The following is a 72,089-nucleotide window of genomic DNA, read 5'->3' on the forward strand; positions in this document are numbered from 1 at the left end:
GTGCTAAAAAGACAATCAATGAAGTTATGGATCAATGTATAATCTGTGATGAGAAAAGCAACCACTGGCACATGGGTTATGAAGATGGATTTCTACTGATTAAACCATGAAGTGAATATCACTGTAACTGTGTAATTTTTTAAAAAGGTGATAGCATATGGGAATTTATACTAGCATGTACCAGCAACAAGATACCAGCTAGTGTACAGTGCACCCTTGGTATCTGCTGAGGTTTAGTTATGTCAAACCTCAGCAGATTATGGTTATGTCAAACCTTTTGGTAAATACCAAAATCTGCAGATGCTGAAGTCCCATGATATACAATGGTGTATATAGAATATTAGAATAATAGAATAATAGAGTTATATTAGAATATTAGAATAATAGAATGCGTGCACTCCCCGCTGGCTGAGGGGAACGAAGCCGGCCAGGGAAGGGCTGGGCCCAATCCTCCCCTTCCCGGGCTTCGTTCTCCTCAGCCAGCCCTGAGGAGAACGACTCTGAGGAGGCGAGGGGTGGGCCCTGTCCTCCCTTCCCAGCTTGCATCTCCTCAGCCCGGGGGGAGTGCGCACACTCCCTGTGGGCTGAGGAGATGCAAGCCACCGAGGAGGGGAAGGGGGGAGGGGAAGGGAGGCGAGGGACTTTTGTCCCCAATGGTGGTGCGTATGCACGTGTGCATGCGCCATCATTGGGGACAATCTGGATTATCCGACATAATCGGTTATCCGACTATAAGCCGGTCCTGTTTATGTCGGATAACCAAGACTCTACTGTATAATGTTAACTAGCTAGCCTTTTGGACTTTGGAACTATTATAGTAACTATTTTAAAAACAAACACCAAAGCCCTCTGCTCCAAATTGCTGCCTAAAGTAGGTCCTGCTTTTGTTGTAGTTGTGTACCTTCAAGTTGTTTCCAACTTATGGTGACCCTAATGTGAACCTATCATGGGATTTGCTTGGCAAGGTTTGTTCAGAGGAGTTTTGCCATTGCCTTCCCTGAGGCTGAGAAAGTGTGACTTGCCCAAGGTCACCCAGTGTTTTTGATGGCTGGTCTCCTCTCAGCAGGTCCCTCGCTCTGCTTATAAGAACTGTCCCATTCAAACTATCAAAAAGCTTAGACATTCCTTTGTGATACTCTGAGCAAGAACTGGGCTGTGTTGTTTCCATCTGTGCTGCTCCATTCATCCATCACTTTCCCTCTGAATGACTAGCAAAACTGTGTGTCTCTGAGGCTTCAGCTGCAACTACTAAGAGCTGCCTGTATTGAAGATGGGCTCATATATCTTTTCCTGTGGGCAAAAGAGTCTTCCTGTTCTTTCTCCAAGCACTATACTGAGGCTAGAGGCTGCCTAGCCAGACATCCCCTCCCTTCCTTCATTCCATTTTGTAGCCAGACTGCAGAATTGCTTAGAGATTGAAAACCTGTTGGGGTGAATTACAGAGGCGGCTAGCAGGGGCAGCAGAAGCAACGAAGGGTTCAGTATATTTAAACTCACCGTAGTAAAACCATAATGGGATTTTGCACACTGCTGCGACCAGAATACCCAAACTGGCTCAGCATCTTGCCTGGCCAGGCTTATGTTGCGGCAGCACCAGCTGCTCCAAGACCTGGAGAGACACAGCTTGAGAGGAGGAATCTGATTATGTGTGAGACCTTCTTGAAACTTCTCTCCTGGGGACATTGGCTTCATTAAGGGGGGAAATGATGATCTAGGGCTCATTGGATGCAGGGTGACAGAAAAGGGCACAGGACCAGGCTTGGAAAAATGGAGAAGCCATCACAAAGGCAGGGTGCAGCAGCTGTTTTTCAAGGGCTATAAATATACAGAACACACCAGCAACAAGGATCTTGGGATCTGTCCTGGGTTGTGCTTGGTACATACTTTACTCCTGAATTTCATGCAGGAAATAAGTGCTGACTTTTAAAAGAACTGTTACTGCCTATCCTATATGTCATAGCAATGTATTAAAATCCCTTGTGTTTACACAGATTTCTCTTTTACATTACAATTATAGCACTTTTGGATGCTACTTTAATGGCCATGTCTCCATCTAAGGGAGTCCTGAGTTTTGTCAAGCACAGAGGCAAAGAATTCTGTATGTCTCACTGTGCTATAAATTTCAGGTTCCATAGGATGTAGGCATGGTAGGTTTAAGTAGCACCAGAGTTATATAATTATATAGTGTAAAAAAGAACAGAGTCTCTTGCTGTTCTATTAATCTTGATTACATTTCTTGTTCTGTGTTGTCCCTCACAAAAAAATTTTCCCCATATTTTGGAACACTTTCGGGAGGCCTAAATACTAATAATAATATTATTAAGGAGGGGAAGAAAGAGTCTCTGCCCACAGATTCTGTTCATTTTTCTGGTTGATCTTCCTACCCTTGGTCAGTAAAAAATTAAATCTATGTACAGGACAACATCACAGATTTATATTTTCCTTGGCATACCTTGATATAAATCAGAGATGAGCAAAAATCTATCCTTCATCTTTGTTTGCAGCACGGCCTCCCTCCCCCATGTATTTAGCCATCCAAAACAATGTTTCCAGCATATATATATATATATATATATATATCTCAAATCATTTTCTAGTTCTGGAAGCACCCAAGCCCACTCAAATCCCACAAAATGGAACCAGAAGTGGCCATTTCGGACCCTTCACCTTATACTATTATAGTATTATGATTCCACTTTAATTGTCAAGGAATCCAGGTGTTTGTAGTTTGGACACTAGAGCAATGGTTCTCAACTTTTTGTCTTCCTTTTGTCTTTGTAATTTGGAGTTCAGTTCCTCAAAATTCCAGCCAGTATAGCAAATGTTCAAAAATTCTGCAAATTGAAGTCTGAAACATCTGGAAGACCAAAGGCTGAGCACTACTGCACTAGATCTTTCCGGCAGAGAATTCTAAATACCCAGCCCTAAACTACAAATAAGGTGGAACCATGACAGTTCTTGAATTGTCACTGTTTATGTTCATAAGGTCCTAGGGGCAGTAGTTGTCCTCTTGTGTAGTAGTTAGTGCACAGTCAGTAAGAGAGTGAAAATGATGAAGATTTTTGTTCTGCAGTGGGTATGTATTCCCTTGGATGAATGGAGCAGCACAGATGGAAACAACACAGCCCAGTTCTTGCTCAGAGTATCTATTGAGGGCTTCAGAGCAAGCAATCCTTCACTCCTTTTGCCTCTTTCTGATACCCCTTCTTTCTCTCTTTCAGCCTTTGCCTCCCTATTGCCAAGGATAGACAGATCAATCTGATTTCTGAACTGGACTGGTCAGCAGAAAGCTTTTACAATTAGACCGAGGAGAACATGAAGCCCTAGCACTGCAGGTTATCTATTCTTCGTGTACAAACTAATCTTTCTTTCTTTCTTTCTTTCTTTCTTTCTTTCTCTCTCTCTCTCTCTCTCTCTCTAATCCATGCCACATTTATTTACAGCCTAATTCTAGCCAGTCTCCTACTGATTTCAAACAGACACATGAGTAAGTCTGATTAAGAGGATTAAAGGCACCGTAGAGAAGTTCACAGCCTCTGCCTGCTATTTTGCAAATTGGAGAGGGTGAGATTCCCCTTTGACTGTGACTAAGCTTTCACACAACAATGATGTTTTTTCTACCTTCATTTTAAAATGACAGAGGAAATATTTCCTTTTGATGAATCCATGCAGGCTATCCAACACTGGTGTATAGGAAGCACAAAAATCTTTATTAAGTGTGAAGTTATACATCTGTTGTAGGTAAAGGATTCTTCAAAGAAAGGGTATTCAAAATAGTGTTGGAGTGATGAGATGCTGGTGTGACAAACATAAGAGCATAAGAAGCTACCATATATCCTGTCAAGCCATTGGTTTATGTAGCTCAGCATCATCAGCTCTTCATTCACTTGTTCCAGCAGCTCTCCAGCATTTCAAGAAGGCATTTTCGCCAATCTAGAAATGTTGGGCATTGAACATGTAACCTTTTTCATACATGTGTTCTAACACAGAGTTCAAGCCTTTACCAATACAGCTCAGATCCAGCTTATTTGAAGGGCCCTATTCTCCCTTATGACCCTGTCTATGTTTTGAGATCTGCTGGGGAGGCCCTTCTCTCTGTCCCATCACCCTCACAGACAGATCTGGTGGGAACACAGGAAAGGGCCTTCAGTGGTTTTCCCCAGGTTCTGGATCTCCCTTTCCAAAGAGGTTAGCATGGTACCCTCCCTAATCTCTTTCCTTAGAGAAGCTGAAGACTCTTCTATTTTGACAGACCTTTGAAGATCGATTGTTTAGGTTGGACAGGTTTGTATAATGTTTGGTGCTGTTGCTTTATGCTTTTAAGTGCTTTAATTCTTTCTTTTTTAAATTTACCATATATACTCAACTATAAGTCGAGAAATTTATGCCCCGAAATTGACCCTAAAATTTTGGGTAGACTTATATAAGGGTCAGTACATCAGGAGTGCTTAGAAAGATCCTAAAGCAAGCAAGCCTAATGCTCCAATATCCATTGAACACCAATTCTTTTCTCCTCTAGTCCGTTTTACAAGCCCTGGCTACCTATGGAAAAAATTCTCCATTTAAATCCACTTGCTTCTCTCTCTGGTCCCTTCTGCAGGACCTGGCTTCCTATGGTAAAACCTCTCCATTTAAATCCATTTGCTTCTTTCTTTGGTCCATTTTGCAAGACCTGGCTTCCTATAAACAAAACCCTCTCCATTTAAATCCACTTGCTTCTCTCTTTGGTCCCTTTTGCAAGACCTGGCTTCCTATAAAAGATCAAAACAGTAAAATTTCAGAGCTCTTGGAACGATTAAAATGCCAGGAATATAATTAATAGGTAGTAGCTTAATGTTTTGGGTTTTTAGTATATGAAAGTAAGAATGAATAAACCTAATAATTTAATTTTATCTCATTTTCTTAGTTGTTTATTGTTATTTAAATTTGTTTCATTCTGAATTTTGAGGTTTTTTTCAGTTTTCAGTTTGGTTTGGTCCATCCTAAACATTGTGTTTGTTTGTTTACAAAAGATTTACATGAAAATTCATATACATTGGGGGAGGGGTCATTTCTCTCATTTGTGTGTACAATTTTGCCTACATTATTTATATTCTGCAAGTAATTGTAATAATGCAATACATTTTGGAAGAGCCAGTGTGGTGGTGTGATTTGGAGGCCAAGGTTCAAATCCCCACTCAACCCTGGAAACCTACCAGGTGACTTTGGGCAAGTCACACATTCTCAGTGCTCATAAAAAAAATATATGATAGGTTTGCTTTAGGATCACTGTAAGTCAGAAATGACACACAGCAGCAACAACAATATTTTAGAATGTTATTTTCAGTAACATATGCATTTTTGTGTTATATTCCCTACTGCACACATTTGAAATTCTTTTTTAAAAAATTGGATAATATTCCTTCCAACATTTCACAGATGAAAACCAGGACACATGTGCCAAACAACATCAGTTTGTGGTCAAAATGGCAAATATTAACGAGGAAGAAAATACAAGCTAGGAGAGTCCACAATAGTTTGCTTTTGCCTGAGACTACTGAGAAAGGCAAGATTCTTTACCACTAGTCCTTTCCCTCCCCTGCTGAATTAACTGGGTGCAAACTACTTTTGTACTTTGAACTCACTTTGCAGTAGTTGAAGTAAACTGAAGAGAAAGAGGAAAGGTGGGAGGATAAGAGAGAAACTAGGACATTTCAGGAGCCGCTGAAAAAGTGGTACAACAGAGGATTAATCAGGATGGCTTTGCCAAATGAGGACGCTTGAAAAACATGGGAGAGCAAAGTTCAGAGGAATGTGAATTTCAAAGCATAATGGGATTTTAACTGACATATTGATTTAAACGTGTGTAATTAGATAGCTTTGCACCACAGCTTAGATGCAAACTAACCATGCTGGCATAAGTCATCCTGTTAATACAAAAATGCAACTTTCTCTAGCTCTAGTTCACATTAAAATGTAAACTGAATGGATTTCTCCTTCCTCTCTATATCAAAATACCAGAGACCTGCCCTGCTGGTCTGCTTCCATCTTGTCCCTTGACAATTACATACAAATACACCCTCCACCACTAGAGCTGCTAAATCCAGCTTTCCATCGGTATGAAGCTTCTCATTTCTCCTTTGCCAGCAAAATGCAAATAGATTTTTAAATATATATACAGAGATCGCCTTCCATCTCTGTGCTTCTTTGAAAGTTGGGGTGCATGTGAAAGAGAAGTTGTCTTCTTCTTCGAAGCTCTCCATAGCCTCAGGAATTTGACATTAAACACTAAGAAGAACAATCATGAATTCACCAGGGACTGCTGACATACGCCAGTGCCTGTGTCTCAGTGGGACAAGGAGGCTGCAAGTGTGTGTGTGTGTGTGTGTGTGTGTGTGTGTGTGTGTGTAGAAATATGAACGTGAAAGGAAGGAACGATATAAAAAATGGAAGAGCAAAATAGGCCAGAAGAGGCAATTACACTACATTTTATATGGCACAGTGGCCCTACTCAGCATTAAAGTCTGTTGTGCTCTTTATTGCACTGAGTCTGCAGGCCTCAAAAGTATGTAAGATGGTGTAAATAATACTGAGTGTTTATATACGCACTTTTCAAGTCCCGAGGACTCTCCAGCTACAGTGTATACCCTTTAGTCCCCCTCCACCATGGACATCATATTTCCTATTTCTTCATTTGATTGTGAAAGCCAGAGAGTCAAGAAAGCTGATAAGAATAGAATAAACTCATTTGAATTGTGGTGCTAGAGGAGAGTTCTGTGGATACCATGTGAGTTGCCGAAAAGACAAATAAATGGGTCTGAGAGAAAATCATGCTTGAATTCTCTCTATAAGCCAAGATGACAAAACTGAGATTATCATACTTAGGACATATCACAAGAAGACATGACTGATTAGAAAAGACAAGCAGTAGGCAAAGAGGAAGTCCACATTAAAGGTGGATAGACTAAGAAGCCATGGTCCTGAGACTGCAAGTCCTGAGCAGGGCTGTTATTAACAGGGAGACTTGGAGGTCTTTCATTCATAGAGTCACTATTAGCTGAAGTCAGCTTGACAGCAGTTAACAACAATATTACAGCCCTCAAGTCCATTTTACAACCTAGCATCACATCAGCACTAAAGTCAATGCAAACTAAATGAACTGTAGTCACTGAGATAGTAAGTGGTTGAAATCACTATAGTGGAATATACAGCCATTATGTCACATAGAGAGCCAATGTGGTGTCGTGGTTTGAGCATTGGAGTATGACTCTGGAGACCAGAGTACAATTCCCTGCTCAGTCATGAAACCCACTGGGTGATCTTAGCCAATTCACACTCAGTCAGCTTTAGAGGAAGGCAAATCTTGCCAAGAAACCCCCATGATAGGGTCACCTTAGGGTCACCATAAGTTGGAAATGACTTGAAGGCATACAACAACAACAACAACAACAACAACAACAACAACAACAACCAGCAATGTCCTTTTATAGTCATTTCAGAAGAAGGCATCTATCACCAACCTCAATTACCTCCTTCCAACACAATGTGCCCTCTGTTTGATTTAAAAAAAAACCTACCCAAGGTGGAGCAGTCATTACCATTAAGTGTCTGGAGGACGGTAAGAACAGCCAGGCAGCATCTAGATGTATTATTAGAGTTGGGCACATGAAGAAGACATCGTCCCTTTGGAATTTTTTTTTTTGGGGGGGGGGGCAGTCCCCTGGAGATCCTGGAGGTTGACATCATCTTTGTATGTTTTGGCTTCCCCCATCCTTCCCAAGCCAAAAATGACTATGTGTGTGTGGGGGGGTGGGGGGTGGGGAGGTTCCAGAAGTAAAGATATCGATTGTGCATGTGGGGAGAGAGGGAAGGTGTAGAATAGGTTCTACTGGGATGGGATCTCAACCAGTATCATACTGTGGCACTAATTGCAATATAGTCAGTATCACAGTCAATATCACTGTCATCACCAAATATCATCAATACCTATTAAGTCAATTTAAGTAAAGCCAACTCAAATACATTTAGGGTTCATTTATATACAAATTTAATAATTATTTTCCAGGTATAATTGAGAAAAATTTGTTAGCAATGACCTGAAGGGAATATTATTTGTTAATAATACAGTGGGTCCTTGAGGCTTGGTTCCAGGACCCTCCATGGATACCAAAATCTATAGATACAGTGGAGCCTTGCCTTATGTGGGGATCCATCCTGGACCCCTCCCCCTGCGTAAGGCAAATACAGCATAAGCTCAAGCCCCATTCAATGGTGGTGGCGTAGTGTGCACATGCCACAAGCACACACACCATTAAATGGATTGCAGTGTGGCTTCTGCATAAACTGGAGCCACGTATGGCATGCCCACATATGGAGCGGGCGCACTGTACTCAAGACCCATTATAAAGAATGGCATAGTAAAATAGTGTCCCTCATAGTCCCTTGGTACTTATTGGTTTGGTTTTAGGGAGGCATTTGCAATTGTTCCAAAAATGCCATGGTCATAAATATGAATCATGGGCCCCATACAAACAGGATAAAATAAAGCTGCTTCAGGTCACTTTAGACATATGCTGTTTAAATGATGCATGTGTCCGAATTGGCCAGAAGCTGTGTCAAAGCCACGATCCAATCCTAAGGACTAGTGTGCAGCTTTGGTGCAACTTCCAGACTCTTAGGACACATGCATCAATTAAACAGCATACCTCCAAAATGACTTGAAGCAGCTTTATTTTGGCCTGTCTGTATGGGGCCATAGTATTCACAATGTCCTGTATCTGGCTTACAACATCATAAATAGTGGAGAAGCTGCCTACCATAAATTGGAAATACTGTCCCTTTTTGTTTATTTTTACATTTACACATGTCCACTAAGTGCTTTGCCTTCCCTTGGACACATGGCTCTCAAATGCTTACCTCATTTGAAAAGTGCCTTCCTGGCTCCATAGTATGTTGTCCACACATTTCTAAAATAAGTGTAATATCTTGAAGAACTCCCTTAAAAATCCCATTGAGACCCAGAGTGAATTAACCATCTCACTGGCTTGGAAGTCATCAGCTGTCACATCAATAGGAATGTCAGATTATCCCCTACTCTTTCTTTCTTTCTTTCTTTTTTCCTTCCTTCCTTCCTTCCTTCCTTCCTTTTCTGACAAGATATTCTGTTTAATTTAAGAAAACCCATCTCAAACAGAAGCTGTGTCAGCATTGTCACAGTATTGGATTTGTGCTGTTGAAACTGGCTCTTGAAGTGCTCCCTGACAGAAGGATGGAGACTTTCAAGTGAACAGAAAAATGGCACCATGAAGCATCCACTTCAGAAACCACTGTTTGTGTAACGCTGTGTCAGAGAAATAAAACAAGCAAGAGCAGAACTGAAGGAGAGCTGTGTCATGAACAGAGAGGCAATATGAACTATTGCCTTGTTTGTAAAATTGGGAGCTGCTGAGCCACAGAAAAGTCCTACCAAAAACATGGAAACCCAGGGTGTTTTCATACTCCACAGTTATAGTACAATGATTCCACTTTAACTGCCATGGCTGTGTCCTATGGAATCCTGGGGTTTGTAGTTTGGTGAGGAACTATATCCATTCTCTGACTGAGAATTCAAATTCCTTCTCCCTAAACTAGAAAAATCTAGGATTCCGTAGGATGAAACTATGGCTCCATACAGATAGGCCAAAATAAAGCTGCTTCAGGTCACTTTGGAGATATGCTGCTTAAATGATGCGTGCGTCCTAAGAGTCTGGAAGCCACGCCAAAGCCATGCTCCATTCCTAAGGATGAATGTGGCTTTGGCACGGCTTCCGGACTCTTAGAACGCATGTATCATTTAAATAACAGATCTCTAAAGTGACCCGAATCAGCTTTATTTTGGCCTGTCGGTATGGGCCCTATGGTAGTTAAAGTGCAATCATAGCATTATAACTGTGTAACCTGAAAGGTTATCAATAATCTGAGATATGCTGATGACACCATAATACTAGCAGAGAACCTCACAGAGCTGGAACAACTACTAGGAAGATCAAAGAAGGAAGTGCAAAGGCAGGCTTACTGTTGAACATAAAGAAAACAAAAATAATGACCACAGAGAACTAACACACATTCAAACTAGACAATGAAGAAAGAGAAATAATAAAAGAGTTCTCATATCTGGGATCAGAACAGGGACTGCAGGATCAGAACAGGGACAGTCAAAAGGATGACAAGACTTAGACTGTCATACTTTGGACACATCATGAGAAGGAATGAATTGCTGTAAAAGACAATAATGTTAAGAAAGGTGGAGGGAAGCAGAAAGAGAGGACGGCCACATGCTAGATGGATGGACTAAATTAAAGAGACCATGAATATGAGTTTCCAGGAGCTAGGCAGAACAGTAGAGGACGGGGGCCTGGAGATGTCTCATCCATAGTGTTGCCATGGGTCGAGTTCGATGTGCAGTTAACAACAACAACCTGAAAGGGCCCCCAGTTTGGGGGTATGACTGTGGTAGGGATTGGTAAATCAGACATTCCCTCTTCTTCTGCATCTGGACATTTTAAAATCAAAATTCCTTTTAACATCTAGAATGTGAAGAAATCTTTGTTAAATTGTCCCAAAATGAAGGGAGGGGGAATAGTCCCCTCAGCTGCAGTAGCCAAATTCAGTAACTACAGCTATTCCCAGTACGGAAGAACTGATGTCTCTGCCTGCCAGGCATAACGATGAGGAGGAACCTCTCAGAAAAAAAAGAGGCAAGTCCTCTAATGAATTGTTATTACCACTACGCCAGTACTACTCAATATTGATAGGAAAGCACTCTGCGCATGCACAGATAGGCCTTCAGCTTTGCTGCTGCTTCACTCATTCCAAGAATGCCCCATACCCTTGAGAAGTAGCTCAGCCCTAGCTTAATTTGCACCTCACTAAGAATGCACTTATATCAGCTCAGCTAGCACAAAGAAAAGGCAACTCAGCTGGCCATGAGAAACATTCCAAAATCCATATTAGTGTAATACCTTTATTAGGTGAACTCAAAGGTCATGCAAATGCGCAAGCTTGCATATTTTGCATGATTTTGAGCTGGTCTAATAAAGGTATTACACTAATACAGACTTCACAATTCAGCTAAAACTCACAGCTATTTATGGGATTTCTCTGAGTGACATGGTTATTTATCACTCCCCCCCCCCCTCTGTCAGCCCCAGAGGAAGGCAAAGGCAAACCTCTCTGAACAAATCTTGCCAAGAAATGGCCATGATAGGTTCACCATAGGGTTGCCATAAATTGGAAATGTTGAAGTTGAAGGCACACAACAAGTCAGTGGGACTCCTGCCTGTTTTTAAAGTAAGTACTGTCCACTTAGCATCATTTAGCACAAATGATAATCACGTTTTATGGAAACTTGCCTAATAGTCCCAGTTAATACATCTGTTACCAAGTTACTACCTGTCTATTGGGAAATTTTGAGACAACATATGTTATACAGCCTAGATCTGGGCTTCACCATTTCAATTACATATGCATGCATTATACACCTAATCCAACCTAGATATCCTAAGATGAGGTAGAAAACTGTAGTTTATGCCATCCTTCCTCAATCTCACAGCTTCTAGATGAGCTGGACTGCAGTTGCCATGCTCCTTGGGGAAGATGGGAACTTTAATCCATTGCATCAAGAGGGCACTAAGGATGCACCTACACAGTAGGAGATTATCCAATTACAAAAGAAACCTGATTTACCTCTCCTGTTTTACAATTAAATATGGGATGCATTCGGGTATTATCGCGGGGAAAATACCACCAATGCCACTTCCTGACTGCATCCTGCCTAAAACCTGGCTGCAAGGTATGCTCAGCTGGCTGATGTGCAAAGTTGGGAGCTTCTCAGCTATGCAAATTGGCTGGCTGAGTAAGACTTGCAGCCGGGTTTTAGGTGTGACGCCATCGGGCAGCAGCATCGGTCACATTTTGCATGCAATAATACCTGATGACATCCCGTAATTGAATCTAACCTGGGAGAGGTAAGTTGAGTTTATTTGGGGTGTGATAAACTCCTGTAGAAACAATGTAGTTTGACCACAATTCAAGTGCTGTAGCTTCATCCTATGGAATCCTGGGGTTTATAGTTTTACAAGGTCTTTAGCTTTCTCTGCCAAAGAATGGTGGTGCCTCACAAACTACAGAATTCCAGGATTTTGTAGGATGGGGCCATAGCAGTTAGAGTCAAACTATTATTTCTACTGTACAGATACACCCTGAATTGGAGAAAGCTGATTTATGTTCATTATGGCTGTTTTTGTGGAGACAGAATGGTTGAAAGCGTTCATCAGTTCCAGGAAGGAGAGCATAACCTCAGGTAGGGGGAAAGAAATATGAATACTGTGTTCATTGATGGAACTGCTACCTTAGGAACTTTTCTATTAGAACATAAAAACAGCTCTCCTGCATTAGATTTAAGACTTTCTAGTCTAGCATTCTGTTCATATAGAAGCAACAATTTTCCTATGGGAAGACCACAGGCAGGAGATGAGTGCAAAAATGCAGCCTCCATTTTGCATTCCCCAAAAATTGATATATAGAAGCATATTAGACAGTCCAATATTATGTTTCTAGCTGTTGCAAAACATACATTCATCTATTGATAAAATAATCTATTATTCATTCCAAACTTCTCATATGTTAATGGTGGAAATACAGTGAGCCCTTGCTATCCACTGGGGTTTGGTTCCTGGACTCCCTGTGGATAACAAAATCTGTGGATGCTCCAGTAACATTATATATAATGGCATAGTAAAATGGTGAGCCTTATATAAAAATAGCAAAAGCACAGTTTGTTTTTTAGAATTGATGTATTTTTGGAATATTTTCAAGCTGTGGCTAGATGAACCCATAGATAATTGAATCTGTGGATATGAAGGGCCAACTATACACTGTGAGTATCACTTTGGATGTCTGCATTGTCTTTGTGCAGTTAACTCTCTGTATATACAGATTCTGAATCCAATGGATTCAACCATCCACTGCTTGAAAATATCCCACCCCCCCCCAAAAAAATCTAAAAAGCAAAGACTGATTTTGCTATTTTATATAAGGGACAACATTTTACCAAGGCATTATATATGATGGGACTTGAGTTTTTGATATCCACAGATGTGGGTGTGTGGGTGTGTGGATGTATGTGTGTCCTGAAACCAAACCCCAAAAGATACCAAAGGCTTGCAGTATTTGTTGTTGTTGTTACTGACTGCCCTCAAGTCAGCCCAACTCATGGTAACCCTGTGGCTGAGACATCTCCAAGACACCCTATCCTCCACTGCTCTACTTAGGTCCTATATCTATAGATTCAGTCTCATGACCTCCCTAATTGAATTTTCCATCTTTCTGCAGCCCACTACCTTCGCTAGCATTGTCATATTTCCTAGTAAATCATGCCTTTTCATGATGTGGCCAAAGTATGACAGCCTACGTGTCATCATCTTGGCTTCCAGAGAGAACTGAGGCTTGATCTGCTGAAAAATATTTCTTTGTCTTTTTGGCTGTCTACAGTATCCTCGGCACTCTTCTCTAACACTACATCTCAAATGAGTTGATTTTCTTCCTATTGGCTTTCTTTAGTGTCCCGCTCTCACAGCTGTACATGGTGATGGGGAATATAATGGCTTGGATGATTCTAAATTTAGTGCTCATTTGTGTATCTTAACACTTTATAATCTTATCTAGTTCTTTCATGGCTGCCCTTCCCATTCCTAGTCTTCTTTTTATTTCTTGACTGCAGTCTCTGTTTTGATCAATGTTTGATAACTGTATTACTGGCTGATATTTTCATATGCTATGAATTTCTTCTTTATGCTCAGGATTAATCTTTTTATTTCTTTAAAAATTAGTCTTTATAGTTAACTATATAGCCTGGACTGTTCTATGGAAATACATTTATTATTATATTATATTATATTATATTATAGAAAATGAGAATAGAAAAAAAAAATCTGACAGCTTTGTGTGTTTTTTAATTCCTGCATATAAACAAATTGATGAATTTTGGTAAACCTTTCCAGAATAAACTGAATTGAAATTCTTTCCTATCTGCACCACACAGAATCAGTAGGTGCAGCATCCTTAGCATGGAAGTCCCCAATTATGCCTGCCTGACACAGATGTGTTAAAGATGGGGAGCATCTCTGGGGGAGGTAACACTGAATCAGCACTAACTTGATTGAATAAACGGAGATTCAAAATCACACTTATAACAAATAATCACTCAAATTCCTGATCCTGGAAGGCTGAATCTACCAGTTTTAGTTGTGCCCATATTCAGTCCCTTTAAAAAATGCAATTTTTGGTGAATTCCTATCAAAACAAAGAAAATTGTCACACATTCCTCAGACAAAAATCATCATCTTTTCAGCATCCCATTTTATGGCATACTTTCTATCTCTATACTGTAATTTGGTATAGAAGGTGATATCCAGTGGCATTTGCTGGTTGTGATAGATGGATGCGGTTTGAAGATCGTTCACTTTCGGACAATTTAATGGAGTACATCTTTCAAATGATTCTCCTCAGGACTGTGTGCGATAAAATATAATTAGGAAAACAAAGAGCCTTGTGGCACCACTGTAAAAGCTAATAGATTTATTGAGGCATATGTTTTCATGGACTAAAGCCCAACGTGTCTGACGAAGTGGGTTCTAATTCATACCAAAAAAATAATAATAAAAATACCACAATAAATCTGTTACTCTTTACTGTGCCACAAGACTCCTTATTGCTTTGGTTGCAACCAGGCCTGGAGACATGATCTTTTTGGACCAGAGCTCTCTGAGTTCCCAGACAACATGGGCAATGCTCATGTTGCCCTGGTGATTCTGGGAGTTGTAGTCTAAAAGATAAACTGTGTTTCCAGTAGACTAACAGGGATTCCTACTCTCTGAAACACAACCAGGAGCAAGCCCTTAAAGCATAGGGGTATACCTTTGGTACCTGTCCTCACTCCCTCCAATCAGTACTTAAGCTTGCCACTGGATGGCACCACAGCTCTATAAAAATACCTGCTATGGGATAGTAGAGCTGCTTGAGTATATAGAGAACAAGGACTGAGATAGTCCTTCTCTATGGTGCCTCTTTATAAATCTTGAAGTACACTTTGGTACCAGAAGTGCAATCCCCATCAATGAAAAAGAGAAAGAGAAAAACAGAGATAAACATCTGCAAGTGCATAGTTTCCTGCTGATATATGTGAAAAAATACAGCACATATAGGAGTGGTGGTGGTATTTTTCAAGTCTTCTTGAAATCTGTAATATTTATATTCAATAACAAAGCAACAGCATTGCAAGGATTTGGGGGTAAATTTAGCCAAGGGGATACAGTCATCAGTTATGCAGCTTTATCTTCATCCTCATGAGTGATAGGGTCATAGTTCAGTGGCTTTACATTCAGAAAGTCCTAGGTTTGATCCCTGCTGGTTCCAAATAGTGTTGGGAATGACTCCTGGAGAAACAGTGACTGCCCAACTAGTGCCTTCCAGATGTGTTGGATTACAACTCATCATGCTCAGTCAAAATGCTGGCTGGGGATTAGCGGAATTATAGCCCAGCACATCTTGAAGGCACTGGGGGGGGGACTGGTTTAGACAATATAGAGTTTGATGAACAAACGCTCTGACTCAGCAAAGACAACACCCCAAACTCCTTAAACAGCTTTCACTTCACAAGAGCTAAGACAAAATGATGGGAAATATGACTTGTCATTATTATGTCCCATCTTTGTCAGCGATGAACATTGCTTGAAAAATGTGTAATGACTCTCGCATGCAAAAAGAATGCCAAACATGACTTACTTGTGACTTTTGGCTGGGAAGTCAACCTCAAGCTTCTGGAAGGATCAAATTTATGCTTGGAGCAAAGTAGGATTGGTTTTGGCTAGGGCTCAGCCACAGCATCAGCTTTCAGTGCTACGACTGAAACCATAGAATATGTAGCATACGAATAGATGAAAATCTCAAACAGATTAAGAAAAGGCTAGGAGAACTAGATAATAATTAAGATCCTGTTTAATACTAGAGGAACATAAAGCTACTCAGATACATACAGAGAGGAAGATGATAGTAGCAAGTATGGCTGGTAGTTGCCCAGCTGTTCTGGAGATATTCCTGGGAATGTTCTGATATTTCTTCTGGAGCTGTGCCCATGTGCTGTTGTGCCGTGGGCATATGATGAAATGGCTTGCATAAGGGGGTGTTAAATACCTCCTTACACAACTGTCTAAACAGAACCGTCAGGGCACACAATGCTCCAAGAGGGTTCTGGCCATTGTTTCTGGAAATACTTGGACCCTGGAGCTTAAGCAAGTAAGAAATAACAGGGAGCTTTCTGTGTTAGGCTTGCTTGTAAACTTCAGAATTTGTACCTTTGAAACAGTTAGCATGAGATGAGCATTACACAGGAAGAGAAAATTAACCATGTTCTGCTTGGTAAGGGCAGCTCTATCAAGCTTGATATTTTTCCCCACATTCTTGGATGGTGATGGTGGTTTGTTTGGTTTTTTTTACACTAACTTTGCTCAGTCCATACAAACCTTTTTTTTAAATCCCTGCACAGAAACGAGTACACATTTTTGTCAACATTTTTCAATAGCACACTTTTTTGGGTGCATGGACATATTAGCAGAAGCATCTATGTGTGCATTTTTGAACGACATTCCCATTTTTATGCAGATTTTCCAAATATGTCCCAGTTGTCAAAACACCTATTTTCTTACATGAAATCCATTGCAGGCTTATAGATTTGCAGCCTGCAGTTATCCTCCACTCAGTTCTTGGAGAGGGTGCAAACTGAGTGAGTCAATCTAAAAGGAAAATCTACATTGCTAACCCACCCCTAGGTACCATTTTTCTTATCACTGAGATGGGATGAAAGGCCCATCTTGGCATTGTGCCTTCTGTGTAACATCTAAAGCAAAGATGGGGGACTTGTAACCTCTTTAGATGTTGCTACACTACATATTTTTAATGCAAGGATCCCAGCATTGCTCACTCTTATCTCTATTTGCTACAGCTGATGGGCACTTAGGTTCAACAACATCCGGAGGGAGACACATTCCCTATCCTTGTATTAAAAATATGTATTTCATATTCTCTTTAGATCAGAAAAGGGCAGAATATTATATATATATGTTTTTAATGCAAGGGTAGGGAATGTGTCCCCCTCCAGATGTTGTTGAACTGCAATGTTACCCAAATTCATCACTACATTGTTGCACAGATTTTTATTTTTATTTTGCAATCAGTTTGAGTATTGAGTTTGAATCCCCACTTGGCCATGGAAACCGACTGGGTGACCTTGGGGAAGTCACAGTCTCTCAGCCTTAGAGGAAGGCAACGGTAAATTGTCTCTGAACAAATGTTGCCAAGAAAACCCTGTGATAGGTTCACCTTAGGGTCGGCGTAAGTGGGAAACGAGTTGAAGGTATACAACAACAAGGATCTAGTAATTCCAGCATAGTTGTGGTGGTGTAATAGTACACTTTGCAACCAGTAAACAGGATTTCAGCCAGAGGCAGGTTTCTTAATATAATGCTGCCTTACACCCACCCTCTTTAGGCATCTTCTTCAAGCATCATGTGTTTGGATGAGATGGATATGAAGTGTCACCGTTTTGTTAAACTTTGAAGATAACACATCTGGTATCCATTAGAGCTGCTGATCTGCTGCATCCAGTTAGCTGAAAGATAAACACAGTCTTGTTCCTTGATCCCCCTCCTCCTTTTTCCTGTCAAGCTGTACCACTATGCAGTGTAAATTTTAGCTAATTTTATTGTACTGCATGTTTAATTTTTTCAGACTGACTGGTGAACAAATGGTGGTATATAAATGATCAGAACAAACAAACATAACTTTGTATCTGTTAGAACAGAACTATAAGAGGGGGTATCTTCCTGACTAAATGCATATATGACAGGTAGCAATTGTCAAGTAGTGGAGCACCCATATATACTGAAAATTTCCTACACATGTGAGCACAACAACAGCCATCTGGAGATTTTTATAGCCATACTCCCATCCATTATGTTGCTATCAGAACTGTATAAAGGAGTGTGATATGTCCTGATATAACCCAAGCCTAGATTTCTGGAACAAAGATAACTACAGTTGCCAAGTTGCAATCAAAAGAACATTTGTATAGCTTTTAACAGTAGCAGATCAAAGGAGTGAATTAGGGTACCACCTCTCAGCCTGATCCAAATCCAAGCCCCAATTTATCTGACAGGGAAGAAGAAAGAGCAATGGGATTCATGAAAGAAAAGGTCAGGATGCATGTGGCCCAGAGTAGGTCTAAGTAACAGGAAAATGGTTTAGGGACTGAAACAGAGGACCTGTGCAGTGTATAACTACTTAGAACCATTGAGAATTTCAAACTATGAATGCAGATTGATTCAAATTCTGTTTATTTGAATTAGGCCAAAACCAATGCATTTAAATTTGAGCTAATTTGGAAGTAATTGGAATTTAATTACACCAAAGTCAGATTAATACAAGCTTAGATTGCATCCCCTTGATTAATTCAATTTTTTTAAAAAATGCATCTGTCATTACATACAGTATATTATTTACAGTAGCAGCAATGTCTAGCTTAATAAGGGTTATAAACCACATAGTTCTGATCCTACCCTAGTGCTGTTTTCCTCCCACTCCACTATGTGTTCTTTCCCTCTTTTCTTTTACCCATTCACCAAATGGCCTCTCTCTCTCTCCATTCCCACCTACCCCAGAGGTCTTTCTTTCCCATTAACCTGATGTTTCTCTCCCTTGACCTTCCCAGTTGTTCTTTGTCTCCCCCTGCCACACCAATGCTCTTTCCTTATCTCTTTTTCTTCTTCCCCTTTCTCTCTTCATTCTTTAGTGCTCATTCAGTCTTTTTCCTGAGCTTACTCCCCCTCCCCCATTCCTAGATAATAGGATCTACTGTTTCTTTCTAGTTTCTACTGGTTAGTGATACCTGCCTGGTGTCTGCGGATGGTACTACAAGTTACTGAAAAAATTAAATTAACTTTAATTAATAGATCCTTTTAAAAAAATATCACCAAGATATACACACCCAAGGTATTCTTAAAATGCATACCAAGTTTTATGTATCTAGGTTTCATAGTGATGGAGGTACAGAATAAATAGACAGACATATTTATTAGACAAGCAAGTTCCATTTGTATACTGGGAAAAAATAAGGTTGTGGGGTTTTTTGTGGGCTTTTTGGGCTATGTGGCCATGTTCTAGAAGATTTTCTTCCTGACGTTTCACCAGCATCTGTGGCTGGCATCTTCAGAGAATGCTTGCCTGGAAAAAGTGGGTGTATATATACTGTGTGAGCCTGGGAATGCAGAAGTGATTTGCATGTGTATTGTTCTGTGCTGATGGCAGGACTCAGGCTGGAAGGCTAATGCAAAAGAGGATTAGTGGCAATCATTATCTGCTGCGAAAGCCCCTGACTCTGAATGGTTTCCTATTTGCATTTGCTGAGACCTTATTTTGCTATTCCTCAGGACTGGTAGCCAAATTTTGTTCACTTTAAGGGTTTCTTCTTTCTGGTTGAAATTACCCAGATGTTTGTGGATTTCAATGGCAATAAGGTTGTAGGTCCAACATTACTTTTGGTAAGGTACCATATATCTTTAAGAACTCTGTGAGAAGCAGAAAATTAGAATGCAAAGGGTTTTTTCCCCCTAGTGTTGAAATGCAGTCTTTGGAACAAACTAGTTACCACATGTTTGATTCCAAGATTGAGGTGACCTGCCAAAAAGTTGTTAATTCTAAAGTAAGAATTGTCAAGTTTTAAGGACTAGAATTCCTGTACTTTAATAGTTGTAACTCAGGCTGCTGCCATACTGCAGAAGGAATGCAGTTTGACACCACATTAACTGCCATGGTTCAATGCTATGGGATTCTAGAATTTGTAGTTTTGTGAGATATTTAGCCTTCTCTGCCACAACAAATTAGAAATCCCAGGATTACATAGGATGGAGTCATGGCTTTTAAAGTGGTGTCAAGTTGCATCAATTCTACACTGTGGCAGCAGCCTAAGAGCGACCTCCAACAAGACTGTTCCTGTCTGGGGTAATCGTACTGGACTCCTGTCAGTTATCCTTTTTCCAAATATATTCCATTTTGTTCTGCCTCATCCAAACCAGTCATCATTCCATACTCACTGACTATATTAATTCCTCACCAAACTGTTTATACTCCCTCCCTTTTGGTTTTTTCCCCTCCTCTCAAACAATATTTAAGATTTCTGCAAAATGTAGGATTTCTCCAACCTAGTGATATCTCTGTCTTGTCCTTGGATGCTGCCACTTTGGCTACAGAATGATCTACACTTAAGGAAAGAGCTCACTAGCATGAATTGAGAATGTGTGTTGCATGCAGTTTCTGATCCTTATGGGAATTTACATTTGTGTAACACAAATAGGATTCCAACCTTTATGTTACACAGAAATATTCAGCTTTGTGGAGGGGGGTGTGTGGAAATTTTATGCAAATTTCCCCCCTAAAATGTGACAGAACCTTCAAAATGTGCAAGAAATCATATTTTCTCACCCAACAGTGGAAAACCATTTTAAATTGTTGTTCTTGTAAATTTTCATAAAGTGAATTGAAATGAAATTGCACTGGCCATATTCAAGGGATATATCTGTCCTACACAAGACAATGAAATGTGCCTGCCTATCTAGCATACAGGTGCTAAAGATGAGGAGCATCTCAGAACAAGGTGATGACAACTTTAATTCAGGACTAACAGATCTGAATTCCTGGGATACAAAGCCAGACTTGAAAGAGTTAAAGCAATCCAGAAACCAGATGGACAAATCTGTCACTTTCAGTTTCTCTCACATTTGTATTTTTTAAAAATGTCCATCCAAATATAGAAGACATATGTGTGAATGTTGTTGGTTCCTATCAAAACAAAGCTGCAGCAGTATTCTCACTCATCTAGAAGAATCCACCATAATAGATTTGCTATTTGGTTAATAGAGCTTGGAAGCAACACAGAAACATAGAGTTGGAAGGGATTCTAAGGGTTATCTAGTACAATCTCCTGCCAGTGCAAGAATCTACAGCTAAGGCATTCCTCAGAGATTATTATCTAATCTCTGTTTATAAACCTCCAAAGACAGCAAGTTCCTCACTTTCCAAGGTAGTCCCATACCAGGAGAAAGCTAGGGTAAAATAAAATAAAATAAAATACCAACTGCTGAACCACAGTGGAAGATAGCGAACACAGTTGATGGCAAGAATAAATGGTGTAGTGGACTATGGAGATGATCGCACCAGGTTTTATAGTGAAAATAAACTGTATGAAATCCTATGTTACAATTTTTTTTATTGCACAATACAGTGCCTGTCCTGTAGTCATGATGTAGTTATCCTGTTTGCCTAGCAGATCTTTTCATTCATGGGAGTTAGTGCAATATCACTGCTTTTCCAGTAATAGTTGCTGGCGCAATCATTCAGTGCATTGAAGTTGTAATAAAACAGTGAGCACATGGTCCTGGTGGGTGTGGATTTTTCTCCTTCCCTTCCCAATCTATTTCAGAACAAAATATGGTTTACACCATGAACTTTGCAAGTTATTCATTACCCAGTATTTTTTTAAATTGACTTTAAAAACCTGTGCGATTTTGTAAGATAGTTCTATATATCTCAGTTTCTCATCCTTTGTTGTTCATGTGGATGCAATTCCAGAAGTTTAAAAAAGCTTTTTAAAAAAACTGTATTGCACCTCTGTATCATATGGGATTGGGAGATAGGGCAGAGCTAACACATAAGTGCAGTAAGTAGATTGCGATATTGTATTTTGTTTCTGAAACGTTGATTTTGCAAAAATGTGAATAAAGTGCAATATTATGCAATGCTATATCAGAATGCTTCCATGATCCTCTACATTAGATGAACCACAGGTTACCCTCAGGTTAACACCACAGTGTGCTAATCTCCTATGACTCTGGAGATCAGGGTTTAATTCTCCACTCAGTCATAGAGACCTACTGGGTGATCTTGAGTGGGTCGCATACTCTCCACCTCAGAAAACCTCATGATAGAGTTGCCTTAGGGTTGCCATAAATTGGAAATGACTTGAAAGTATACAGCAATAATAGTATACAGCTAAGAAAACCCAATGGAATTTATGGAGCCCATACATGCAACTAAAAGGCATGTATGCACACATTTTACTGGGGAGAGTGTGTGTGAGACACGGTAATATTTATTTTCCCTCATTACTGTTTCGCTCAGAAATGGAGAAGTGAAAACTGTCCGACTATGGACAATTGGTTAATGAAACTTTATGAAGGAATGATGATGGACAGACTAACCCAAGTTTTAAGAAGTGGATCAAAGGAACAATTGAAAGAAGAATGGAGGGAGGTCATCAAATTTTTGGAATCAAAATGGGGTAAAACAGCAGCGGTGACACTAAACTGAACCCAAATTCAGGGCCTGCTCAGAAATATTCAGTTTATCTTGTATATAGTGGTAATGAGATTGTAGGTAAGGAATGTTGGATCCACTTTTGATAGAAGGGAATACTAAAAAGTCCATTATTATTGAAATGATTGAGTTTGGTAGGAGGAAGTCAGTATGAATGAGAAGAGTTATGAAAGAACTAGAAGTATGAAAGAAGAAGAAGATGTTTGGAATAGAGTCATCGAAGAGCAAGGAAAGGAGGGAAAGTAAGATAGATAGAAGATATAAGTAGGTGTAGAAAGTAAGATTATGTAGATAGGTTTTCAAGGAAGAAGATGGGAGGTGTGGTAGGGGTAAGTTCTAAGAAGGAGATTTTGGGAAGGCAAATGTAGAAGGAAGATTTAGGGGCATTAGATTATTATGGTTGCTACTTCGACGATTTTATGACTATGTAATAGGAAGTAATGTAAATGCTGTATTATAAGGATTATGAATGGTGTAGGTGCTTGTTGTTTGTATTGGTATATATGTATATGTATGTATATTTTTAATAATAAAAGAGAAAAAATTACTGGGGAGAAAGTTTGAGGGGATTTTTCTGATTTTCCTACTTTTTAGACAAACTTTTAAATAATAAAAAAGTAATCAACAAAGGCAATCAACACTATAATGAGGTTCCAGTTACTGTTAATTGAAGCATTAAAAGTAATTGGTTATTTTATGTGAGGTTTTAAATCAACTAATTACATGGCAATTTTTTTTAAAAAAAGTAACTTCCCAACATTCTGTAGGCTCATGGAGTGAGCTCCTTGGATTTTACTGGGATCTCTCTGAGTCCTTGGTCTCTAATTGCACCAGTTTTAAGCTGGGACTGTCAGGCTGATGTGCTCTGTTAACCTGGATACCAATCACTGGTTGATAAGACAATTGTAGAGTGACAGTGAGTGTATATACTCATTCAACAGACAAGCCCACTGGGAGATGCAAAGTATCTGCACATCCTTTCATTATATCATTTCCTGGGGAAAGCCTTCCAAGGAACTAGACTGCCCACAATCCAATAATCGGCATTGTGGCATTTCTGAAATCACAGCCTTGGCTGAGTCCTGGGCAGGTCACTTTCCTGGCTCCTGAATGGTGGCTCCCTGCCTCTTACCCACTGGGCAACCTTCGATGCAGTTTCAATCAGAGGAGCTGTCAGTCACTCCTGCTTCTGGAGCTGAATGGAGAATTGTGTGTGCTCCTGAGTCAATGCCCTTCTGAAAGGCTCTTAATAGGTTGTCAGAGCAGTGGCTTCAGCACCAGAACAGAACACAGAAGCTGAGGATATTTGATCAGGGCAGTAAGTCACACTTATTTGGAATGCCATCTTTCAATTAGACTAAAGTTCAGTCTCATAGGGAGACGGCAGAAGGGATGTTTCTACTTCTGCTGTTTGCTTGCTTCTTAAATCTGGGCTGCATCTACACTGCAGAAATAATACCAGTTTGACACTGCTTTAACTGCCATGCCTCCATCCTATACAATTCTGGGATTTGTAGTTTGTTGTAGCACCAGAGATCTCTGACACAGAAGGCTAAATATGTCACAAAACTACAAACCCCAGAATTCCATAGCAGTGAGCAATGACAGTTAAAGCAGTATCAAATTGTGTTATTTCTGCAGTGCAGATGCAGCCCTGATCAGTATAGTAGTGAGAGGCATCTGATGCCCAGTGTAAATAAAATAAAATAAATAAAATGGCCATATGTCCTACCAAACAAGCCTTTGTTTACAGAGCTCTCCAGTCCAATTCCATTTTAAAGAGAGATAGACATCCAGAAAAAGAATGGGAATTGCCTGTCCACAGTTAGCAGTACCTGAACATAACAGGTTAGCTGAGCATAGTCTTATCCCCTATATTGAGATTGTTGTGCTTCTTTTTAAATCAAGAGTGAGCTAAGGGTAGCCTGTGAGCTGCATTTTTCCTCTACCGCTGTTTTTGTGGCTAAAAAATTATGTTCCCAAATATACTTTAGGGGGCATGTGGGCCATTTTCACTACATTTTGTCCCCTGGGGCCATTTAAAAATAGCAAGTGACTTCTCAATCCCCTTCTGTTGAAACAAGGCCTCACTGGAGCTTAACATATGCTAGAAATGCCCCCAATACCCACTTCAGGGTTCTAATCTCCTAAATTTAGTTCCCACAGGGTTGGTAGAAAATGTTATTCTACTGTCAATGTTCAACTGGCAGTTAAATCAACTTTCAGTATGAAGTGGGGAAGGGGCCCATCTCCCCTTTGCACCAGGCAGCAAAGGGGAGATGGGCCCCTTCCCCACTTCATACTGGACTAACCTTGGTTTGATTTAGTTATTCATATATATACAGTAGAGTCTCAGTTAACCGACCTTCGGTTAACCAACACTCCGGATTATCCAACATCCCATGCTTCTTCTTTCTACTGTATATTCCTGATTCAGGATCTATCTACCAACATATTGGAACAGGCCCAGGTAAACCATATGTCTTATGTAATCAGACAGAGAAAAGGAGAGAGAGAAAGAGGAGGAGGGAAGAAGAGCTCTGCTGATCCTGTCTCAGTTTTTTTCAGACCAAAAACCCATCTAGGTAACAAGATCTTATATCCATTCCACCAAAGCTCAGAGCCAATTTGAGGCTGGCAAATCCTGGATAACATGAATAACAAAGTGAATGAACACTTAAATGTTGCCTCCTAGTAGGCCAGACAGCTCAGACAAAATCTGCATTTTACAAGGCCTGTATCAGGGAGAGCTGTGTGACAGACCACTCACTGTATGTGTGACAGACAGGATTCAGGCATAGGAAACGGATCCAATATATGCCACTTAAGGCTGACAGCTTTGCTGCTGCTGCTGAAAAAAGAGCTTAGAATCAGGAATGTGGCAGTGGCCAGCGATGCCAAGTACACCCAGGAACAGTTTGAGCTGGTCGCATAATTAACACGTCTGAAATGCAAATGAGAAGGCTGGGGATTTTTCTCAGGATGGTGGAGGAAAAGCATACGTTAAATTTCCCATACCCTTTAACATTAGCAAATGGCAGATTCCATGACAGTGAAGCCAGTGTGATGTAGTGGTTGAGTGCTGGACTGCAACTCTGGAGACCAGGCTTCATTTCCCTGCTCAGTCATGAAAACCACTGAGTGACCTTGGGCAAGTCACATTCTCTTGGTCTCAGAGAAATGCAAGGGTAAACCTCCTCTGAACTAATATTGCCAAGAAAACCCCTTGATAGGTTCACCTTAGGTTTGCCATCAGTCAGAAACAACTTGAAGGCACACGCCAACAACAAGTTAAAGTGGTGTTAAACTAATGTAATTCTGTAGTGTGATTGCACCTGTAGTCAGTGAAATTCTTCCAATGTGGGGATTATGAACAGTCATCCCAGTGTTGCATCTAATGATAATGCATGGCGAACAACCCACAGTTTGGCAAAAAATTCCCCTTTGAGACTATAACTCCCAGAATTCCCCATCAACCAAGGTCTTCTAAGAACCACACTGGCTCTGTGCAAAACAGACTGTATCAGAAATCAGTGTTATGAAAGCGTTGTAACTAAGGGTGCATCTAGTCTGTAGAAACAATGCAGTTTGACATCATTGTAACTGCCGTGACTCAATGCTATGCAATCTTGGATTTTGTAGTTTTACAAAGTCTTTCACCTTCCCTGCCACAGGGTTCTTATGCATCACCAAACTGCAAATCCCAGGATTCCCTAAGACCATTACACCATGGCAGTTGAAGTGGGGTCAAACTACATTATTTCTACAGTGCAGACACACATCCAGACATCTGAGTTGACCCTGGGACCTTTTTTAAAAACAGTTTTATTTGGACTGGCTTTTGGCACCCACAGCTAAGGAGATTAAAGCTCAGCTTTGACTGAGACGGGGTGGACTAGACATTCAAATAAATAAATCACCCAGTGGGTAGAGAACTGGGAAGAAAGAGAAACCTGGTCTAAGGGAAAAATTCCTATCAGGAGCTGTTTGTCATTAAATGCAAAGGAAGGCAATTAGCGTCATGTTTCATAAGCAGTTCCTTTTGGCTCTTAGTCATTTTTTCCCCTCCAGTGTGCCGAATCCAGCTACAGAAAAGAGATAGCAACCTTTGTGTGTTCACCTGGAGGGCCTTCCTCTTCACCTCACTCTGGGAGCCCATAAGGGAGAGCCACCCAGTTCCGTCTGAGGAGGTGGCACAAACTTAGGTCCCGAGGAGAAAGCGGCAGGCCTCCACTTGTACACAGGAAAGGGTTTGGCATGAGCTGAAGAGTCGTCTGCAGCAGCTAAAAGAGCCTGCTGGGGAATAAATGAGTGCCTACAGATATTAATCACATCCCACACTGGGAGTGCCAAACAAAGCCCAATAGAGGCCATCTCTTAAGGAGCTGGTTACCTGCCTGCCTTTTTCTGCGGATTTCACGGATGCCTGACTGACTCATGGCAACCCACTGCAGCTGGGGTCCAACCGCGCGTGTTCTCTCAGCCATTGTCCTTCCGCTGTTTTCTTTGGCAACCCCATGTGGTAAATGAGCATGAGCCGTGTGTGGGAGCGAAGGGAGAAAGCTCTGGAATATTTCCCTCCTTTTGCGGTGGTGGCATGCTAAAATAAAGGCAGCTCTGATCGTTCAGGTAATTTTCACACTCATTCCCCCACACAAATCCATTCTTTCCTTTCAGAGCTTTCTTCCCCTGAATTTCCCACCCATTTATTTTTTAAATATTTTAAAAAAATTAATAGCATGACTATTAGGGCTTTTGAAAGCCAGGCATTGAGAGAACATGCTTCTATGCTGCTATTTGTTACTTGCATTGTGGCAGCACCTGGTGGTGCCAATCAGGGCTCAGGGCTGGGTTTGACAGAGCAAAGGTGGAAAAGAAAAACTGTCAAGGCAGGGAAGGATGTATTTTTTCCCTTCCTATTTCTGCCACTCATCTTGCCCTGATCCATGGTTATAATTTAAATAATTTCTTGGTTAGGTTTATGACTGCATTTTCACCCTTTGATATTCTTGCTGTAGCCTCTTGCCTGAGAACATAAGAAGAGTCCTGTTGGATCAGCTCAGAGACAGTCTAACATTCCTTTCTTATGATGGACAAACAAAGAAGACCATAACCTGAACATGAGTGGAATCACTTCCTCCCATTCAAGAGCCCCCCAAACTGATATAGACAGGGATACTGCTTCCAACAGAGGATGCCATACATAGCCATCATAACTAGAAGCCTTTGTGAGCCTAGGGCTGCATCTGCACAGCAGAAATAATGCAGTTTGACACCACTTTGTTGCTTGTTGTGGCACCAGAGCTCTCTGACAGGGAAGACTACATATCTGATATCAAACCATGCAGTGTTGACACCACCAGAAGCACCCATTGTGCTCATAAGACACAGGATACATCATCTATCTCCCTTATCTGGGGAGCAATGTCAATTGTTGTGTACCTTCAAGTCATTTCCAATTTATGGCGATCCTAAGACAAACCTACCATGTGGTTTTCTTGGAAATATTTGTACAGGAGGTTTGTCATTGTCTTCTTGAGGCTGAGAGCATGTGACTTGCCCAAAGTTACTCAGTGGGAATCGAACTCTAGCCTCCAGAGTCTTAGGCCTGTTACAGACTGCCAAAATAAAGCTGCTTTGGGTCTCTTTGGAGGTATGCTTCTTAAATGATGCATGCACCCTAAGAATCCGGAAGCTGCACTCCAGTGCTTAGGAATGGAGTGTGGCTTTGGCGCGACCTCCAGACTCTTAGGACCCACGCATCATTTAAATAGCATACCTCCAAAGAGACCCGAAGCAGCTTTATTTTGGCAGTCTGTAACAGGCCTTTGTCTAACATTCAAACCACACATTGTCTTAAACCCAATTGCTAGTCTCAGATAGAGTAGACCCACTGAATCAGTGAAAATTACATAGGGCTTGACTTGCCAAGGCTTCAATAATTCAACTGGAATTAGGCCAGTAAACCACTATGTTAGCCTGCCCTCTTCCACCTATTAGGAGTTAGGTCTTTAGTCCATCCTTCTAAATATAGAAGTGGTCTATAGATCTAGTTTTAAAATTGCTGTCTACATAAAGGTGCACAGGGCTATGAGGAAGAGATTTAAGTGATTAAAAACAAACAGTGGTGCTAATGGGTGTAGGAGATGCTCTTTCTTCTTGGTGAAGCAATAGCCACAAACGTGGATTAATATTCCATTTTATATGATTGGAGCTGAATCCTAGAGCTTTGGCTATGTAATCCATGGTCTAATACCTGGCTTGGGTAAAATCCTATCACCAATACTTAAGTTAAGACAAACTAGATGTGCTCTTACCAGTAGTAGCTGATGGCTTCCATGTTGCTTGGTGTAGTTAATCTGTTCTGGATTGTGGTCTGAAATTTAAAGGAGTTATCCATGTCGCTGAACCCTATTCCCAAAATTTCTTTAAAGTTCAAACTAAAACCCAGAGCATATTGACTGCCTCAATGACATGGAAGCCACTATTTCCTGAACTTTCAATAAGCCTTTGCCATGTCAGTAGTAGCCATAAGGCAGTTTTAGCATTAATGTTGCCATGATGCTGCCCTCATAGGCTTGATACACAGGAATTTTTTCCATTTTCAGGGGAAATGGCATCATCTTCTACTCTCCTAGTCCTTCCCAATCCTAGTCCTTCCCAATCCTCATATTGGCTGGATATATTAAATTAAATTAAATATTTGGGGGTGTTGTAGTCTTAAATGGGAAATTAACAACATCTATTAGCATCACAGAAGGCCTGCTTGTGATGAAGATGAGAACTGCTAGAACTGGCTTGTTGGTATAGCACAACACAGCTGCCTTCATATGGGGACCCCTCTTGGAGATCTGGAAATGGAGACAGTTATAATGAATGCCTGCATGTCAATATCTATCACTACTTTGCTATTGAGCTGACTCAAGACTATGGGTAAGGCATTAGCAAATGTTAGTGGGGTAGTAAAGCTACTCCAAATTTTATTCTGAACTTGAAGGGAGTTGCACCCATGTTGGGAATAGGATTCAACCCCTTAGATATGGCCTTTAAAATCTGGACTGAAACCTAGCATGGATTTACTACTCCACTAAACTGTCATGTTTATTGTTGTGTGCCTTCATGTCATTTCCAACTGATAGTGACCCTAAGGTGAAACTATCATGGGGTTTTCTTGGCCTTTAAAATCTGAACTGAAACCCAGAATGAATTTATTACTCCACTAAACTGTCATGTTTATTGTTGTGTGCTTCATGTCATTTCCAACTTATGGTGACCCTAAGGTGAATCTATCATGGGGCTTTCTTGGCAGGTTTTTTCAGAGGTGGTTGGCCATAGCCATCCTCTGAGGGTGAGAGAGTATGACTTACCCAATATCACCAGTGGCTTTCATGGCCAAGCAGGGATTTAAACCCTGGTCTCCAGAGTTGCAGTTCAGTATTCAGACCACTACACCATGTTGGCGTCATTGTCATGGAAGCTGCCATTTCCTTCCAACATGGGGTGTGGGAAATTTAACTTATGCTTTCCCACCACCAGCCTGACAAAAATCAGGCATGTTGTTTTGCAGTTCTGTCTGCTTTCATGAGCCAGTGTTTTGCACTACTTTGGATGGTGGACTAAAGAGTTCTCCTATAAACAAAGTACAGTGGGCCCTTGGTATCTGCTGGAATTTGGTTCAAGAATCCATGGATACTAAGATGCTCAAGTCTCATTATAGCTAATCGCATAGTAAAATTGTGTCCCTTATATAAAATAGCGAACTTAGATTTGCTTTTTGCAATTTATATATTTTTAGAATATTTTCAAAATGTGGACAGTTGAATCCATGGATAAAGAATCCGTGGAAAGAGAGGTCTAACTGTATCTGCCCAGAACCCAAATTCTGACCATGTACGTTTTTTGAAATCTGGTTCAAATCCATCTTAAAGTAAAAAAAAAATAAAAAAAATAGATTGGATGGCAAAAGATTGAAGTTGCTTTATATGATTACTTTCTGGATAACAAGCTAATAGGTCACCTGGTCAGAAGCTATAATGAGATGCTACTGGATACCTACTAAAGTCATAGCAATTATTTTGGCCTTTTCCATAGATGTACCCAGAGAATGACTCTCATTGCCCTGGGTGAGTCAAAACTTTGAATTAACAAGTTAAAAGGAACTTGTTAGTTGCAATTAACTTCTTTTAAAATAACTAAGTCATAACTACTGTAAGTTGTAGCTGTAACGTAACTGAGGATAACTTCACTTCTTTTATGGTGTTTCTTTTTAAAAATACTTTCATAGATATGGGGTGTGTTGCTTCACTAAATTTCAAAGGAGGGATAGCATGTGGCTATAGTGTTAGCCTGTATTGTGCTTTCTGATATTGCTTCCTGCTCTGCTAGCAGTGTTGAAGTGACATTGAATTGGAGAATGTAGAATGTCCTTCAGACCACATTTATTCCATTCTACATGGCAGTAGTTTATAGCATTCAGATTCTTTTTTTCTTTTTCTTTCTTTTTCTTTTTTCTTTCTTTTTTTTTGGGGGGGGGACTTATTTTTTGGTTCCTATGGACAAATGCGAAAGCAAATAATTACTTTTGAAAAAGTAACTATAATGATAACTATGTACTTTGGGGGGTTGGCACTATAACTGTAACTAATAACTTTTTCAAAAGTAATGTTCCCAGCTTTGGCTTTAGGCACAAAGTCCAGCTGAGTAGGGCCAGAACTAAGGTCTCTCAGTTCCTATAGCTTTGTTGTTCTAAAGTGATGTTAGCTTCTCTGTCTCAGGAACATCATGAGGAAAAACTAGTATTAATGGAGAAGAAGGTATTTAGACAACTGCAGCAGCAGGGACAAACCCTAAAAGGAAAAGTGTGAGCAGCAGATAGAAAGATAATCATGATACCTGCATAGAGAGATGATGGAATAGGGCCTGATTTTATTCATGTTTGCCACTACAAAATCATAGAATTGGAAGAGACCTAAGGGCTATGCAGTCCAACCTCTTCCATGCAGAAATACATAATCAAAGCACCCCCAACAGATGGCCATCCAGCCTCTATTTAAAAAACCATGATGATTTAGATCCCCCACAATGAGCAGTGCCATGTTTTTCACTCCCCTTCCTTGCATCACCATTATTTTACTAATGTTCTGATTCTACCAATGTTGTCTGGTTTGGGTTTGGAGCCACTGGATCTGATAACACAGACTCTGGGAGGAGTTTGAGAGGTCTCCTTATGGAACACACTCACCCTCCTAGCCAGCCTTCCCAGTCTCTTCGTGCAGCATTAAAACTCAGCTGAAATGAATACATGCTTTAATGATTGAAGCAAGCCAGATAAGAGTCAGACCTTCAAATTAAGAAGCCCAGACTTGATTGCAGCTGTAATCATATTTTTTTCTATCCCCCTCCCTCTGAACTTCCCACCAGAAAATAAATTGCTTCAATAAATTATATCTTTAATCTGCACATGGGACTGGCAGGCTGGGCTCTCCTTTCATTGTGCTGTATGGGAAGATAATCAAGCCCTTCCTCTCTCCGCATGGAGCAAACTAATAGATTTTAAACAATTCCATTATTTGACAATTTCTTCTATTATTAATACAAATTGCCTGCACTTGCTTTCAATTAGAGGGTTTTTATTTTCTAATAAATTCCAATCAGATTCCCTTAAAAACCACCTAAACATGGGGAGGAGACAGCAGGTTCCATTTAACCATAGTGCATGCAAAATGATTCTCCGTTCTTTCCTTCCATTTTTCATCTGCTTTTCCCTGCAATTCCCCGTTACCGCTTCACCAAATTCTTCCTACTTCTCCCTCTCTCATGCCAACCCACATTCATTTACTGAGGATATTCACCAGGCAAGCCAAGAGTGATATCTTTGGGTCTAGAATGTTTTGCCTTTGAATGCTGTTGCTGAGAAAGAAGCATTTGTAAAGCAAATGTACAATCAAGAACTGCAGCAAAATGTTGCATTATGTACTGATTCTGTTCAGTGCTGCATCCATTCCATTCTCTTCTTCCACCCCCAGCAGTTTTTTCTCCCTGCCAACCAAATATTCAACCAGCACTCCATGCCCACTAAGCACTGTGTGCCCTCCCTTTCCTTAGACTTTTCCCTCTGTAAAATTATTATGTATTTTTGCAAATCTTGGGGTTCTCTCTGATATGCTTTATATAATATGACCATGGGTACTGTTGTTTTGGCTCTACAAGCAATGACACATCAAAAATATTGGATACTGGATAACAAAATTCCACCTACTGACAGCTAATAGTGTTTAGCATTTCTTTGCTGGTGTTGTTGTCATGTGCCTTCAAATCAACTTGACCTATGGTTACCCTATCCTAGAGGTTTTTTTTGGCAAGATTTATTCAAAGGATTTATTGGCAATATTTTCTTTGCAAGATTTATCCAAAGGAGGTTTGCACTGCCCTCCTCTTAGTCTGAGAGTATGTCTTGCCACAGTAATCCAGTGGGTTTTCATGACTGCATCCTAACCCAGCACTCAATACCTTGCAGGCTCTGAAGAAAGATTTATTTAGAGGAGGTTTAACCTTGGCTTCCTCGCAGGCTGAGCAAGAAAGACCTGCCAAGATCACTCAGTAGGTTTCCATGGCTGAGTAGGGATTTGACTGCATCTGCACTGCAGAAATAATCCAGATTGACACCACTTTAATTTCCATGTCTCAATGCTATGGGATTCTGGAAATTGTCATTTTGTGAGACATTTAGCCTTCTTTGTCAGAGGGCTCTGGTGTCACAACAAACTACAGTTCCCAGAGTTCCATAGCACTTAGCCATGGCAATTAAAGTGGTGTCAAACTGGATTATTTCTACTGTGCAGATGCAGTCCTGGTCTCCTGGAGTCTAGTCCAACGTTCAAATGACTACACTATGCCAGCTGTCTTTACAGCACCCTTAGCTGTATAAGAGACCTAGATGTGAACAATTTTCACTGTCTCATTCTCTGCAGTGCTAAAACTCTGAGGACTGAGGAAGACTTTCATTTGGAAAATGAATCATAGGCGGGTTACAGACCGCCATTTCGGATGTCCTCAGGACATCCCAGTTTGAAAAAGGGGCGTCTCTTCTAGACGCCCCTACTCCTATTACGGAAAGAGTCTGTAACAAATGGCGGCAGCCGTTCCACACGACCGCCGCCATTTTGATGTAGTAGACACTGTGCATCCGCACGTCACGCAGCGGAAGTGACACCGTGAGTGCGTGACTAGCACCTCGCGGCGTCTCTTCCGGGCCGCAAGAAGGAGCGCGATTTTCGCGCTCCTTCTTGGCAACGTCCGGGAACAGCGCCGTTTGGCTGCTGCGGTTCCCGGATGCTGCAACCGGCGGCGGCGGCAGCAAGGACCATCCAGTCCAACCCCCTGCCATGCAGGAACGCTCAGTCAAAGCATACCCAACAGATGGCCATCCAGCGTCTGCTTAAAGACCTCCAAGGAGGGAAACTCCACTACACTCCAAGGGAGTGTGTTCCACTGTCGAACAGCTCTTACTGTTCCTCCTGATGTTGAGGTGGAATCTCTTTTCCTGGAGCTTGCATGCATTGCTCCGAGTCTTAAAAACTAAATAAAATAAAGTGGGAGTGATCGTGGAAAAAGTCCTCTGGGAGGTCGCCGTCAATCTGGTCTTTGTGGACTGCAACAAATTCTTAGTCTCTGGAGCAGCAGAAAACAAGTCAGCTCCCTTCTCAATATGACATCCCTTCAAGTATTTAAACAGGGCTATCATATTACCTCTTAATCTCCCCCTATGCACTCCCTCAAGTAGCTATGAGTCTGGGAGCAGGTCTGAATCTCCCCCCCCAAAAAAAAAAATCATAAAAACTGAAAGGGAGAATGTCAAGCAAATTCTGTTAATGGTTACTGTTACTGTCACAAGTCTGAGATTTAAATCTCCTTCCCAGTACACACACTAACACACACACTTAGGCTGCATCTGCGCTGCAGATATAATGCAGTTGGACACTGTTTTAATTGCCATGGATTGATGCTATGAGATTTGTAGTTTTGTGAGAAATTTAGCCATCTCTGTCAGAGAGCCACAAACTACAAATCCCAGGATCCCATAGCACTGAGCCGTGGCAACTAAAATGTTGTCAAATAGCACTATTTCTGCTTCCCAGATACAGTCTTACTTAATTTGCCACCCCCATATGACTCACCTAACTAAATTCCTGCTCCCACAACTACCCATGTGGGCACACCATGCTAACTTACTGACCAGAAAGGTTTCATCTTTAGCTGATATATGAACCACTTCCACCCACAACCACACATGTACATAAGCACACCACTTTAGTATATGAGAAGACCATATACAGGTATTAGGCAACTGTTAATATCCTAATATTAGTCCAAAATAAATCACACAAAATGGGGAACATTTGTTCTGCACACTATGGGGACAATCCTGGTAAAGTCAAGCAGTTCTTGGACTTCTGCAGGGTCATGCCCTTTGCTTTTGCAGCTCTTTTCTGTCTTCTAAAATGGAGAGCACAACTGTATATATGTGTGGCTGTGCACAGCATACCTTTTCCTCTTCGCTTTCTCCAGCTGTACCTCCTTCAGCTCCCCTTGCCACATTGCAATCGATGTGAGAAGAATGCTCTGCTGAATGTATGTCTCTCTTCGTGCACACCACCTGTCTGCCTCACAGTCTAAATCTTTAGTAGAAAAATCTGCCACAACATTTTGGCAATCACCTAACAATCCTGAGAGCTGATGGGTGGGTGAGAGGGCTTGATGGAAAATAAAGCATTCTGTGATGGCAGCTGGCTTAGCCAGCCATTCCTTAGTCTGGCAGATTGTCATTGATGGGACGGGTAATATTTTATTTTATTTTATTTTACTTTATTTTATTTTATTTTACTTTATTTTATTTTAGGGATTTATATTCCATTTTTCTCCCAAAATGGGCTTCAAGGTGGCTTACAGTAATTTAAGAGCATAAAACTAAAACATGAATTAAAAGTTTTAAAAATAATTAAATAATATTAATATTTACATAGTAGATGCTTCTTTTAACTGCTAGGAAATAGCCAAGAATTGTCATGAGTGTTTGAGATCCCCCACCCACCTCTCCTACCACTTAGGGATTCCCTTTGCATATCACCATAAGAGAGGAAACACATCACCCCAAAAAAGTAAAATAATTTTCACATTTAGAAATAAACATAGTTAGAAGGTATTACGATAAATGAAGTTAGAAGTGGAAATTGTGGGAATACCTCTAGGTATTGTTGAACTACAACTGGCCAGTTGTGAGGTATGCTTAGAATTGTAGTCCTGCAACACCTGGAGGGTTGCATGTGCATATCTCCACAGTGCATTATTACATAGTAGGGAAAGCTTTTAACCTCTCTTACTAGCATGCTGGCTCCATCTGCTATCTAAATGTTCACTCATGATGGAAAACTTCAGGCACCTGCTCTTAATATGTTTCTTTATCTTTAAACCAGAGATAAATCGGACAGCTTTTCAAATACGGAACAACTTCTCTATGGCCAAACATACAAGCTGGCCAAACAGCCAGCTTTGATACACCCCATGGAGATGTATCTGGCCTCTCCATAATTTAGTATGCATGAAAATGATTTTAACATATGCAAATGAGAAATGTGGGAGGTGAGAGTTAGGAATTCTCAAGCCTATTATGCTGATAATTAGACCCCCTATCAACATGTGGGGAGAAAAACAATAACTGTGACGAATGTAGTTTTTTGTTATGGAAAAAATGCCGTGCTAGATTTCTGAGTATTTCTGACATTATAATACTGAATAGATGTATAGTTGCTGTTATGACAAAACATCAATCTGGTTGGCATACAATGTGCTTACATTAAATTGAATGCCAGAACATGCTAGCTGCTTTGTGATCATTGAGGCAAATTGCCAAAGGTGGCCAGTCCACTGCCCTGTGTGATTTGGGGAATAAAATTGTAATATTCTGCTACGGCCATTGCTTTGAAAAGTTATTTTTTGGACTACTAGTGGTTTTTTTTAAAAGTAATATTCCTAAACTCCATTTCTTGGTGGGTGGCAGATGCAACAAGCATTTTTCCTTCTGGGCCTCCAAATATTTTACTCTGCAACAAAAATTGCTTGCAGAAGCACAAACCTTAACACAGTGCAGATCTCACTGTGCCCTTCATCTTGAGTGGCATCTTGAGCACCTTTATTCTTCTATTCATGGGTTCTGGTCCATCATTCACTAGAAAACAAGAGGCTAGTCAAGAGTTGTATTGACATACTCTGACAAGTATATGAGAGAATAAGGAAATGGGAGGCATTTAGGGCCCAGCCCAGAGATCAAGAATCCAAATAAATTCACAAGTGGGAAGCACACAAATTCACAAGTGGGAAGTAGAATGAACAAATGTGAACAAGCAAATCTCCTGGCAACTGCTGTGATTTATATCCACTTGACTGTGAGATGTCAGCTACATATTTGCTCAGTGTTTCTTATTTATGAGACATTAGCCCCTTTGTTCCTGTTCCTTGTCCTAATCTTGTTTCACAAATGATGGAGGTATCACTTCAGAGTCCTTCAGATGAGTGGGGAAGAGTACTCTGATCAAGTTCCTCAGCATGTGCATTGACCACTACCTGTTTAGATTTGGCAGAAAGTCACCATCTAGAGCCAGATGCTTTTCTGTATCTGACTCCTCTGCACATTATGCTTATTTTATTGCTTTCTATTGGCAAACAGTTTACAGAGGGGTTGCTCAGACATATTACTTCAGTATTACTTCAGTTGTGGAACACATAAACTGCAATTTTTCATTTCTTTATCTCTACCATTCTATGCTTTACATCTTCAACATTTGCAATATAAATGGCCATCTAAAGGTCTGCCTGCCCCAAAAGACTATTAAGTCCAGGGTCAAAAATTATACTGAGCTTAAACAACAGCTTGAGGATTTTGTACTGACTGTACATATGTATGCCCTGCTTCATTTACTGTCCCACTTCCTTTTTCTTTTTCGTAAAGAATGGAGACGCAGAGAAACAAATACATAGGCCTGAATCCCAACTAGTTGTTTTCCCCAACTAGTTCAGACACATTGAATCAAGGGAATTTGCCTACAATCCCATTTGATTCAATGGATCTATTTAAATTCTGAACTGGTTTATTCAATGGTTCTACTTTAATTGAGACTAAGCAATAGGACTCAGGCCATAGAAACATAGGAATGGCAGGGTCTTTATCAGGATTGGGGGGGGGGGGGTTGTAGTTAGTGAGATTTCGGGTTGGACATGCATATAAATACAGTTGGTTGATGGAAAAGATGCAAACAAACATCCAGTGTTTTGTTTAATAATCCACGAAAGAAGGCAACATTTATCAGAGTTTTACATTTTGTACATTACAGAAGTGTTATGAAACAGCCCAAAATAAACAGATTTGAATCTTTCAATTCTTATTTAAAAATGGGCTACACTTTGTTCTTCCATCCCTTTTAAATCCAGATCAGCACTGATTAGAGGAAACACCTTGAAAATTATACACAAGTGGTATTTGACTCCAGTGAATCTAGCCAGAATGATTAAAAATGTTTCCTCCAAATGGTGTGGTTGTAATGATAATGATGAATTTGTACATGTGGCTAGACTGCCACAAAATAAACCTATTTTGGCAATTGGTACTTGAACATATTTCATTGATTACCAATCAAGAAATAAAATTAGGCCCAGAAATGGTTTTGTTATCAATATATGTAGATACAAACTCAAATTTGAAACAAAAAACCCTCAGAGATTTCTTAATTATAGCAGCCTGTGTAGAAATTGCTAGATGTTGAGAAACAGGGGAGGTATATTTAGATATGTGGTGGAAAAAGATATGGAACCTATGGTTACTTGACAAGCTGTCTGACAGAATGTCAAGTTACACAGGATGACCAAAATCAGGACCTTTCATAAACAAATGTCTCACTCATTGACTTTGTAAACAAAGACAGAAACAAGGGAAGTCAACCTCCATCTCACCTGAACCTTTGGTCAGACATTCTGGACTAGATTTACACAAAGACAGCACTGGACTTTAAAATGACCACATTATTATTATTATTAGCTTTATTTATAAAGCGCCATAAATGTACACTGAACGGAACCCAAGAAGGAGATCCGCAACATAATTCAAAGTTGTGAGATGAACTGTTTTATTTTACTTTATTGTTATGATATGCCTTGTACATAGTTGTTTACTTATAATAAAATTAAATAAGAAAACAGCCCAAAATGCAGAAAATCTCTATATTCATGGAAAAGTTGTAAATATTCCTTGTTACCACTTAAATGCCTTGTTGTAAACCTCATAGACCCACCCCTACATGTATGAAGATACTTGTTTTCTAACAATATAATATAATATAATATAATATAATATAATATAATATAATATAATATAATATATGCCTGTAAGAAAGAATGCCCAACTTTTTAATTTCAATTGGATGTTGGGATGCCATTCCTGGAGACAAGCTGACCACTTATACATTACTAAAAGATGATATGAATTTGCATAAAATGTACACATGCTAATTTACATGCATATATGCCACTTTGGAAACAATTACTAAAACGTAAAGTACAATATACACCATCATATTGGGGCAGGCAGTGGACATGTTAGCTATGTTCCTGTCTACACAGTCTGCTATCCATGAGTTACTTATAACTGATGGACAGCTTCAAGGCTCTTCCACTCCCTTAGAATAACAGAATCACAGAGTTGAAAGGTACCACAAGGGGAATTTAGTCCTCTGCCACCACTCAGGAATATATAGTCAAAGCAGGGAAATGGCCATCCAACCTCTATTTAAAAACCTTCAAAGAAAGAGAGTCCACCACCCTTTCAGGCAGTCTATTACACTGTTGAACATCTCTTGCTGTCATGAAATTATTCCTACTGTTTAGGTGGAATCACTTTTCTTGTAACCTGGATTCATTGGTTCATTTCTTAGCCTCCAGAGCAGGAAAAAGCAAGCTTGCTGCATCTTATATATGACATCCCTTCAAATATTTAAAGATGGTTGTTGTATCACCTCTCCAGCACATCTAGTTCCCTGAGCTGTTCTTCTATATGTGTGTTTTAATCTATTTTAATTCTTTATCTTTCAACTAGACTTGATTTGGACAGCCTTTTAAATGAAGAAGGAAATCTTCAGTAAAGGACTGAACACTGTAAACTAAGATACATGACCTCCCCCATAAGGAAAGCACTTTTCTATTTCCTGCTGAGGTCAACTGCCCAGAACTATGTTTTATGTGTACACTGATATTTGGAACTCATACACATGGTGAATTAGTTTTTACTGTCAGAGGTATGGCTACACAATATCTTTGCCACTAGAAACCTCATGATACCCTGTTGTTGAGTAAAATGAAGGCAGAAGAGGCCAACTGTGTTACATAGCATGAAGGCTTACTAAATCCTTGTCATTACTCAGATTAATCTCAACAGGTACAATTTAGAATCAATACCAAATGACTCCAGTACAGCTGCTATATTCCTGTGTAGAAGATTCCTAGAAAACAGGCAAGTGGAAGAACAAAGAAAGATAATCAGGTCCACTACAACCTGAAAAGGAGTGCATTGTTCAAGAAATTCATCATTCATTAACACAGTTACAGAAAGGCCTAACCCTTACTTATAAACTAGTTCCCAAGGAACCACCACCACCTCCTCATGCATCCAGAGGAGTCTCCACTGGTCTTTTTAGACTCTGGGGATATGAAGAGAAGGTAATATTAACTTGAAAATTTACATATAAGAGGTTTGAGTTAGTAACAGGCTTGATCTGCTGATAGAAATACTGTACTGCTAGCAAAACTCTCTTCTGTTGATTGATCTCAGAGATACCAGAAAACAATCTGTTGATTCAGACTTGTTGGCAGAAGACCAGGAAAAGGGAGAACAGGTATGGGGTGTTGATGGAACAGAATAACATTTGATCTAAATTGTCTCCAACCTAAGGAAACAGCTACAAAGCCATTACGAAGCTGCCCAGTGCAAAGATAATTTCCAGCATGCTTAGACTGGGATGGATTTGGATTCAGTACAGTAGCGGCTAGCCTAGGGTCAGCTTGGCTAGTTATATTTATTTATATACTTACTTATTTTATACCCTGCTTTTCTCCCAATATAAGACCCAAGCTAGCTTACATTATAGAATTAAAACAAAATACAATGCATAAACAATAAATAGACAATCACATTAAAAATTGAGTGATTCAAAAAGAATGGTCTGAGAGTAAAGCTGTTCTTATTTGGATTTGCATCATTACTTTTAAATCAACCTGTATGTATAAAACTTAAGATCACAGTAATTCTGTTGTTATTGTGTGCCTTTATGTCATTTCCAACCTGTGGTGTTCCTAAGGTGAGCCTATGATGGGGTTTTGTTGGCAAAATTTGTTCAGAGGATTTGTTTTTTCTTTCCTCTGAGGCTGAGAGAGTGTGACTTGCTCAGGACACTCAGTGGGTTTCCATGACTGAGTAGGGAAGCTGGCCTCCAGAGTTGTAGCACTCAAACCACTACACCACACTGATTCCAAGATACAGCACATCCCATTAAAGACCCTTCTGCCACACCCAGTTAAAGACCAAAGAGCCTAGGGTTAGCTTGGTGTTTGCCAAATTGCCTGCCTGCAGAAAAGGATAACAGAAGGAGCCAACCTAGCTTCCCTCCTGTGGGAAGGAGTTCTACAGTTTAGGAGCAGTCATCAAACAGGTTCTCTTCCATGTCCTCACCAACTTTCTTGTGATGGTGGTGGGATACAGATAATGCCCTCTCCCAATTATCATTAGCCATCTTCACTAGTTAGGACTGAACTTTGTCTATACAGAAGAAGGGTAAACCCATATATAAGAAGCCAAAACCATACTTCAGCATCAGTCACAAATCAATAATCTGTGGTTGGCTTAAACAACATGCAAATATGCTTCTCTGCTTCCACCCATATTTGGAGCTCTCTGTGGTGCTATCTTATTCCTTTCCTGCATGTCTGGGAAATCCAACTGGGCCAGAACAGGCTGGCAAAAAAGTCAGCTTCCCAGGGCTTGGGGGCATGGTGTATACAGAAAACTGATGCCATGCCACCTGGCTATTTACACAGCAGCTGCTTTACAGCGCTCCGTCAACATGGTGTTTAGATGCCACACACTGCAGGAGTGCTGCAAAGCCATGGCAGCAGCAGAAAAGCCAGCTTTTTGCCAGCTCAAAAAGGAGCAGCTTTCTGCCACTTCTTTTTGCACTGGCAAATAGCCAGATTGGGGCCACAGTGTGCAGTTGCCATAGCTCATGGCACCATGGCAGGGATGTAGCCAGGATTTTAGGAAGGGGGGTTCCAGACTAAGTCCCACCATTATAATGGGGTTTGGGGGCGGCAGCGCAGCAGCACGCACCATTCATTTTTCTAATGGAAGGGGGGTCCAGACCCCAAGAAACCCCCCCCCCCCTTGGCTACGTCCCTGATCATGGTGGACCCATCCAGTGTTTTTGGGGTGGTCTCTTTCATTCCTGATTTATCTTTTTTGCCCTTTGTCTCTGGTCCCCAAATAGCCAAGAAGGGGAGTGGTCTCTCCTTACATTAATATCCCTCTAGAGCATCTTGACTGACAACAAGATCTGAGACAAAATGTAAGCTTGTGACTCTAACAATGGCTCTGTACAGATGGGCCCTTTGCGGTGTGCCCATGATGTGCTAGGGTTGCCTCGGGGTGGTGTGTGCACACGCCCCGCAATCCTAGCACGTGATGAGGGCACTCACAGCTATGACGTCGCGTCTGTGCAGTGTCCAAACAGCACTGCGCAGCTGCGATGCCATCAGGACGTCTTTGTAGGTTTGCAGTGGCACAACTGAGCTGCAAAAAGTAACTGCTATTTAATGCTGCTTTGTTGCTGCACAGCAGCGTCGCACAGTTTGGTTGCTGCGGTGCTGCTGCTGCAGTCTGTACCCCACCATTGTCACTTTTCTTCTCCTGTATGATTTTTAACATCTTTGCTTGATGAAAAAGCCAGCGAAGCTTTGAAAGCTTGCATTAAGGATTTTGTGCATTTTGGTTGGCCAATAAAAGTATTGTTCTTTTGTGGAGTTTGGATTTCATTGGTTGGCCAACACAGCAGCCCCTTAATATGTTTCTAGCTGAAGCTGACACCCTATGAACTAGATTAGTAGTTGAGTATGTCCTATAGACCCCAGGCTTCACTTCCATTTAATGATAAGCTATTGCCACAATAGACAAAGTGAAAAGCATCCTTCTTCTCTGTACAGACAGTCCTAGAGAAAGCAAACTATTATGTGAGATCCAGCACTTAATTTTTTATTAATATTATTAAATTTTACAATACAATTTATTATGCTTTCTTCATACAAATATATGCCTTACCACTTTACTTATTTTATACTAAATATCACCTTAGTGCACCCCTTCCCCAGAGATATTCCCATCCATATACTTCAACCAAAATTTTATCTCATGAATGTAATTTTCCATCTTATGAGATCCAGAACTTACAGCAAACTTCCCTGATCTAGAAGTTTCCAAATACATGGAACAATATATAGCTCACATTACTAATAGTCAGTATGGTCATTGGCTTGGTATGGATAATACATATTGTCTCAAACACATCTGGAAGATACCAGGATGGTGAGGCTTGAATTACAGTATCAGACTAGGGCTAATGACATCTAGCTCCAAACTCCAACTCAGCCAAGAGGCTCACTACTCTTGAGGCTATCTACCCCACAGAGATGGTGTGAGAATAGCAGTTGGGAAGAGGTCCATTTACATTGTCTTGAACTCATTGGAGGAACTGGAGGATTTAAAGGTAATTAATAAATAAAATGTGATATTAGCAAAGTGAAAAACACCAAGGTGCCAGTTGATCACAGAATTTCTTCCAGCTAATTCAGATAAGTAAGCCAAGCCACATGTGGCAAGAAAAGGCATTCACAAAGCCAAAGAAGGGATAATTAGCCAATCCATCATGGCAAAAAATGCCTTCTACACTTGATATACAGTGGTTAGCTTAGGTAATATACCACTCATCTCTAAAGCCAACTAGCCAGTCTCTTGCACAGGTTATTCTGCAGCTAAAGATTTTGGATTTTGATTTTTGTTTTGATTTTTTGCTGGAGGAAAACTGTGATGAATCCAAGTGGGAAATGATATGTCTATTTGAGTCCTTAGTGATGCAATCTTAGTGATAAGATCGTTTATTTATATTTGTAAAGAAAGTATTATAAAAAATTTTTAGCTGCATTTTAACGAAGGCTATGAGTCTCCTTGGGTACTCTCTTGGTTCCCTTCTGGGGAGAAAGAGGGAAAATAATAAACAAACAAACATTACTGAACCCATGGGGATAGAAAGTACTTTGAATGCTCAATAAGCAACATATAAAAAAAATCCAGCAAATCTTCTATATGTTTTAGACAATAATTCCCTGGACACTTATTCTTAGAGTCATTGGAGACTGAAAAGAAAGAAGGTGCGAGATAGAAATTCTGAATACAGATTGAAGGATTTGGGGGAGTGGGGATCATTGTGTAGACACAGTATCAATAAACACCATGTTTTAGGGCCAGCCTTGTCCAATCTAGCGTCCCCAAATGTATTGGACTACAGTCTCATAATCTGTGTTGCCTGGGGGATTGTGGGAGTTGTAGTCCAGCATATCTGGTAGGTCCTGTGTTGGGGAACAGTACTTTAGAACTCTCTCTCTTCTGGACCAGTTAGAAAATATTTCTCTGCTGCTGCCACTGGAGTTCTTGTCCTCCCTGAGGAAGCAGGCCTTGGTGAGTCTGTCAGCTGCTATGGCAACCAAGCTTAAGCAAGAAAGAGAAAGGGAATAGCATCTAGAAGGAGGTTGGAGAGAGCAGAGAAAAATGGCATGCTCTGTTTTGGAAGAATTGTTATGCAGAGGTCATCATCTGCCATACATTAGAGCTGCAAGGTAGCTGCAAAAGACATGAGGGTGAATATCAGGAGGAGGCAAGGTGCCAGGATAATGAATGACTGAGGCCAAGCAGGGGCATTCTCCCATCATGAACATGCCAATGTTCTCCACATATTTCTTTCACAGCTGCACCATATTCATACCTACACCTCCTCCAACCATATTTTCCCTTGCCAACAGCTCTAGCACACCCTCTCTCTCATGCCATGGGCATCACAAAAGTACAAGAGTTTACACTACACACAGACAGGGCAGCTCTCAAACACAGAACAGACTGAGAAGTTACCAAGTAAGATGTTCACAGGCATCTTGCACAACTTTTGTAGCCCCCCACCATGCGTGCTGATTCATGCACACTCACACAGTTGTAAACAAGGGAAATGGATGGATTTTTTCATATCAGAGCTGGACTTTCTTTCCCTCGTCCTACTAGAAACGGGGGTGGGCAAATTGTGGCTGCCCAGGCTGTTTTTCCACAGCTAAACTCCCAATTCTATATCTAAGAGGCTTACAGTGACCAATCATATCCCAAGAACCCTGATAAGGATGTGATAGCCTCTTTGAGGTTATTTTGAGAGCAGAACAACTAGTTTTAGGCCTTTGGAGTGGTTTTCTTAGGCATGATTGACCATTTTTGGGTGGCAAAATTGTATGTCTAGGGTACATGTGGCTCTCCCAGGAGCAGGACTCTGATCCTGGACATTGCCTGTCCCTCTAGTAGAAGAAGGCCACTTCATGATATTTTCTTGAATTTTCTCCACCATTTTGTACATAAGCTCCCATAAAATCAAAACTGCACCTGTACAAGTGGAGATACTGCAGGATATTGAGAGCTCCACAATACCATTTTCTCCACTACCAGAGTTCTGGGTGAGTGCATTGTGACTGCCATTTTGGGATGACTGGAAGTGACTGGAAGTGAGCCCATAGCATTGAGCTATTTATATTCTATCCTAAGATCTTAGGATGGTATACAACAAAATAATTTTAAAACATTCTCCTTTCAGATGTTTTTCGGGGATGGGCTATTCCAGGATGAGGTGGGCGAACTCAGTACTTTTAAGTGTTTCTGAACAGTAAAGAGTGATTTTGGAGGTAAGGTTGTTCTAGGATTTATATGTATATGAGCCCTTAAAGACATTTTAAATATGGGAATGGAACTGGATAATATGGGAAGCAGACAGCTGCCATATAAACAGCATGAGGGGCAGAATACCACTCTGATTTGTTGATTGTCACTTATGGGAGGGGGGGGAGTCAATGTGAGATCACATCATTTCAGTGCTATGCCCATGGGCACTCTGACAATGGAGGATGAGATATTAGCAGAAAAAGTATCTCTGTAGGAGATGAAGGTGTACTGCCATCTTCTGACGTGCTCAGAAGCCAGTGAAGCTTTTTCTCATGATGGAGATGGTTTACTCTGCTCCCCTCTTGCCACTGCTATGCACCATTCCAAAAAGTGTTTTAAATCACCAAAAGGTGTCCATCTCATCTGTTTCACTAAAAATAACACATCTGTGAGCATAAAGGGATTAGAAGGAGATGTGATGCTACCATGTTTCCTGACTGAGGATATCTCTGTTAACTTGGATGCCACTTTTCAAGTTCATAGGAGTGATTGACCTTCTAGTCATGGATTACTGTCAGTGAAACACTTCGTTTAGAGACATGTGAGCCATCTCATCAAAGAGGTGTCAACAGACTAACTAATGTGTCACATCTCAGGTCTCAGAGGGGGAAGCTGAATATATATATATATATATATATATATATATGATGAGTACGCTGTAGAATTGGTGCTACACCATGTGCTCTGTGTGAGAAGGAGGTGTCAGGCAAAGATGTAATAAACTACTTTAATCTACCATGACTTTCTTCCAGGCTACTTCCGAATAGGATAGTCCAGTTTTCCCAACCTGGTAACCCTTTAGGTACAATGGGCCAAAATTCCCAATATCCTCATCCAGCATGGGTTTTGTGGTCAACACACCTAGGGGGCACAGGTTGGGAATACTTGGCATAGTACCAACCACTCCTTAAAGAGCTAATGGAGGCATTTGTTCTGTACCCACAGATGTACAATGATTTGTGCAGCTCAAATTGTTAATATGAGGAAATGATTTTTATTTATTTCTTTAAAGGTTATCCTTGTATTCTGTAACTATTTATTTGTGAAAATGCCTGTGTTGCCTCCTTATAAATGATTTATCATTCTGATAGAAAAATCAAACAAAAACAATAATAGAAGCTGAATCATACCTTTATTAATACCACAGTAATGTTACTAATTTGGTTCATATGTGGAATTAGCTTTTGAGTTTTCCAGAACTCTTCATCAGACATAATACAAACAGTGCAAATATTAGGGAGTGAGGAAGAAACAAAAAGACAAAACATATGGGATTGCAGATTAAACCATTGTTTTATTTTTGCTGCTGCAAAATGGATATTGCAGGCTCAGACCTTTCAAGTTCAAGCCAAATACTTTGCATTTTGATAAAGATACCATGTAACAATGCATTGGTTGGGAAAATCCTTTTCCCGAACAACCATGACAATTGCAGCTAAGCTCAGAGGGTGAAAGGGTCAGACATTGAGGTGAAAGACAGGGGACATAATTGTCCCTTCTAAACCAGACGTTTTAGTACTTTTCTCCTACAAATCCTTGCCCCATTGCATCACTGGTTAGGGAGTATCACTTGATCCATTCTGCCATAGTGTTATGAAAAGCCTTTCCTAGCAAATATGGTCAGTGTCCTTCTATTGCCCTTCATTAATAAAAACTCCCTCCTGGCACACAGTCTGAATATTTCTCAGATCCACTACAGGTTTGGGTCTTCCTATCATCATGTTTGAATAAGGATAACTCCTATAAGAGGTAGGTTAGGAATAGGAGGACCCACCATTATAAAGGTAAAACCTATGTTTTGTTTTGTTTCAAAATATTTATATTCTTTCCTGTGTCATAAGATTTTAGGATGGTATACAACAAAATAATTTTAAAACATCTCTTTAAAAATAGTAAAACAATGTAACTAGTCTAAAAACATATGGCAACATGTCTGAAATAAATTTAAAACAGTTTAAAACTATACAATTTCAAATAAGACTCAGTTGTCCCAATTGAAGCTATTGAAGAAAGTTAAGGCAGAAATGTTTACAGTTGAACATTAAGAAAACAAAAATAATGACCACAGATAATTTACATAGCTTTAAAGTAGATGGTGACGACATTGAAATAATTCATGGTTTTCCACACCTTGGCTTAGTCGTTAATCAGAATGTAGTCAAAAAATCTGAAGAAGACTTAGACTTGGAAGGGCAGCTATGGAGGAACTAGACAAGATCTTGAAGTTACAACATACATCACTGAATACTAAAGTCAGGATGGTTCATGCAATTGTATTTCTCACTGCTATGTATGGATGTGAAAGGTGGACAGTGAGAAAAGCTGATTGGAAGAAGATCTACTCATCTGAGATGTTTTGCTGGAGAAGAGTTCTGATAGAAAGACAAATAAATGGTTCATAGAGCAAATCAGGCATAAACTTTCCCTAGAAACCAAGATAACTAAACTGAGGCAGTCATATTTTGGCCACATCATGAGAAGGAATAACACACTAGAAAAGTCTATTATGCTTGGTAAGGTGGAGAGAGTAGGAAAAGAGGAAGAGTACATTCCAGATGAATGGACTCAATCAAGGGAGCCAGAGACCTGAGTGTGGGAGACATGAGTGGGGCTATTGATGATAGGATTTGGAGGTCTCTCATTCATAGCATCACCATAAGTTGAAGTCATCTTGGACACAGTTAACAACAACAAACTCCTTGTAGTACTGAGATACCTGCTATTAAATATCCTTACCCGTATCTTCAGTTCAGACTAGAAATGTATTGGCAGCCAATGCAATTTCTTCAGAATTAGTGCCATATGTTTTCTATAGTGTGCTGCTATTAACAATCTACGTCTTGAATGTTGTAGCTGCTGCATCCTCAATTTCTTCTTCCTTGAACAAAATTTGAATGTATAGAGCATTCACACTTGGCAGACAACATGTTCATTCATAGTTTCTTTTAAACAGCATCACAAGCATCTCAGGATGGTTATGCCATCTTGTAATTCATTTCCATGTATCTTGTAAGTTGATTTTCCTTTATGCAGATAGGTGTTGAACTTGTTTAGTTCTGAAACCATATTGATTGTGATGTATTCTTGTAGCAGGAAATAAAGATAAACATAAAGATAAACATTTTCTGCATTAGGTTGGAGTATTGGATCTGCTTTTTGCTCCGGTTTTTAGCCCCAGAGCATAGCTTCATTCCACTTTCCACTCACTTTCGCCTAGTGTGTTGTCCAAATACTCCACCTTCAAAATGGCTGGAAGCCGCTTTATTTTGCTAGTGTGTTTCACCCCTCCGAAAAGCCTGAGGACCAAATTTTCTCCCCAGAACTTGCTAGGGGCCATGGTCAACTTTCTCTCTCTCTCTCTCTCAAAAAAAAAAAAAAAAAAAAAAAAAAAACTTGATTGACATCAACCTCTGGATTTTGTCTACACTTTCCAGAATACTCCAGGCTGCCCCCCAAATCCATCCTCTCTTACCTGCTGGTCCTTCTAGTCAGGGTTGTGCTTTATTAAATGGAGAAGTGACCAGAACATTTGCTGTTGTTCAGTTTACCAGTTCTCCCGGCCAGTGCCACCTCTGTAGGCACAAGTTATTTTGAGGTCAGAACAAGGAAACCAAGCTTAAACAAGCCCAGAGCAACTGATGTCTACAGAGTGATTCAATAGGGATAATGCAGTAACTCATTGTTGCTCACCATGTTGTGTTTTGCTCTAGTTTTCTGAAAAAGCAAAAACTATGTTTTTTAAAATGCAGGATAAAGGATGGAAATCCTGAAAAGGCCTGGGCATTCTCTAAACAGTCTGGGCATGATTTGGGTTTGGGTGACTGCATGGTGCAAAGACCGCACGGCTAGCCCAAGGGAGAATTCAGGGTGTAGGGCTAATGTAAACAAGCCCTTTGTGACCACATCCAATCTATAAAGAGCACTTGCTGATTCCTACTGCTTTAATGATAGCATGGGGTTTGGGAGATTTTTGAAATTTGAAACTTTCACATGAAATTGTTTTAATATTTGAAATGGACATGCATCATACTTTTCAGTAATGTGTTTGGGGGGGGGGGAGTTGTCAATTACTGACTATTTTCAGCTATGAAAACGACCCAGTGTCAGATATTTAATAATAAGAGTCACATCCCATACACTGTTGCATGCACTGGATATCAATGAACAAATGAGAAATGAAAACCATTGTATGTCAGCTAGCAAGTACTCTTGAAGATTACAATCATTTTAATTTTTTTAAAGCAAATTCATTTATTTCAGATAGACCTTTTTCTTTAGCTGTTGTTTGGTGAGAGTTGTAGGTGTGCTGATGAACCAAAAGATGCACCCTTACCTCTCTAGGCAGAAATCCAGTTCTGCAAATCCAAGATGATCACCTTGCTCTCCCGACATGGAAAAGAAAGTTTCAGTGGCTAATTGTTTCTTAGACGAATGGCACCATCAGCCTTCAAGGAATAATGTGTGCAGTATCTTGGCAGCCTGCCCAATGTGCTGCAGAATCTTAAAAGCCAAAGTATGCTGGGTAAGAAAGGCATCCAAATTCCTAAACCACATTCTCTCTCTTTTTAAAAAATCTCAGAGTAATGCTGTGGCTTTGACATGAAATTCACAGACTCCCCACCTCCCAAATCTCTCTTCATCCCCCACTCTCTCACACATACAAAATGAACAAACAGCATGGAAGACTAAAAAAATGCAAAACAGAGCTCAAGTTTTTTTCAGCAGAACAGATGGCTTAGTGACAAACAAACAAAAAAGTAAGGCAACCAACAAGTTACTTTGTTAATGTTTTGTTTGTTTTCAGACTGTAGAACCAAGAGTAAAAACAAAAACCCAAACCCAGACAAAGTGGCTTGTTGTCACCAATACCCAGCCCCATCACCATCGGGCACGTTGAGCTGTCTTGTCCAATGATGCTATCCTTTTGACTGCTGAATAGTTGTTAGAGAATCCCCTCTCTGAGCCAAATTGGATTGTCATGTTGTGGTCCAGCTGAATTTGTTCCCTCTGAGAGAAAACAAACAAAATGCAAGTTAAATTCCTGACTCTTCCAAGAGGTCTGTTTGTGATTTTAGTCAAGGTCAGATTGCTAAGTTGCAACCTGGAGAGGTTTCCATTTCCTTGAACTGTATCATACCAGAGCCATGAAATATAAAATGTAGCTGTGACTCCTTAGCTGACCCCATTACTTTCCTTCTGCCTGCTGAAGAAAATAAGACTCTTAATTTTATCTAGGGATGTAATTTTTTGCTAATTTTGTTCTTGCAAGAAACAACAAGTATATTTGACAGGGTTTTTTTCTGCTCTGAGAACTGCTCTACACAGGTTGAGACTTATTGTGGGCAGACTTCACATGTCTTTTTTGTGCTGAAAACAGTATTTTGTGCAGAGAAAATATTTCTGCACAGAACTATTATTCTAACGTGTATACAATTGTGTTTCCTGTGATGTAAATGCTGTCAATTTAATCATATTGTACATAAAACTCTCATGTTGGGTTTTTGTTGTTTTTGCACAGAAAACAGCATTTTTGGTAATTCTTTAGGGCAGAAAATGTTCTTTCCTGTGCAGAAAAGTATGTTTTCTGACAAGTAAATACATGTGAGAATTTTGTGCATATTAAATTCCAAACTGCCAAAGTTCTTGTCAGTCCAGGATTCTTCTGAAGAAACACATTTTTTCTTACCATTTTGGGAATATTTTTAAACATTATTTTAATTCTTTTTTCCCCCTCACAAGCATGAACATGCAAGAGCTGTGGGTCAAAAAGTGCCAGGAAGTGCCTAAGCCTGTTCCTGGATACACTTATGGTTTCAATTTCTAGAGGGGTAGCCATGTTAGTCTGTTACAGCCAGAAAAACAACATATTGCTAAGATGAATGTTTGCTCATTATGGTCCACTTTATCAGGTGAATTTTATCAGATGCACTTCATGAAATGGGCTATAGGCCACAAAAACACATTGTATGATGCATTTGTTAGTCTTCAGCATGCCATAAGATGGTTGATGTTCCCCAGGATGATGTCAATATCAGTAATACCTTCTCCTGCTCATAATGGGCATACAAGCAGTGTGTTGATAAAGGGAGACAGGAGGGCCCAGTTTTGAATGAAAAAATATACAGAAAATATCCACTACTAATGTCTAAAATTCCCATTCCTACTCTCTGAGGTTTGTGGTCATTAAACAGAAATCATCCCCTTCCTTAGAGGTCTTCAAACAGAGACTGGATGGCCATCTGTCGGGGATGCTTTGATTGTGATTTTCTGCATGGCAGGGGGTTGGACTGGATGGCCCTTGTGGTCTCTTCCAACTCTACGATTCTATGATTCTATTTAATTTCTCCATATCTCACCTTCACATGTCTTTGAAGTGTAGTAACGTTTTCTTAACTGATTAGTGGAGCTTACATTCTTCATATTCTATTTTGATGTCTCATTTTTTTCTTCAAAAATGAATACTTATTATGGACATTTCTATTTGGTTATAAATGCCTCAACACAGTGGAACAACAGAGGGCTTACAAGCATACAAACAGGAGATTTCAGAGGTCTTAAAGGCCACTTAGGAGAGCACTAAAGTGATGATGAGAGCAGGTTTGGGTAACTAACCATGATGAAAATATTGGGCTGGCTTGTAATGAAGTAGTTCTGTGCTTACTTCAAGCTGATCATAATCTGTTCCACTTTTACCACCCCCACTATGTATACTGTACCCTGACTATGTCACCTGGTGAATAAACTCTTACAGTTAGGAGAGATATTCATCTCATACTTTCAAGAGATTATCCCTGCTAGTCTGTTGCAGCAGAAAACAAACATTCATTTCCTACTGGCAGCCACACTTTGATCAAGCTTTATAAAATCTCCCTCCCTGATGGATGTTTATATTTGGAAATAAAAGACCATTCAGGTGGGAAAGAACTAGTGGCTGAAGAGTTCACCTCTGCTCCTTTGTCCACACACATTGTACCTTATATTGTCCCCACTTCTGCTTTATAGAGGAATTGGCATAGATCTAGCTGGACTGTACAGCATCTCTGTTAAATTGATGGGTATGTGCAGAATCAGTTTTAAACATTAGGTGCTTTTTTTAAAAAAAAGGCTTGGTTTATTTACCCTGGAGGAGAAAAAGTTCAAGGAGAGCAACAACAGCTGTCTTTAAATTTCTAAAGGATTGGTACACACAGAATTAAACAAATCTGTTTCCTAGTTGTTCTGGAGTTAGAGTGGAAATTATGGGACCTGTAAACCATGTGTGGCTTTTTTCTGCCCTCTAGGGTTTACTCAGACCTCCACTAAAAGTTCTCACAACTCCCCAATCTAAATATAAAATGTTGGTGTGCCTGCCTGCCTTCTTTTACTCTACTATGGCCAATTACTGCTCCTGGATGCATTTAATAGCAGTGTATTATATTTTAAACCCCGAACTCTACACTCACCCCTAACCCTCAACATTGTTCAAGGAACCCATAATGACTTTAGGTTGTGATTTTCCAGACAATTTCCAGTTGAAAATGGTGTGGAAAAGGGTAAAGGATGAGGGTCAAAATTGTCCTCCCCACAACTGCCATGGCTTTCTGCCACTACCCCAAGGAGTAGCACTATAACCAACAGGTGACAATCTCAATGAAGTAGAATTTGGCTACACATTAGAGGAAAAATCTTAATGGACACTTTCTCAGTGTCAAGGAAGCCATCTGAGAAGAAGATGGTGGGTTCTCCGTTGCTTGGAGGTACTAAAGAAACGATTCTTTAAAAGAAGTGCTAAATTCCACATGGCGAGTGAGTGGACAGAGGGGGGAACAAGTGGAAGAGGACTTGCTCAGGGACAATCAATCCCAGGAAAGGGGATGAGGTAAGGACTTCATGCTTTCCTCATCCTATTTTCAGAAAATGTGGGAAATGGCCTGCTGCACAGAGAGTTGAAGCTTAAAAACCTGTCCTTTATCCAAAAGTAAATAAAAATGGCATGATTAAGTATATAAAATTCTTATTTAATTTTGCCTTCTCTGACATTCATGTTTCTTTAAAAAAAAACCTATGGTCTTTCCATCCTGATTATGAAAACTTTTTGCAAAATTTAGTAAATACTTAGTGAAATCAGACAGAAGCAGAATGTTGCCATCATTTTCACCAGCCTAATCCAATAGGTAGCTATTTTGAGCATCAAAAGGATTGTGTGGTGCTTGCCTTCCACCTATCCACTAAACAGGAGGAGCCTGTTGGAGAAAAGAGATACGATAAACCCCATGCAGCTAAAATGCTTGAATACATAAAGATTCAAATCCAGAATTTTAAAAGCTAAGAACTCACAAACCTAATTCTGAAAGCATGTGTCAGTTTATCTCATATTCATTTCCCCCCTCTTCAGTTCTTTTTGTTCTGAATATGAAGAATGTTGCTAATTTTAGTAAATTCTTATCAAAACGGAACTGAAAACCAAATTCTCATCCATCCCTCTTCTTAAACACAGATGACTTAACAATAGTTCTGTATCACTTTTCCAGTCATATAGAAGAACTGACTAGAATCCATGTACATACTTGGAAAAATTTAAAATAGGACAACCAGAAATTAGGGGGGAAATGACTAGGGGGACCAAGGCACCCAAAATCATTAAGCTAGTTTGGCTAGCCTCATCTTGCCCAAGAGACTGTAGGAGCGATGGTCCCTGAAAAGTCATCTTTCAAACTGTGTTGGCAAACTGAACAAAAGCGGTACCACACCGCTTGTTTCCAGTGCGGGTTGTTCTGCTCACTTCTCCATTTAATAAAGCCCCAACCTCATGTCAGAACACAAGCCTTCTTTGCTGTAAAGGAACTGTAAAGCTTCGTTTCATCGCCAAGAAAACAGCTGATGTGCCAGAAAGCCACCAATTAAAAAGTATGCAATGGATAAACAGCCTTTGTATTTCTAGGAGGGCTGGGGGGATAACCTGTTTACCCTTCTCCTCCTCCTCTTCTTTTCCTGCAAATTCTGCTTTTTCTTTGGTCTCCCCACCATCACCACAAACACACACACATGCCCATAGAAGAAAAACCAAACATAAAAGGGGGAGAAACAGTCTCTGGGAGACATGAAAGGGAATTTTTTAAAAGGAGTGATGGAGAAAAAAATAATTGACAATGGAGGCAATGTGAGGAAAGGGGGGGCACAGAGGGTGGGGGCAAGCAGCAAAGGTTGATGTCAATATTTCATGAAAAGGAAGGAAGCCAATGCTGTTACCCAGTATATATTCAGCAGGTAATTGCCAGCTGTCAAGGAAGGGAGAGGGCAAGACACAAACCTGGTTCACAACAAGCCTCAGCAGAAGAAAAATCATGAAAGGACAAAGGGCTAAATGGGCAAAAAGGAGAGACAAGCCGCCATAAGAGGCAGCAATTGTGAAGAAAGGAGTCGGAAGGGGAACTATTAAATTCCAGGTGAATTATCACTATGGCAGAGATGCTGCCAGTAGAGGGCAGCCCATTTCCCCAAAAGATAGACATCTTTGTGCCTCCCCCTTCCTGTTGCTCATGATGCACCATAACAACTTGAGTTGGGCAAGAAGTTTGTTTCTCATTCTGAAAAAATTACCACAAAATCCCTCTTATCCAAGATGGAAAGAATTAGAGAATAGATCAGAACAGACAGATTTGTCCACCTAGGCCCAGGGCTTTCAGCGATTTAGTCTGAAAAGTGTGGGTTTGAATCTCACTGAACATTCAAGAATGTTTGTGGTGCTAAACTAGGCTTTGCCATATCCAATAGGTAACAAATCCTGTCTGATCTTAGAAACTAAGCAGGGTCACACTTGGTTAGTATTTTGGATGGGAGCCTGTCAATGAATGTCAGGTGCTGTAGGCTATATTTCAGAGGATGGGTCTGGTCAAACCACATCTGCATATTCCTTGCCTAAGAAAACCTTATGAAGTTCATGGGGTCACCATACATTGACAGGCAACTTGAAAGCACTTATGATAGGATCTGCATCTTTAATTGCTATATGACAGTCGGGCACTATGCAAACCTTTCCATAAAATTGGTTGTGGTGAGCCTCCCAGTTGATTCCAATGTTTGGCAACCTTAAGGTGAACCTAGCACAAAGGTTGTCTTGGGCAGATTTGTTCAGATTGGCCTTGACACTGCATTCTTCTGAGGTCCAGAAAGTGTGACTTGGTCAAAATCATCTAACAGTTGTAGACATTTAATTTGGTGAGTGTAGATGAGGGAGAACCCCAGTTCAGTTTGTTTTTCAAGAATCTATCTGGAGGCACAGATTTCTTTATATTTAGAATAAAACAAACCTGAAATTTTAAAAAGCTACATGTGGGAGAAAGCAAAATTGGCAGATGTTTCCAATCCCTAGTCATTATTGGGGCATTTTTGCTTGTTTTAAAGGGTTTTAGTCATTTGCCACTGGAATTTGATGGTATGATTTATCATACAGTCTCTGCTGTCTGTGAAAAATCTCAGAGTTGCAACTCAATAAGTAACTTTTCCAAGCTCTGTACCAAAGGTTCATTTCTTCCTTGAGTTCTTGATAATTGTGGGTATGCTGTACTATAGAGACACTCTGCCTTTGAAATGCCCCTTGATGGCAATGTGCTCTTTCACAAACCTTTGAACACTGATTTAAAAGCCCAAGTCTTAAGCATTTTGGTCAAAGGGGAAACATGGATGGTTGCATGTTCTAACTTTGCTGTGTCTTAATTTGTGTCTTCTGACTGTTATGTTTTGATTTCCAATTCTATTTTCGTACTGCAAGTGCTAGTGACAAAGACCTTTCCAGGCTGAGCAAGCAGGATAATTTAACTAAATGATTAATTAAAGTGTTGGGTTTTTTAAAATATATATATATTTCAAGTAATTTTGTAAACAATATTTCAAACAGAATGCAAATTACAACTATTTAAAGAAGAGTAAAAGCAAACAGAAAGAAAGAAAAAGAAATATTCAAAATGAAATGTGAAGAAACAGAAAAGTGGCTTCTGACTTTCTTTTCACTTGTTATACATACATGTAATATAACCATAAGAACCAGCTTGGTGTAGTGATTTGAGTATTGGCATATGACCTTGGAGACCAGGGTTTAAAACCCCACTGGGCCATGGAAACCCACAAGGTAACCATGGCACGTCACACTCTTTCAGTCTCAAAGAAAGGCAAGGGCAAACCCCCTCTGAGCAAATTCTGTAAAGAAAATCCCATGATAAGTTTACCTTATAGTTACCATAAGTCAGAAATGAATTGAGGGCATACAACAACAACAACAACAATGTAATCACCTCTCTCATACTACAACTACTACAACATATGCTTCTTTTGATAACCAACTCTTATCATTATTATCTTATCTTATTATCGTATCTTATCAATTATCATGTCATTTTATTTTATAGAATCATAGAGTTGGAAGAGACCACAAGGGCCATCCAGTCCAACCCCTGCCACGCAGGAACTCTCAATCAAAGCATCCCTGACAGATGGCCATCCAGCCTCTGTTTAAAGACTTCCAAGGAGGAAAACTCCACTACACTCCGAGGGAGTTTGTTCCACTGTCGAACAGCCCTTACTGTCAGGAAGTTCCTCCTAATGTTGAGCTGGAATCTCTTTTCCTGAAGCTTGCATCCATTGCTCCGGGTCCTAGTCTCTGGAGCAGAAGAAAACAAGCTAGCTCCCTCCTCAATATGGCATCCGTTTAAGTATTTAAACATGGCTATCATATCACCTCTTAACCTTTTCTTTTCCAGGCTAAACATCCCCAGCTCCCTAAGTCGTTCTTCATAGGGCATGATTTCCTATGAGGAATGACTTAGGGAGCTGGGGATGTTTTGGCAATGGATGGGTTGCCCCTCACATCAGTTGGCAGGGACATTTTTGCTCTGAAAGATCTGATCAGGAGGACTTTAAACTGAGTAATGTGGTGAAGAGAGAATGTATTCCTGAGGGCAGGAGTTCATCAAGTGCTGGAGATATTAGCTCAAATGTTATATAAAGAACAAGGCAAATAGCACAAGAACTCAACAGTGTGAGGGGAAAAAACCTTTAAAAGGCAGATAGGGGGGTGGCCAATGGTCTTAGATGTCTTTATACTAATGCACAGAGTATGACAAACAAACAGAGTGAACTTGAACTCTCAGTACAGCAAAGCAAGTATGATATAACAGGGAACACTGAAACCTGGTGAGATGAGTTTCATGATTGGAATATAGCAATAGAGGGGTATAACCTATTTCAGAGAAACAGACCAAAGAGGAAGGGAGGTCAACAGATCCATGACTTAAATCCTGGAAGCCAAGCTGAGAGCATCTGGGTAAAAATTAAGGGGGAGATAAATAACAAGGATGGGGGGATGAGGGGATGTGCTACAGACCTCCAAGCTAAACTGTGACATCCTTTTAATATATTTAAACATGGTTATCATGTCACCTCTTAACCTTCTCTTCTCCAGGTTAAGCATACCCAGCTCCCTAGGCCATTCCTCATAGGGCACGGTATCCAGATCTTTCACCATTTCGGTCACCCACCTGTGGACATGCTCAAGCTTGTTCACATCCTTCTTGAACTGTGGTGCCTAAAACTAGATACAATATTCCAGATGTGATCTGACCAAAGCAAAATAGAGTGGCACTATTACTTCCCTCCACTAGACATTATGTTCCTATTGGTGCAGCCTAGAATTGCATTGGCCTTTGTAGCTGCCACATCACACTACTGACTTATGATTCATGTTGCAGTGTAACAAGATAAAGGAAAATAGCTGGACACAGCTCTGCTGCTTCTCAGCCACTCTACACTGACATGGAAATGGCCATGGAGGGGGGGGGGGTCACATTGAAAAGATGGGTTGGGGGTGCAGTGGGAGATGCATCATACCTACCTAATGAATATGCATGTCCCAGTGCAGGAAGTCAGCCACAAATAGCAGCCCTTGTGGGAGAGCAAGAATGGGAAGGAGAGTTAAATCCCTCCTATCTTGCAGTAGTCCTGCCACATATCTCCTCTTTCTGGCAATGCTGTTTGCATAAAGGGGAGGGGGGGGGGTTAGGTTACATTTGTACCAATAGAGGAATCCCTCCAGAATACAAATAGCAGCTTGGGAAGGGTGAGAGCTATAGGGTACTATGGTTAAATTCACTTTCCTCATAACCTTTAAGGTCCCGGTACTACATACCCCTCCCTTGCTTGCTTTTGTTTGCATGATATAAAAAGTGCATAATGGTTACATCATTGAAATTAATATTATGTAAATTGTTTGCCTACATTTGGCCTATTTTCTTCAGGAACACAGTTCAGTGCCTTCACCATTTCCTACTATGCTCAAAGTGCTGTAAATGACACATTTTTTAGACAAGTTGAAAGATTTTATTTATTTAAAGCATATTTATCTTACTCATCAGCTGAAAGAGACTCCAATAGCATTTACAAAGATTAATTGCAAGAGAAAGTTCCTGTTAGAATTAAAAGCCATGGCACAAAAGGAAAAAAATATTTGGAAGAGAAGGAAAAGGAACTCAAGCAATGGTTTCTTAGCTGCAAAGGTCTCATAACTATTCTTTCTGTCCAAAATATGTGGAAGATACTCTCTAAAGATTTTCTTTCTCTCACCAATGTGGTTTCTTTACCCTTGATTTCATATTCTTCCTGCAATGTAAGGGAAGCCTAAATACCTTCAAGGCACCAGATCCCATCTGATTTTGGAAACTAAGCAGGGTCAGCCCTAGTTACCACTTGGATGGGATACTGCCAATAAATGTCAGCTGCTGCTGGCTATATTTCAGAGGAAGGAACTGTCAAAATCTACTCTGAGTATTACTTGTCTGAGAAATCCCTATGAAATCATTGGGTCACCATAAGTCAACAGGCAACTTGAATGGCACATACAAACATGTACAATGTAAGAGAAGCACATCTCTACTTGATTGAATTGTAAGCCAAGGTCTGCCTCTCTTCAAGCTTGACCCTGACACAAAGTAGTAAATTGAAGAGGTTGAAGGACTGTGCTTCCCCCACTATTGTTTGAAGGGCTACCTGCTCTGGCTAGTTACAAGGTGATGCTTCATTCTGAAGACCTCACAGAGCAAAACATGAGGATGGGCAGTTAAGCACTCCAGAAAGATCATAATTGGAGGCTTTTATGCTGCAGCAAAATCTTTCAGAAGGGAAATGGCTGGGGTGAGGCAGCTGTCTGGAATGCTAGCTGAGTGCCTCAAACAGAGGAACTTTCAGGCATCACTGGCTCCTCTTGACCTGATGAAAGGTATTGTTGCAATGTGAAGTCAATGGCTTTCCTGGCTGGCATCGATAGTTCTTTTGTGAGTTTTTCAGGCTATATGGCCATGTTCTAGAAAAGTTTATTCCTCATGTTTTGCCAGCATCTGAAAATGCTAGTGAAATGTCAGGAATAAACTCTTCTAGAACATGGCCACATAGCCTGAAAAACCCACAAAAAACTAGGTATTTTTCATAGAATCATAGAGTTGGAAGAGACCACAAGGGCCATCCTGTCCAACCCTCTGCCATGCAGGAACTCTCAATCAAAGCATCCCTGACAGGTGGTCATCCAGCCTCTGTTTAAAGACCTCCAAGGAAGGAGACTCCACTACACTCTTAGGGAGTGTGTTCCACTGTTTGCAGCTCTCAAGAGAGTCTACCAGGCCCAAACCTTTCCCTTTGAGAGGACCCTTCCGCAGGGAAGACATTATGAGGGCAAGATGGCTCTGGAGACCACGGATACCATGGTGGCATAGATAGTTTCTAGGATTAATTTGCTCACAATGTCTCACTTTGATGTAGGCATGGAGAAGCATGAATTATGGAGGGTGGGGTAACATCAGCTGAGGCAAAAGGAGTGATAGGCAAGAGGGACTTGTTTCTTCTCACCTTATGGCGAAAGACATCTTATACTAACCCTGCAATCTTTTAGTTCTGCAGTCTGAGGACAACTCATAGTTTGAATTAAACCATTCTCAAATTCCTTGGATAGCATATATTGTAAAAGAGGTAAGGGGCACAGTAGTCTTCCAAAGTTTGTTGAATTACAGCTGCTGTTATATCTGGTACTGGCCATTGCTACTGAGGAAAATGGCAGTTGGAAGTTCAGCTGAAGGTTCAGGTTTCCCTACTCTGGGTTATAAAGTCTACACATTCCACACACAGATAGACACATTGGCCTGTTACAGACAGCCAAAATAAAGCTGCTTCGAGTCACAGTGGAGGTATCGTGTTTCAATGATGCATGCATCCTAAGAGTCCAGAAGTCACACCAAAGCCATGCTCCAGCCTGGAGCATGGCTTTGGTGCGACTTCTGGACTCTTAGGATGCATGCATCATTGAAACACCATACCTCCACTGTGACTCGAAGCAGCTTTATTTTGGCTGTCTGTAACAGGCCATTGAGATGTCTTTTTTGAAAAGGGGATGTGGGCACCATATCACTCTGAACATACTTGATTTTGGAAGCTAAAACATGCTGCATCTTTATGGGTGGCTGATTTTGGAGGTGTGATTAACACTTGCATGCATGGGATACCACCATGTAATGCCTGGAATCTCCATATAGAGCTAGGAAAGAATCCTGTTTTAAACCCCCAGAGAGCTGCCAACAATCATAATTGATCAAACTGGGTTCAATGATCCAATGGTGTGACTAAAGACATGGCAGTGTCCTATGCTCCTATGAAGTTGATCTACTGCTCCTAGGTAAACTCCATAGAAAATATCTATTTTCCATTGACTTTTTAGCATTCCTCAGGAACTAATGCAACAGAAAGGAAGAGAAGTATGGACAAGAATATCTTCTCACCTGTGGGCAAACATTGCTTCTAACGAAACTCATTCCTCTCGGGCCTTGTCTTAAAAGGAAACCTTGTACAGTAGCTTTAAAAGACATGCCTGGGAATTAAAATTTATAACCTTGTTAAAGCAAAAGACAATGGACTGAACAGATATCTTGGCAAAGATCCTAGATAGATACAACAGTCGTTTAAATCCTGGGTGGTTAACATAACATATAAGTTGATTGTGCTATGTACCTTGTAACTGGGTAGTGACTTTAAGTGCCTAGATGGCAGCTAAGGCCAGGAAATCTTGCAAGATTTTTACTGGGAGGGTTATCATAGCACCATCCATTGATCAGAGGTACAGTGCTTCTAGGAATCTGTTTTCTCTATCCTTCCAGAAAGCAACCACAGTGGGTGGCCTCCATGTGAAAGGGACAATGAATGCACTCTGGTTTTGAGTGCAGATTTGAAAGGGACTATCCAAGGTGCTGAACCTATATCAGGATAGGGTATGGCATCTTTAGTCCAGAACAAATCCATAACTCCACTGATATGGAAGCCCCCAGCCACTACTGCCATATGTGTCAGTAAGCTATCTCACGGCTAAAGAGAAAAGGGGACTCCGATTCCAGTCACTCACCAGAAGAAGGACATTTCACTCTTCACCATATCAGAACTTTTATATTTGTGGGGAAGTTCCTTCTTTTTCATCTGTACTATGATTTAAAAAGAAAGAAAGGAAAAGGAGAAAGGAAAGGAAAAGAAAAGAAAAGACCAATGGCACTTCTAATTCCTTATTGTCCCCATCAGTAGTTTTCAATCTTTGCTCTTCCAGGTGTTTTGGGCTTCGGTCCTTGACAATTGGCCATTGACTGAGGCTTCTGGAGATTGAAATCCAAAACATAGGGTCATAGAATCATAGAGTTTGAAGACACCCTAAGGGCCATCCAGTCCAACCTACGTGCCATGCAGGAAGTCTGCCTTCTCTGAAGGTTTTTAAACAGAGACTGGATGGCCATCTTTCAGGACCACTCCAAAAAGTGCTCACCATTAAAGCACTCCTGAAAGATGGCCATCTTTTAAAAATCTCCAGAAAAGGAGATGCCATCACATTCTGAGGCAAAGTGTTCCACCGTTGAACAGCTTTTACCATCAGAAAATTCTTCCTAATGTTTAGGTGGAATCTGTTTTTTGTAGGTTTAATCTATTGCTCTGTGTCCTAGTCTGTGGAGCACCAGAAAACAAGCTTGCTCCATCCTCAGTATGGCATCCCTTCAAATATTTAAGCATCCCTTAATGTCAGACCAGGCTAAACATACTCAGCTCCGTAAGCCACTCCTCATAGGGCATGGTTTTTAGACTTTTCACCATTTTGGTCTCCCTCCTCTGGACACACTCCAGCTTGTCAATATCCTTCTTGGACTGGAGGACCTTGGTGGCCTTGTAGTCTACACTGACTGTTACAAATTCTCCAGGCATGTCCTTCCAAACCCTGTGTAGAGTAGAACATGTTTTCTACTTAGAATTTGAAAAAAAAAAGCTATTTTGTTTCATTGCAGTCCCAGAATCCCTGTCAAAAAACAGACTCCCAGAACCACTGTCCCTGTGATCAATAAATAAAACCAGGATGATTTGCTGATGAGAAACACAATAAAGATTAAGGATGTGATGGATTCAGTTGCTGTCTGGGCACAGATAGCAGATAATTCCCTAAATTTGTTTTTATCCAGCACTTGAGACAAAATATTGAACACAACCTTTTCCTGAGTGTTTCTTCAAAAAAAAAAAAAAAACCACTCTACTTGCTCTTTTCCAAAGGAAGAAGCCACTTCTTGGGAGACCAACCAAAATCAAAATAAAATAAAATAGATCGTGATACCAGCCTCCCAGTCTGGACATTTTCCAAATGTATTCCCCATACAATACACTCCCTGAATCTGTAAAAGCTAATGTATCAGGGAAATATCTAGAACATACTTTTCTCCTGAATGTTCTTTTGGAAATTCTACATGCAAGGTGCTTCTCTTCTGAAAAATACTCAAAAGTGTAATCTCACTGGCACAGAGCTTGGAAAAGTAACTTTCTCAGGCTCTGCACCAGTACCCTGATGTAGTGTGAGCTGGAATTCTGCCCTTTCAGGTGACTGTTGCATTCTTTAGGGTATGATTTCTGAAATGTCCTGCCCCAAACAGCTTTGAGGAATAACTTTGTACAAATTATCTCTTTCCTCTTCCAGAATCTTCCCAGAAAAATATGTGTGCTAATCTTCACATTTATCAGAAATATAGTGATGAGTTGAAAGTTGAGTAAAGTACCTTTTAGATTTCATGTAAAAAAGCTGAAAGATTTCATTTGGTCCACATTTTAAAGGGAGCCAGTGTACTTCATAGTTCTTGAACTAATATGAGGATAGGAAGACCATGAGCCTTGGGATGCCACACTTCTTCAGATAATGCGATGCAATTATCAGCTCAAAAATGCATACAAAAACGTGCATATATCTAGGGGAAGTTGTGTTCATACATATGAAGGGAAAATAACTACAAATTGAGGTAGCTCACATAATAAGGAAGCTCCTTTTGGAATATTTATGTAGTATTCACATTCACAAGTGGGCATCTCAGTTTTTGCCTGGAAATTTATCATTGTAAAGGATCATCACAGATAACTGTTCTTGCTATGGATCCATTTGGTAAGGAGAGGGAAAGCCCAGAGCACCATTCTGAGTAGCAGCAAGATCATCAGCATAGCCCCACATGGGCCTTAATTAATGTTCACTAACCATGCCCACAGCAGGCTATGACACAGTGGGGTCTCTAATGGCTCTAGAATGCATGAAAACAGACAAAAAGGCAGGCTGTAAGAGTGGGGGGGGGGGGATCAAAGAGGGGAGATATAAAAAGAAAGCTTGGAGAAGAGGTTCCAGACAGCTTCCAGTATGTTTGCCATCTTTTCATAATTTGGCAAGACATTTGTAATAAAAAAATGATTTGCAATAAAAAAAGTTTTACCCTTGCAGGAGGTAAAAATTTCAAACAGGTAATTCCGAGTCCCTCAGCTCCCTCTTCTTTAAGACTCTCCTGCTGAAGTTAAAACGCAGTATCCCCAAATCCAGAAAACATATCCATAGATATGTTGGCCATAGAGTAAAATACAATAGCATCCAAAATCCACAGTGATACCTTTATTGGGACAACCAAACATGCATGAAATACATCATGCAAGCTTTCAAAACGTCACTGGCTTCTTAATCAAGCAAAGGTGTTAAAAACCACACAAGAGGAGAAAACAGCAACAACAAAAATAATATCTCAACAAACTGTAGGCCTGTAACTCTAGACTTGTCATGTTTTTCCTTCCAGCATGATTTTTAACACCTTTGCCTGATGAAGAAGTCTGTGCAGCTTCCAAGGCTTGCATAATGTATTTTGTGCTTTTTTGGTTGGCCCCATAAAGCTATTGCTGTTTTGTGGATTTGAGGTGTTTTGACAATATGTGATATTTATTGTGAACATCTTGGGGGTGCAATCCACTATGGAAAAGCAGTAGTTATATTCCAATAAACTAAAAAAGTTTGGATGACAGAAGACCCCCTTCAGCTGTCCCTTGGCTATTTGTGCAGCCCATCTGGGAACTCTGGGGCAATATAGCACCTACTTGTTTCTTCTTTCCTTTCTTTTTTCTTTTTTGTCATAATCTTTACTAATATAACAGCAAAAAGCCTAAACAAACACAAAATACACAACATAAATACATGGTTACAATACTAACTACCTCAAACTGCCCACTCCCCTTCCCCTACATAAAAAACATTAAAAGAATTTACATGGTTTCAAGTCATTTCTAGTTCATGTGTGAGAAATTCTGGAGAGATCCCTTGCCAGAATTAGGGAGCATAGACCTGTATACGAAATCTTCATCCATCACACTATCCATTTTTAATTTGGTTGTATATTGAGGTTATGATAATCATAGTATTCCAGCAATCAGGGTGTGTTTGGATTTTTCTTTTAAAAAACATTTTGGTTCTCTTTCTCTCTTTCTCCTTAAGAGGTTGATCAACTGACTGATTGCATTTACATGTCAAAGTACCTTAGCAAAACTGCTTCAGTGGTAACAGCAACTGCTTTGCTTCAGAATGCCCATTAATTAAATTTTTGAAAGTGAAAGTGAGATACATATGTTTTACGACAGCTCCTGTCCAATGAGCCATTATGTAACTTGAAACTTTAAGCATCCTGACCAGTTTGAAATCTAATTAAGTGTACGCAGCAAATTCCTCCCTTTATTTTCAGTCACAAATGTGCATTATATACTCCACTCACATCAGAAATACCCAGCACATTTGATTAACTATTTATTTAGGATATCTACATTCCAAATGGGGTTGTCTTTAGAGAAGATAGCATTCTGTTTGAAGGTATCCTCCTCGCTTGGAAAGATTTTTCAGTCCAGTCCTTTTAAAAGGAAATAATTCTAAGAAGGAAAACCTGGCTCTTGTCATTACCTATTAGCTATTAGCAGTAAGACAGCAGATTGAGCAGGTCACAATAGTTTCTAATGTTGCATCTATACATATATATCAATGCAAGTATTTTTTAAAGATGGCTTTCTCATTCTGAAAGTGTGTCCATCTTAATTCTAAATGGATTGCAGGCCTGGATCTTATTTGCCCCCCCCCCCCCCCTTTTCTGGCTCTTGATCCCTCCAGAGTTCACAGTCCTTTCCTTTTTCTCATCAAAACAAAAGGTGAATTTCTTCTCCTGGATGCCTCCCAAAGTGGTAATTCACCTTTTAAATGGATTGCTACCCCTGTTTAGCTTCAAAAAGTTGACACACTGTACCAAGTACCAAGGTCTTCTCCCACCTACCCCCACCCCCCAATAAACCCAGCCTTCCAGCCACTTCATGAATTTCTGTTTGAGTTTTTGATGCCCTGAATCCCGTATCCCTAGTTATTTAAGTATATTTAGTTATGGGTGCATCCACACTGTAGAAATAATGCACTTTGACACTACTTTAACTATCAGAGCTCCAGCCTAGAATTTGTTGTTCGATGAAGCACCAGCATTCTTTGAAAGGAAGAGCAAAGACCTTGTAAAACTACAACTCTCAGGATGCCATAGAATGGAGCTACATCACTTAGGTCCAAAACACATTGCAAAAATAATCCAGTTTGAGACTACTTTAACTGCCCTGGCTCAGTTCTAGGGAATGCTGGGAATTGTAGTTTGTTTGGCACCAGAGATCTCTCACAGAGAAAGCCAAATATGTCACAAAGCTACTTCCCAGAATTCCCTAGCATTGAGCCAGAGCAGTTAAAGCAGTCTCAAATTGGATTATTTCTGCAGTGTGTTTAGGATCTTAGAGTGCTATCAAACTAGAATATTTCTACAGTTTCATTATTTCTAGTGCTCTAGAATGCAGCTACATCATTTAAAGTGCTGTCAAACTACATTATTTTAGATGCACCCCTTGTAAACTCTTCTTGCCTGACATCCTCCCTCCCAGTGTTCCCATTGCCAGCAGAATGGATCTGCTTCCCATGCAGCTGATGTCCAGTGAAGTAGGTTGTGGGTGGGTGTGGGGGGTTACAATCATGACAATAGTGTTACAATCAAGACTAAGCAGCAATTGTGACTACAAAAAAGTAAATATAGGCAACTGTTTCATACTCACAATTGCTACTTAGGGGTAGTCCACACTGACCCAATAAAGCAGCTTCTAATCACTTTGAAGGCAGGGTGTTTAGATGATGTACAGGATGAAAGGCATGGAAAGCAAAAGGAAGCTGCACCAGAGCAAAAGGAAGGTGGGATATTCTGACTCAAGACAGAAAAATGTGCTTCATTGTACCTGCATATAAATAGCCCGGTGCCAGTACAGGACTTCAGCAAGGCAAAAATACGATCGCCAATAATGCAATGGATGTAATTACAACATAACCAGACAGTCCAACAGGGGGGCATGCGGTGAAGGGGGCATATATGGGCCTCCATGGTTGTGTTTTGCCAACGTATTACTCAGCACACTGATGCACTGTACCATCAGAGCATCATATCTACAACTGTGTGGCAGATCAAAGGGGCAGCCATCCAATGGAATGGCATCTGGGCAGGAAGTGGGAGGCAAATGGAAGTTGCAGCCAGTGTATTTGTGCGATGGTGCACATGAATGGTGGGGAGGCAACAAAAAAACCACAATGCTGCAGTGTGGCTCAACACCACGTCATGCAGACTGCCCATGGGTGTTCAGTCCACCTTGGGAATGGGTGGTGCGGACAATGGGGTTTTGACCCACATTTGGAAAATGCAGGATTAAGCTGCTTTTTCCTGCATGTCTGCTCCAGCTCTATGTCACAACTTTGACACTGTTGCTACAATCGTAACCCTTCCTCCTCCAGCCTATTTTACCAGGCATCAGCTTCATGGGAAGAAGAGATCCATTCTTCAGGCAACTGGAATGTGGGTGAATGACTCTGTCAGATTTGGGAGGGGCTAGGCTTCGAGAAGTTACTTAGATAAGCATTTTTATCTGATACAGGCTCCTGGCTAATATTTTTGTCAATCTGTGTGGTCCCCCAGATGGTCCCAAGGGAAAGAATTAGCTCACAGACTTGGCTCCCAATCATAGTTGCTCACCCCTGCTTTAACAGATATTGTTCTGGAAATAATAGACTGAAGAAGGAGAGAGTTTCTCTCTGATATGGAGCTACTGTTGCCTAAGCTGAGATGCAGCAAGAGGAAAGAGAAGTGTCTCCTCACCAGGAGCTTGGGCAAAGGGGAAAGGCACCCAAGTGCTTCAAGCACTCCCAAGCCTTTGTTGCCTGCAGGGAGAGCTGGTGAGAAGGGAGTTTGCTTCCTTTTTCAGGATTTCAGCACTCAGTCTGAGACTGGGTTATGGTAACTTATCCATAGCCATCCATTATGAACATTGTTCATTGGAATGTATCCCTGCATTAAAAAGATATTTTAAAAATAATGTCAGTGAAAGCATTCAAGCTTATGATGTTAAGGACAATCTGTAAGCCCAAATTTCTCAAACATTTACATTTTAAAATTCCTTCAAATATGAGAGAGAGGGGACTCATAACCCAGATCTGAAAATATCTGTTCATTTTGGTAAATCCTTCAAAAAGGTACTGAAAATTCTCCTGCTTTGGACTGGCCAAATTTAAGGGGTGCAACTATTGCCAACATGGACAGACACCATCTTGTACTTACATACCAAAGAGATATTAAAAGATCAGGATCCTTTGGAAGTGGGGGAGAGACATATAGCAACCACAGTTGAGCACTAACATGGCTGAATACATTGAGATTCAACCATGTTGACTTTTAAAGATTAAATATTGAAAGCCTTGGGACTAGACATGTGGATTTCTTAGTTTCAATAAGGTGTGTCAAATCACAGCGATGGTGTGGTGTGGACAGTATGCTGGATTTAAATAGGCAGTTGTTGTTGTTGCTGTTGTTGTTGCTGTTGTTGTGTGCCTTCAAGTCATTTCCAACTTATGGTGACCCTAAGGCAAACCTATCAAAGGGTTTTCTTGGCAAGTTTCTTCAGAGGGGGTTTGGCATTTCCATGCTCTGAGGCCAAGAAAGTGTGTCTTGCCCAAGAGCACCCAGTGGGTTTATATGGATGAGCCAGGATTCAAACCCTGGTCTCCAGACTCATAGGCCAATGCTCAGACCACTGCACCACACTGGCTTGCTTAAATAGGCGAACATAGAAACATGGGTTTAAATGAAGATGTATTGATTTTCTTTCTTTCAAGTTCTTCCTGCTACAAATACAAAATGTGCAAGTATGAGTAATTATTTTAAAAATGAAACAAAGATCTTCATTATTTGCACTGGCCATATGCAATGCGTATAGCTTTGCCAGCATGGAGAGAAGAGCATGGTGTTAAAGGTGAGGAGTTTCTCAGAAAAAAGAGGCAGACCCTACATCAATATTAACATGGCTGAAAACAGGGATTCAACTCTGGTATTCAAAAGTTAAGCATTCAAATCCCTGGGCTTGGAAGGAGACATCTTCCCAGTTTTTCTTTTGTCCACATTCACTTTTTTAAAAAATGCAGCCTCCTTCCACCTCAGATAAGAAGAAATTTGTGAATTCCAGTAAATTTTTATAAAACCAAATGAACAAGCTGAAATAAATTTCTCACCCATCCCTTCAGGCTGTTTTCTGTTCTGTATGAATATGAAGGGGTGTTGATGTGTATATCATGCATGTGGAAGCATCAACTAATCTTGTTCAAGTCAAGCCATTCCATTTCTTACAGAGCTCCAGGCTGGAGACTGTCAAGATGGCAATGCCATACCCACTAAAGCCATGAATGATACAAGGTTGCACAGTGGCAGCGCTCAGGAGGAGACAGTAATGTACAGAGACAACCAGCGCTAGAAGCAGACTTCTTGCAATGTGGCTGCAGGAAAAGGCTAGGGTTTGGTTTTGCTTTTCCCCCCTCAATTCATTTTCAGCCCAGACTGGTTAGCTTGTGGAAAACTAAAAGAGGTATCTCTCATTCCCTCAGAAATAAGGAGCAAATAAAAGGATTTTAAAAAACAGCAAGGGAGCTAAGCCAACTCCAGAGCCATGATGGAATGTATACTTTATGCAATCACCTGTTATGTTAGGAGGTGGTTTTTTTTTTTTGGGGGGGGGGGGGTATAATGATGCAATCATGTTATAATGCAGAAGTAACATAAAGTTACATTAATGGTATGTAGAGAGATCTTGTAGCATGTTTGAGACACTGAAGATTTTCACACAGCATCGTTATATCGTTCCTTTATCGTCCCAAAGTGTAGTGGAATCGTCTTAACAGATAGACGATTCCAAAAGATTTTCACACGAGGCTGTTAGTGTTCTTAAAACATTGATATATCAGAATTCAGCAATAAATGATTACAAAACAATTTCAAAACAGTTACATTCACACACTGGACACATCAATGATTTAAGAACGATTTAGCAACGATTTAAGAACACTAACAGCCTTATGTGAAAATCTTTTGAAATTGTCTATCTGTTAAGACAATTCCACTACACTTTGGGACAATAAAGGAACAATATAATGATGGTGTGTGAAAATCTTCTGAGGGGCTGTACATACAGCCCTGAAGGGGTGGCATGCAGCCACTCCTTCTTCAGCCGGATCGAGTCCGCAGCAACCTCACGCTTAATCGAGGCTATGCTACAAATATCAGTACACCTTGACAGCACAAGAAAACTGATGGTGTGAGTGTGGGCCAAAAGTACTCCTTGCTAAAGGTGCAATTTAATTTCAAACAGGCCATTGGCATATCTTCTACAAATAAACTCCAGCATACTCCAGTTTGGAGTTTGAGTTCCAAGTCGATCAAATTTGTTTATCTGTGCAATTCAGGGTTCCCCTTTTCAATAAGTCAGACATGCAGCCACTAACAGATGTATCAGCATGTTTCAGACATGTCTATCAGATGGATTTCTGCTAGCCCTACACCTTCAATTAATGTGGCAGGAGGTTAATTTGAATAGCTCTTCATGGCAATTAGGATTCCACAGTCACACAGCATCCTATGTGCAAGCAGACCTGAATACTGTAAAACTACAGTAGGCCAAAATAATCAGTGAGATTTAAGTCACTGTTGACTCACCATTCATCAGCTGATTCAATAGGTCTACTCTAGTTGGACTACCAATAGGATTCAAGCCATTGCCTACATTCATTTTCATCAAATGAAGAAAAGAAGTGGAGAATGTATCTCTAAGCCCAGAACATCTCCATATCTATCTATTAGTTGCAGTTTCTCAATGGTAAAAATGCTCTGAACATTTTTCTCTGAACAGCTCTGAGAAGCTTTTTTCTTCACTATTCCTCAGGCTATCTGACTGGTGCTTGGTGTTACTGTTAGAAGGAGTTTTGGAGCTGAGTTTGGATGTTTATGTATCTCCCTTATCCCAACCTGCTGTTTTTGTTGTTGTTGTTGTTGTTGCTGTTTTTTAAGGGGAGAGGGACTATAGCTTTGAAATGACTCCAAAAAGATAAATGGAATACTCAACATTTTCCCATTTGATTTCTTGCTTCCTCTCTTGCTCTTATTCATTAAAAAAACTCACTTAAGTTGCAGACTAAATGTTTTGCATAAACAGGAAGCCAACTTAGATATAGAGGGGGGAAAAGATGTACTAAAAATATATTATTTTCATCTTCAAGTTTCAAAGAACATAAGGACTGTGTCCTCCACAGAAGATGGAGGGTTCAGTGAAAAAAAGTCTGGCTGTCAGGGAGCGCACAGTCTAGCAAAACGCCAGCTGTGCACTAGGGAAAGCAAAAAGTCATTGTGTGCAGATCAAGGCTTCCATGGGAATCAGCTTCTGCTGATGTGATGTGACAAATACATATAGGATAACTGCTCATGAAAGTAGCAAGGGATGCCAGCCATGAGCACAAAGAGTAGCACTGATTAAGATAGTCCATGAGGAAGTAAAACAATGCTAAAGTGGCTGGAAATGTCATTTGATATCTAAATATAATCAGGGCTATGATTAGGCATGTTGCTGAACTTTTGTAGCCTAGGGATGGACAGAAAATTCAAAACTATTTGAAAATGGTAGAAAAAAATGTGTTTTTAAAATGTATGGAAACCTTGACTAACAGAACTCTATAGACTAATGAGAATCTTCACAATTTGGGACTCATTCTATGTAAAATTCTCATATGAGTTTTGTTTGCTTGTGTTTGTTTTGAGCACAGAAAGCAGCATACCCACAATGTGGG

The sequence above is a fragment of the Sceloporus occidentalis genome, unplaced genomic scaffold, assembly GCF_023333645.1.
Source record: "Sceloporus occidentalis isolate IW3139 unplaced genomic scaffold, rSceOcc1.0.p SCAF_5, whole genome shotgun sequence".
NCBI lineage: Eukaryota > Metazoa > Chordata > Lepidosauria > Squamata > Phrynosomatidae > Sceloporus > Sceloporus occidentalis.